The 62,403-nt window shown below is 25.4% G+C and overlaps 5 protein-coding genes across 6 annotated transcripts; 3 read left to right on the forward strand and 2 right to left on the reverse strand.

The window, feature by feature from the left end:
• Window positions 1-539: 539 nt before the first annotated feature.
• On the reverse strand, window positions 540-3,258 carry LOC113551824 (proton-associated sugar transporter A-like). Its single transcript, XM_026954339.1, is given in 11 exon segments — window positions 540-1,011; window positions 1,077-1,251; window positions 1,326-1,372; window positions 1,374-1,457; window positions 1,554-1,715; window positions 1,828-1,938; window positions 2,001-2,155; window positions 2,215-2,316; window positions 2,377-2,553; window positions 2,625-2,887; window positions 3,044-3,258. Coding segments are annotated over 11 exon segments (1,719 nt in total). The 3' UTR covers window positions 540-783.
• A 6,136-nt stretch (window positions 3,259-9,394) lies between these two features.
• Window positions 9,395-17,107, forward strand: LOC113552754 (synaptic vesicle glycoprotein 2B-like). Of its 2 annotated transcripts, XM_026955660.1 has the most exons (13): window positions 9,395-9,767; window positions 9,879-9,947; window positions 11,651-11,716; window positions 13,782-13,943; window positions 14,000-14,162; window positions 14,469-14,587; window positions 14,800-15,035; window positions 15,130-15,278; window positions 15,384-15,649; window positions 15,746-15,905; window positions 15,960-16,087; window positions 16,936-16,995; window positions 17,073-17,105. In XM_026955660.1, exons 1-12 carry the CDS (start codon window positions 9,647-9,649, stop codon window positions 16,989-16,991), a joined length of 1,695 nt encoding a protein of 564 aa, XP_026811461.1. In that variant the 5' UTR covers window positions 9,395-9,646; the 3' UTR covers window positions 16,992-16,995; window positions 17,073-17,105. The 2 variants fall into 2 exon arrangements, with proteins under 2 accessions (XP_026811461.1, XP_026811460.1); XM_026955659.1 differs by having other exon boundaries at window positions 9,396-9,767; window positions 16,936-17,107.
• A 2,710-nt stretch (window positions 17,108-19,817) lies between these two features.
• LOC113553483 (synaptic vesicle glycoprotein 2B-like) lies at window positions 19,818-27,807 on the forward strand. Its single transcript, XM_026956839.1, has 11 exons — window positions 19,818-19,934; window positions 20,026-20,091; window positions 21,957-22,118; window positions 22,181-22,343; window positions 22,979-23,097; window positions 24,492-24,727; window positions 24,825-24,973; window positions 25,070-25,335; window positions 26,147-26,306; window positions 26,367-26,494; window positions 27,612-27,807. Exons 1-11 carry the CDS (start codon window positions 19,913-19,915, stop codon window positions 27,665-27,667), a joined length of 1,527 nt encoding a protein of 508 aa, XP_026812640.1. The 5' UTR covers window positions 19,818-19,912; the 3' UTR covers window positions 27,668-27,807.
• Window positions 27,808-29,989: 2,182 nt separating this feature from the next.
• Window positions 29,990-39,490, forward strand: LOC113551921. The gene is made up of 8 exons (XM_026954498.1): window positions 29,990-30,545; window positions 35,127-35,835; window positions 36,326-36,698; window positions 37,343-37,444; window positions 38,064-38,201; window positions 38,427-38,510; window positions 38,568-38,724; window positions 38,832-39,490. Exons 2-8 carry the CDS (start codon window positions 35,218-35,220, stop codon window positions 38,959-38,961), a joined length of 1,602 nt encoding a protein of 533 aa, XP_026810299.1. The 5' UTR covers window positions 29,990-30,545; window positions 35,127-35,217; the 3' UTR covers window positions 38,962-39,490.
• A 17,266-nt stretch (window positions 39,491-56,756) lies between these two features.
• Window positions 56,757-61,250, reverse strand: LOC113554463. The gene is given in 7 exon segments (XM_026958337.1): window positions 56,757-56,998; window positions 57,078-57,264; window positions 57,641-57,827; window positions 57,991-58,123; window positions 60,975-61,057; window positions 61,129-61,214; window positions 61,217-61,250. Coding segments are annotated over 7 exon segments (864 nt in total). The 3' UTR covers window positions 56,757-56,844.
• Between the last annotated feature and the right edge of the window lie 1,153 nt (window positions 61,251-62,403).

Below are 62,403 nucleotides of genomic sequence, written 5' to 3' on the forward strand. Positions count from 1 at the left end.
ACACTATTAGGTATTTATTTAAATATTATACAACATACTCATGATAAAAAAATCCAAAGATTAAAATTAATATGGTCAATACAAATATTTATGTATACAAATTGCAATTAATATGTACTTATTGCTTTTTTTCTAAAAAAGAATTCCTCGTATTTTAATTAAATAAAAAAATGTTTTAATTATAAACTAAGTTAAGTAAATGTTTGAAATGTAGTTATATTTTAAAAATGTTAAGTAAATAGTTCTTATCTCGATTATTGTGTAAAATAATAAATACCTCATTCAAGATATTAGTAAAAATCGATCTTTAATTAATTAATTTTAATAATGAAGATTTAAAATATTATAAAATATTAGAGAAGTTATGACAACAATCTTTTTAATTGAGTATTAAACTTATTCAATAAAATTAACATCGAATGTAATTTATCATAATTTTTAAGTTAATATTTTAAAATACAGTAGCTAGATTATATGTATTTTACGAGTTATAAGTACATTTAGGGAAATTAATTTTTTAAGTATAATTTATAAACAAAAATATAATATGTGATATATAATAATATATTATTTATGGATTTTTAATATTACATTGAAGTAATTATGTATCACTTTAAATGTATGTGTGGTATATAAAATGAATAAAAATGATTATTTTGTTGATAGTATTAGGTAGGTATATAGTTACATTTAAATGAAGTAAAATACGTGATGAGTGAGAAAAATATTGGTTTTAAATTGAATATGTTAACGTATTTTTATGGGATTTTGATGTTCTCGTTTTTATAGATCTAAATACACGATTTGCGTAGCGACTATCGAAGCACAGAATGCTAAAAACGACGCAGTGTAAACGACAGCCGAAGTCGTCCCGGATATACTGACAATTGTTCCCATACACATGGACAAAATGAACTGAGCCACGAATACCATGGAACTGACCACAGCTACATCTGTACCCAAACCTCTGATTTGATCATCTGATTCTTGACCACTGACAATTTCAGCAAACTTGAAATAAAAATTAAATTTGTATCAAAAATCTCAGTTTAGAATGCAAGATAATCAAATACTACCGTGTTGGTTGAGTGATAATGAGCGATTAGCAAATACGGCATTGTGAACATTGTAGAGTACATTACACCGGCCGCCCAGGAGAAAAATATCACGCTGAACTTGTGTCGTGTGATAGCCATTAAAAACATGCCAGTAGAATAAAACAGCAGACCTCCCACATACACTCGTTTGGCCCTGTCCAATAAACATTTCTGTCAAAACAATATAAACTCGTAGTAGGTACCATGTATAGTTGTTTTAGTGTTTACCCTAATCGTTTTATGAGCTTTTCAATTACGCTCGAATAACAAGCACACTGACAACGAGTACATCGCCATACCGATCGATCCAAATCGCACACCTTGTTCGTAGAGTATTTTCTTTTCGGTTCCTATTAAAGCCTAAACATAATTTTTAGTCATATTTTTTACTGTTAGGTAATGTGTTATTAGTAAATCAGAGTGGTTTGTACATTTTTTTTTTTATTATAAACCTACTGTTGGATCTCCTCCAAATACAGCTTCACCCACATAATCTGTGAAGTATAACGAATAGCAAACGTGGGCCATCCAACAGAACAAATTTGTCAGACATAATAACTTAATGGATTTTGGCATAACGACTATGGTCTTCAAGTAGTGGGCAAACGTCGCATGTTCCTGTAAAAGATATCATAAGGAAAAAAATAATTAGATTATCTTAATAGGTAATTCATAAAATAAAGGCTTGTGGTTAGTAACAACAATAACTAATAACTTCTAGTAAGCTTACGGGTATAAGACGTGGTTCGTTATTCTCGATTTCAATTTCATCAACAGTATCTTTTAAAGTGCCATATGACTTTGGTGCGTATTCAGTGAGCTTATTTTCTACATCAAAATCCTATAAAATGTTCATTATGATATAATTTAGTTTTATTTTCTAGAAATATTTATTTTGCTAACTTCGTCAGCCCCAGTAATCAATATTCTTGTTTGATTTGATTGTAATATTTTTAGTGGCATCTCTTTAAAACTGCTTACAGTGTAAGTGACGCAACCAATAAACAGAAAAGTGACTAATGTGAACACTGCTCTTACGTGGCCTCCCATCAATTCTCCTAAATATGTATGAAGTTTTTCAAGAACTAAATTTTTAAGTAATAAAATATTTTTTTACCGAATTTTAATGAGTCCCAATCAATTCCACCTAAAAGATAACCGATACATCCTCCTAGACCGGCCATTATCGTGAACGTGCTTAGACCTTTAGCATGATCCTCTGTGTGTATTTTATAATGTTTAAGTCATATTTGTAAAATCTATTTTTATACAATATTACCTGGTACACAAATGTCTAAAAGATAAGCCCTCGCCGGGCTTTGACAAGCGTCCGCATCGAAATCTAACAGTACTGTACCTAGTACCGTAAAAAATATTGCCCAAAAATTGTTTCCTGCTGTTAAATCGCCTTCTACCCAATGCCCCAATAATTTACCATTTGGTACCAATATTAAACCTATAAAAAATAAAAAAAGATATTCATTCAAAGATTAGGATATGAGATATAATTTGTTTTTTGTAGCTTACCTAAAAATACTCCACAAGCTAGCATTATGAGAAATGGTCTGCGTCGACCCAACGGAAGTGTGCATCTATCACTTAAAGATCCTAATATGGGAGTAACGAAAAATCCAATGCAAGGAGATACAGCCCATACAAGACTCATATGTTGATGGTCAACTCCAATGTTTAATAGCGTAGGAGATACAAATGCTGTTTCTGCTGCATACGAAAATTCAATTCCCATCACGGCAGCGGATATGCGTACTAGTTCACTTCTAGTCTTTTTTCTATAATACGCAGTTAAAATTATTATAAAAAAAAAGTTATTGTTATTAATTATTATAAATTAAAAATAGGTATCAAATTATTCGATTTTTATCTCCAAATTAAAATAATCAATAGTTACTTATTTTATGAATATTAATGAATATTATTAGATTTACCTAAATATATGAGAATACTGTTCCATATCAATTTCGGATGGACTTTCGTCTTCTTTTTGGTTTTCTGGACGTTCAGCTAGACCAAATGACTGTAAGAGCTCCAAAAGATTTCGAGGACGTTTTTCCTTCCATTCTTCCCATTTATCCTTTAAAGAGTCTCTCCAGGTATGTAAAATGCCAATCGGACCTTGGTATTCGTGAAGTTTTTCCACCATGATGAATCACCGTTAGAATTTTTAATTTTAATGGAATACCTTTAAATGAAAATTGAAAAAAAACGATCGTCAGTTATTTTTCATCAATCACAATGGCCAGACCTAGAATCACAAACATAGATCTATTCAATATTTTCTTAAATATATACGTTAATAAAATAATTATTTATCAATATGGGTAAGGAATACAGGTATAGTATATAATATATAAATATATTATGATATTAATTTGTGATATCTCTATATATTTATACAAAAATGATTTTTCTTCAATAATAGAAAATTATTATTCATAATAGTATATAATATTATTACTTATTTAGTAATCGATGTTTGTGTTTTAGTCCTTATAGTTGTCTTAATTAATCAAGATAAATATCTACAGGATTTTGCTTTGAATTTTGGAAAATTTCAAGGAATATTGAACTCTAAATGTACTGTTATGTCAGTTAAGGAAGGTGATATTGTTAATTTGTCTTCCGCGATTACTGCATTGATTTAACATGTTAATATCATACGTACATACTACATACAATTTTCGTGTTAATTTAGACTTAATATTCTATTAAAATGTTAATGTTGTAAGTGCTTAAAGTTAAGTACCTTTATTTATAATATTATTTTAGTTATTTACTATTGAAAAATATTGTTCATTTAAGTTATAATTACATTGCAATAGAAAAAAACATAAACATAAATAAATATCAATGAACAGTGTTTATAGAATACAGTATTGCGGCTAAAATTAAAAATAATAACTTTTCACGATTACAATAATTAATGATGAAAAAGAACTTGCTGATCGTATACTAATTAGGTACCTAATGGCTATTGTATGGGATTCATAAAATTAATATTTTATTTATTAAATAATATATTAATTTTCAATTTTAAAATAATAAATACTGATATACTTACTTGCGAGTTATAAATATTTAAAACTTTGCGGCATAAGTTAAAGTCATATAAAATATTTGTAGTAGGTAATTAGTAAATAAATAACTGTGTAATATTATTGTCTTATCAGATATTGCATAGTAAGTGATTACGAAAACATGCGTTAGTTATAATTTATAATTAAATAGTTGATTTAATGATGTAGAATAATATTATTAGTAAAATGTATAATTTTGTTTGTACCTAATACATTTATTTTACGTATTACCTATATAATATATCTTATAATTATTGTTAGTGTTTATTCTGTTAAAGTTCATTTGTAGGCTGTAGTAGTTGATAATTTAACATTTATAGTAACATCATATTTTATCAATATAATATCTTGGCAATTAGATTTGAGTTAATGAAGACAAAATATTGATCAATATAGTCATAAACCGAACAAATAGATCGAATTCAATAGGAAATTATGAGTAGTATTTAAGAAATAGTGAATTATTATATTGATACTTATTACCTATACCTATACCTATTCAGTAAGTAAAAAGTCATTAAATTATGTTTTCCTTTTATCGTCATATTTTAAAATAATTAGTTGAAATACTAAAAGTGTGAAGGAATGTTGCGGTTATACCCTAAAATTCACATAGACATACAATAACAAATTAAAATAATATATACGAGTACACAATGTATTATATTTTAATAAATTAAAAAATAATTCTAACATTACTAGGAGGCACTCATGACAAACTTTACAATATACAAATTACACTTTTAAAAAAATAAATTATATTTATAACTATATATAAATAATTTACTATAATAAAATGCATACCTTATTTTCAATTAATGAATCTATGATTTGTTTGAAAAAATAATTTATTCATATTACTTGTGTTCAAATTCTGACGGGAGGAAAAAAAGGCGAATGCGCTTTGTTCAACGCGGACGAATAGACTAAAAGCGTTCGCGTGATAATCTAAACAAGACACCCTCGATGAAGTTGTATTTTTTCTCCGCTAAGCCGCGGAGACTATATTAAAATAAACAATAATTGTTAAATTGTTTTTGAACTTTCCAATGGAATTTTATAAATTTACGTATTATAAAAGTAGTATTTAGTATTCATGATTTAAGTTGAAAGTGTTAAAATGATTCACAAATCAATGCATAAAGCTGATATTTACAAAGAAATTACTCAAAATTTGTTTGCATGTTAAATTTTAATTAGTTAATTATAATTTATAAGTTACACCTACTGTAGTATTAGATATTGTATCTATATAAAAAACTGAGTTTTAAATTTTAAAATCTTTATGGTTTTTAAAAATTATTTTTCAATTGATTTTTATACAACATTGACTATCCCATAGATATATAAAACGCGAAAATAAATTGTTCTGGTGCTATCGAAGCAATTATGTTTATTGCACAGAATTTGCAGTACTTACGCGAGCTTCGGATATTAAATCTAACGTAATTGTGATTACCTTGAGTGCGACAACCACCTGGGTACTTTTCAATTTTTCACGTTTTTCTTTTTAAGTATTATACAAATCACGTGAAAAAAGTAATGAAATAATATAGCACTTTATTATTCAAAATGTATTATCCTAGTTTACTTCTTATATTTTTTTTTTTTTTTTGATAAGTTGTATATATAGGTAACGATTAAGAGAGTATCGTACGACTTCATAACAGCTGAAGAAACCCTATAACTCGGTCAAATGTAACTCTTTTGAAATTGATTTTCACTTTAATATTAGTATCTCTTTCGAAGTCAGTATCAAATTTGTTTTTGGGTTTTGCTAACCACATAACAAAAATTGTATTTAACAATTAAATACTAATGATGTATATTTAAAAAATAATAATTGTCACTGTTGTTAATGATTTTTTTTCTATTTGAACTTCTATTAGGTTTTTATAACTGAAATAATAATCGGTAATAAACTATTAACCAACTAATTTTTGATATTTATATAAAATCGTTAATAAGATACGACACGAAAGAAAGAATGGTGTAAAACGATTTAAATAATTTAAATTGAAAATTTTATTTGAATTGGAAACCCACCTAGTTACGCCTGTGCACACATATATTAATAGGTATGCCATTACTCTACTAGGATTTAGCGTTTGAACTATTTGAACTTTTTATAAGGGTGATATAAGATGTACGAGTATAAGAGTGACAATATTCTTGATTGAACAATTCACTATAATAGCAGTGTAGAAATAATAGTCAATTAAATATGTTACGGACTACATTCCCTTATTTTTATTGCAAGTATTTGTATAGTAATTTCAATTAAACACGCATTTAATTTAAAAAACTCTAATTCATCAGAAAAACAACAAATAAATGTTTTTTCTTCCTCCACACTTTTTTCATTGTGTGTCCCGGTGAATCAAGTACCAAATTTATAATATTATAATCCAATAGAGTAATAATGTTTTAAAATGATATTTTGGGGACAAAAGCTCTACATAGATATATACACATATTGCATATGTACAACATAAAATAGATTGTATTATTATTATTACTATTCAATGCTGCATCGTAGAACAACTGCCATCTAATTAAATTGTCTAAAATTAATACATTTATAAACGTATTATATGTTTTAGAAAAAAAAAGAATATTGGATTTTTGTGCTGTCAAAAAGACAACGTTGTGTATTTGTAGAAATAATAAAAATGTAAATAGATTATAAAGACGTCGTACCGCCGTAGGACGTAAAACACAACCGATTGTTTTTGTTATTATATACTGAAACGTCTTATTCCTATACATATAGCAGTATACATGTAATTGGATTTTATCGTCTTCTCTGTATTCTATTCGGACAGTAAATAAAAGCTTTCTATTGGAAGAAAACGTTTAACCTTCCCGATTGTTATTCTTTTTGATAATCTTATGTTTTTATTCCCATTATAATCATATTGATGATATTCTCCTAATCACCAGAGGATTTGTCGTGCTAGTAATAAGTATGATACGATTTCAGTGACAGTACTTATGTAGGTCTGTTTTTTGTTTAAAGATTCAATATATAAACATATTTTTTAATGATGTTGTATTGCAGTATTCTGCTCGCTTTTTAAGAGGTAAAAGTCAAAATTAGTTATAGTAATAATAAATACTACCATAAAAATGAACTTACTCGTGTACTGTACATCTACATACAAGGTATTCTGATAGCCGGTATAGGAAATCTGTATAATAATTATATATATTGTAACTTATAAGAATATGAAACGGGAATAGTTCAAAATAATGACAATAATGTATGTTATAAAATTAAATTTAACTGCATACTTTCGTACTTTATAGTTTATAACATTATTATACTTTAAACATGATTATATATTTATATTTATTCGATAAGATAAAGTAATATTTTTTTAAAGTATAAAAATGAATAATATGTTACTTAAATTCTGGGATAGTGAGATACTTGGGCCACTGGTCATTGCTAGGTTATTTGTTTAACATTATTATAACCAATTTTAGTCAATACAACTTATATATAACACAGACGAGTTATTGAAATATATTTCATATTATCACAATTTTTCCACTCTTTAGTTATCTTTCTATACATTTGATGTTCGTGATTCTTACGACATTTTTTTTTATATAAGGTTGAAATAAAAGCCTAATATTTATAAATATATATTTATTTAAGATGGGGTTCGACATTACTATAACCAATAATCATGTTAATTTTAACGTTATACATTTATATGCTCCTTAAAAAAAAGAAAGTAAAAACTCTTTAAAATAGTAAACATTTTATTTTATCTTATTTTTTTTTTTTTTATTATAGACCGCACATACTCGTATTTCAATTATTCAATTTAAGGCATGAATATAATATTAAAATTATGACAAGTTATTATGTACTATCAAAAATTATTTCTCGAACGAGTTTTTTTGCACTGGTTGACTAATAACATTTGATATACATGTTCGAACAGTATGTTCGAAAAGTTTCACATCACTCTTAGTATCTCCATAGAAAATCAATTTATTTAAATGCTGTTTTTTACAGTAATAAGTATAGAAATTCCGATTGAATGGCATAAGATTAAATTTTGTTTATGCAACTAGGTTTTTTAAATTTTAAAGATTTTGATTTTTAAACAGTTGAAAAAAAATAATAAAAATGAATAAAAGTCGATCAAGTTTAGAGCCAATTATGTTTTTGAATTTCTAAGAATAATAGTTATATTACCCAGCAAAACACGAATCGCATAATTTATTTAATCTCGATTGGAACAATAATTTTTTCTATGGCAATCTATAAATATCTATTTATTAGTGAATATTATAATAATATTGAAACAAATTAAGATTAAAAAATTTCAATTTTTAATAACCGGTATTTTGTACGTAAATTCATAATAATTAAAATAATAAAAAGATTAATCATTTTACATTTAAATAAATTCTTGATTTAAATAGAAATAACAATAACTGTGTCTTATCGTTTACTGACCAGCGAAACTTGTTACCTATTTTCAAGTATTTTATCTATCACAAAATGAACTAAAAATTATGAAATGGGATTAAAAATTAAATTAGTTATGTATAAATATTGTAAGGCTGAAATAGATATTTTATTATTGAAATGCGAAACAATTAATTTTTTTCGAATTATTATGAATTGACATACAAAATACCGGTTATTAAAAATTGAAATTTTTTGATCTTAACTGAAACTTTTACTAATAAATAGATACTTACAAATTGTCATAGAAAAAATCATTGTTCTAATCGAGATTGAATAAATTATGCGATTCGTGTTTTGCTGGGTAATATAACTATTATTCTTAGAAATTCAAAAGCATAATTGGCTCTAACTTGGTCGAATTTTATTTAATTTTATTATTTTTGATAATTTTTAATTTTAAAAAAAAAATCGAATCTGTTGTAAAAAAAACACATTGATTTTCCACGGACATACTGAAGGTGATATATGACTTTTAGGGCATACTGTACATTATAATAGTTTTTAATTGTAATAATTAGATAATCAGCTATAGTAATAAATCATGAATAACATTAGCACATATAATTGAATCACAACTATGATTATTAGGTTAGGTATATATATATATATATATACTACATTGATGTGGCAATGAAAAATATTCAGAGTTTAATAACGATTTATTTGGATATACTTGTAATATAAGTAGTACAGGATTCAACAAGCAGACAGCATTCATCGAACAATTTTCGAACGGTTGTTGCCACACCTTTTACCATCGGATTACAATTACCACCACAACATCGTATTGAGCATACGTTCGACCAATTTTAACGCGTTAACATATGATAGTTTTGTGTTGTTGCGTTACAAGAGTTTATAATTAATTAATAATACTATTTATCTGAGATTTATGAAATTTGCCGATAGTAAATTGAATTAGTATAATATCGAATTAAAATGGCAATCGTTTTATTGGATACATGAACATTGAATTAATAATTTTGGTTAGAAACGTTGGCTGCAGGGTTGTTATTTTGTGTGTACTTTTAATTATGCCTGCAAAGTGCGTGTTGAACATGATGGAAATGAATAATTCAAAAGGTAAATTTTATTTTAGTTAAATAGTTGTATAGTGATTAGTGAATTATTTCAATTTTTAAAACAATAAAATTATGTATAAAAATAATTTATTTTTATTTTTATATTTTATAGAAGATGTGCATTCTAGGTGTCTTATAAGTACTCAACCGGAACATTCGGATAAAGATATCAAAAACTTTGGTAAGCTTAAACTTTAAATCTGAAAATCTTAAATTATAATTATTAATTAAACATTTACTATTATTAATTATGTGAAAAATGAATATTTTTAGAATTTTTAAATTTTTTAAATTTACTAGAAACTTTAGCTAGTAGACACTTTTTATTCGTCAAATTCAAAATAACATTGGTAGAAAGTTTAAAAGTGACTATATGCCTATATTATTCGATATATATTGTACATTTTTTTCATCGATATTTATTAAATATAATATACTCGATCCTTCTATACCCACAAAAACTACACAATTTTTTTGTGAAAAATCAGTTTTGCTGTAACTAAAATTTATATAAAAATATCAATTTTTTTTTTTATATTAAAATCGTTAAAATTTAACTTTATATTGTTGTAAGTATAGTATTAAAAATGATATTAAAAAAAAAATATTACACATTTATAGTTGACGTATACGCAATGAATGTTGTACGTTCTACCTACACTATGGTGTACCTATTATTAATACATTTTTATTATTATATAAAAAATATTTCATATGCTATAGAATTATAATCGTATAATGTGTAAATGCTCATAAATATAAGCACATAAAAAGAATATTAAGATGTTTTTTAACTCTAATAAAGAAAACAATTATTGATATCGATAATCAAAGAATATATATATGTGTAATAATCGAAGTAATTAACTAGTAATTAATTATTAAGTAATTAGAGATACTAAAATTAACTCACGATAAATTGTAAATGAAACATTCAAAACATATTTGTATACTGTATACACTATACATCAATAATATTTTATTATGTCTTTATGTTTTATTAAAAATGTTGATATTTTTTTTTATTTTACTAATAAGTAAAATGTTGTACGAGTTAGTAAAATAATTCAATTAACAATATACTTTAAACTGCAAAAAATTAATTAAGATTAAAGAGTAAAGACTAATTAACATGTATATTATATTCAAAATAACATTATATGTGGATATTTATTATTAATAAAAAAAAATATATAGTAACTATCAGTTAAAATATATTGTATTTAATCAATATTTTACGTATATATACATTTTTCCTTGTTAGGTGATTTATCTAAGTTGTTTGATACAATGGTATGAATTATATCATATAGATATTATATGATTTTACTTTCTTTTCTTATTGCGAGTGTTATTGAATTATGTATTTTTTAATAAGGACTTCGGTGGTTTACTTGGTTCGCCACTTGGTTTATAGTTTCTTGCCAAATTATAGGTGCGTGAAGTTAGTGGAAAAAACATTCAACATTATGCAATTTTAGATTCTAATTTTGTTTTTTGAATGTTTATGTTTATGAACATATTTTATAAGTATAGTATTTTAATTCCTTTGTTTTATACTCTCAAATAAAAAATAAATACCGTGATATTGTTATTTACTTATCTATGTATGTGATCACATATTCAGTGTATGTACCTATATAAATGTTTTGTTTTTTGTGCTTATGCCAATAAATATACACAATATTGTTTATATGTATGCAGTTTTTTTAGGAACTTAATTTAAATGACAAATATAAACAACACACGTTATAGAGAAACTAGCTTTAGATCGAGAATGATAATATTAAAAAATATATAATATTAATATAATTACCCACTTTTGTACTAAAAATTTATATACTAGTATAATGTACCTACTCAAAAACAGTATTTTTGTTTTAGAAATTGCAAATTCTAAATGTTTGATAACGAAATCCATAAATTTGGATCAAGCTATCGAAATTGTTGGTAAGTTAATTTGTATTAAATTTAAATATCAGACAAATATCTATATATATTATACACATGTATGGCTACGTACTTTTTAGTTTTTTGAATAATCAAATTGTTTATTATACACTATATTGTGTATTATTATTTATTAGTTTAATAATTATGACGATTTTTACTATGGTCAAATTTTATTAAAGCGTACAGTGGCGAATAAGCGAATTTTTTTTTTTTGAAAAATATTTTTAGGTGCCCTGAAGTTTTAGACTTTCCCGATTTCACAGTGGGTTTAGTCGCCACTGTACGTATGATAATTTTATCATAAAGTTTAAATTATATTTAGCTGCATCGTAGCAAATGTCATTCAAATTTAAATATACATTAATAAATAATAATAATGTATTTATGTATATACAAAACCTTATTTAAAGAAACATATAAGGGTACTTTTTTCTTCATTTTAAAATACATATATGTTTCACAATTATTATAATGATGGTATTTTTGTAAGATAATATGACGTACAATATCAAAATAAAATAAAAAAAAAAGTATAATTTATAAGGTTGTTTTAATAATGAACCCAACTATAGAGCGCATTGTGGTGTTGGTGGTTACTTCTTTAAGTGTAATAAATGATGTATGATGTATTTATAGCAAAGACATCACTAGAGCGCGCCCTAAATTATGAATATCATCTATTGTCTATTTGGCTTTCTTTCTTCTAGCTGTGTACATTATAGTATTATAAACTATATTCGTAATAATAATTAATAAGTAATAAACTGTACATAATAAACATCCATATGAAATTGCGACAGTAGCTATCATAATAGCTGTCATTACGGCAGCAGTATATCTTTAACCTATAATTATATTAGTAATCACGATTTACGATTTAAACTATCGCAGTATTATAGTGTCATTGTCATCGTATGGTCCCGGCTTTAGAGTATAGTTGTATTGTATTGTATTGTATACAATTTTTATATTGCCACTGACTAAGTATAATAATTAATATAATATATGAAATACGTACCATAATAAAATAAATAGCTCTGGCACGAAACTAGGATTTTTTTAAAGCCAAATATTTTTAGTTTTAACTGTCAAAAACAAAACAATAAATGTCGCTTGGTTGGGACGATACTTATTGACAACGATAATAATAGGTATTATTTACTAAATTCTAGAATTTCCTAGACGGTGCATAAACACGATTATAGTTACTGATTAATTCTGTAGGTATGTAGTATATGGTTTTAGATAATAATCATTAATCTTATCTGTCCACGGGTCACAAGTTCATCGATAACATTTCTATTAGCATCTGTTAATTACACATTTTCTAAAAACCTGTAGCATTTTTTAGCATTTAATATATTTTTGGATTTTATATTTATATTGCCGAGAGGGTGCTTTAATATTCAAACACCCCTTACAGTTCTACGCACTACGATCCTGAACTACGTACGTTATTTTATGAATATGAACAACAATATTATGTTTTTAAGCTTTTTCTAAAAAACAATAATTCATACATTTTTTTTAAAAATAAAAAGGCTATGGGGATCAGACTTCTTACGTCACTCTAGTAATATTTGAAGTAATTTAAGTTACATTGAAATCATTGAATCATACTTTTTGAATCCAATTGGACTCTCTCTCGGGCTGGAATGGATTATATTTTGAATTGAATTTGTATGATTAATGATTACCTATGATAAAATATAGGTTAATTTAAGTTTAATGGAGAAAATTTTAATGTAAAAGTAAAAAACCAGTTGATAATATATTTTTTAAATTAAATTGTATTATTATTTTCAGATTATAAAAATATGTATGCACAGAATACAAGTACACTGTATATATTTAGATAATAAATTAATAAATTATCATTTTAATTTTAATTTATATATTTTAATAATAAAATAATATTATTTCGATTTAATTTGGAAAATTTTCAGAGTTAAAACCACCAGGTAAAAAAAAAATGTTAATATTTGTAATATCGTGTGGTAGCTTAAAATTATATTTTTAACATTTAAAATAAGAAATGATAATATTATGTTTCTATTCACAGGATTTGGGAATTTTCATTACTACATATTATTCATTTGCGGATCGCTATTTGCAGCAGTTTCCATTAGCGTGACGTCAGTGTCTTTCATTATACCGTCAGCACAATGTGATTTTCAAATGACTTCTGTCCACAAAGGCATTCTTAATGGAGCTTCAATGATAGGTACGAATTTTGCTCCTTATATTTATGTTGTTTTTTCAATAGTTGATTTATTTTAGGAATGTTCTTTGGCTGTTTTATAACGGGTTACATGGCGGATTCCAAAGGCAGAAAGTATACACTGATCGTCTGCATGATGATTGATGGTATATTCAACATCATATCTAGTGTATCTCAGATATATCCAATATTAATATTCTGCAAGTTAATGAGTGGATTTGGGTAAGCAAATATTATCAATATAATTATTTAACCAGTTCATGTACTTATTATGTGCTATTGAGTTTTTAATATATTCACATTTTATGTCGTAAAAATAATTAGAAAAGTATTCTTAGAAGATTTGTTGTTTATGGTCTTATTGATTACAAACTCTATTATATTTATCCCATTGATTTAAATCAGTTAATCTTAGTGGAATATTCTTTACGGATTACGTGTATAGGTACACTTATCAAAGTACATACGCAATATAAAAAATGAGTTAAAGAGTATATAAATAATAATATAATGTTAAACCATTTTTAGGGTGTCTGGTGTTACTGTATTCTATTCATATCTTGGAGAGTTCGTGAGCACCAAAAATCGTGAAAAATTTCTTTGTTGGATGGAACTGTTTTGGACATTTGGTGTAATTTTACTTCCATGTGAGCACTATAATAGTCATTATTTATTATAGCTAGGTATCTAATACGTCATGTTATTTATAATTTATTTATCTTTGTGCACATTTCAGCATATTTTTTAAGTTAATAGTAAAGTTGATACAATGTGATAAAGAATCAAATAAATATTTAAATAAACGATACATTTAGTAAAAATACCTATATTCAATTAATAACATTTTAGTATTTTTCAGGTATAGCATGGTTAGTTATACCACAAACATTTAGAATCGAATACGGTTTCTTTTTGTTCAGGTCATGGAATTTATTTGTGATTATTTGTGCGCTTCCGAGCATAATATTTTCATGTTTGTTGGCTAAATTGCCAGAAAGCCCAAAATTCTTACTTGCCAAAGGTAAACACGATGAGACCATCGATTGCTTGAAATTCGTTTATAGATGGAATAATAAGACTAATGATAATTTTCCGGCGAGTTTAAGTATTAATTATTAGTCAATGGTGCTCTGCACGACCACGGCAACGAATATTTATAACACTTACTTTTTGTATTTGTATTTTTTAGGTAACTTCATTAACGTTACCAGATTATATTTATGAACAGAGTAATAGCTTCTTTAATGGACTCTATAATAGTATTTTGGAGCTGTTTACTTCTAAATTCAAAGTTGTGGCTATCATGACATGTGTGATACAATTTTGTTGTACTGCCAGGTAATATAATAATTCAAGTGAATATAAGAAAAATATCTAAACCAATATAATATAATACAGTATTTTTTACATTAATTAAGTGATTTTATATTTTTGTACTTGTAGTTTTTACATGATGGTTTTGTGGTTCCCGGAGTTGATGAATAGATTTCGATGGTATGAAACATTATATTCAGGTCCTAAAAACATGACAAATATGTGTGAAATTGTGTCTTTGTTTAAAATTGAACCCGAAGAGATTGATCTTAAATGCAATGATGAAATAAATCAATCTGTATATGAGAACATTCTCATCATCGGTATTGCATGTATACCTACAAGTATAATCGTGCCACTATTAGTCAACAAATTTGGAATTAAATTGTTCTTAGGTTTGAAAACATTTTTTTTTTATCAAGTGTTATAAAAGTCGATTTATATATTTTTATTTTATTTGTTTTAAATTAATTTATTATGTCTCTATGTAGTGTTAAGTTTTTTCGGATCGGGTCTTTCCTCCGCTTGTTTGTATTTCATTACGTCTTCATTTGAGAATATAGTGTTATCTTCCGTATTTGAAGCTCTTTCCAGCTTGGGTATTGGCCTAGTATTTTGCATAAGTGTTGAGCTGTTTCCTACAGAGTATAGGTAAATTTATAAAGTTAGAATTATTCAAAATTTGTATTTTTTTGTTATTTTTAGGGGTGTTGCCGTATCTATAGGTTCCATGTTTGGCAAAGTAGGTGCAGTTATTGGCAATATTATAGTTGGTGTTTTTATTGATGCACATTGTATGGTTCCTATTTTAGTATCGTGCTCTTTTTTGATCAGTAAGTAAACCTAATGAAAAAATTACTACTCATTATTTTATAGTAGGTATCGATTATGCCACATCATCGAATACTTTGTAGTAAATGTGTTAAATTTGAATTCAATGATGGAATATTATTAATATTATTATAAACGAAAAACAATTTTGAGTTAGCCTATATTTTTAAGGATGTTTTATTATTTTTATATTTATATTGTTATTAGTAATTTATATTTCTGTTGGCATAATACATAGATGGATCTATAAAATATGCTTATGGTTTATATTCAAGAGAATTGGAAGCTGTGATTTTCTGTCTTTGTCTAACACACGTGGAATATATATAATAGGAATTTTTATATATTTTTATTCCTATGTACCGATTGATTTAGTGAAGTGTCGAAGCGATAAAAATTCTAAAAATAGATTTCAATTTATCGCCAAGTTTACTTGAGATCGACTTTCTCAGATTTTTGATTTTAACTTCTTCAAAAATTGAAATATTACTCTTTTTAATTTACTTCTATTAAAATCAATTAAATCAATTTTGATAAAACACGTCCAAATTCCTATATTTCACATATGTTGGACAAAGACAAAATATATCGCTTCTAATCCCTTTAATTTAATATACATGATATATTAATATATTATAATTATTATTAGCTGTAGAAGTGATACTTAGAATGCAAATATTATTAAATATGAAATTCCTGATTATATATTTAATATCTATGTATTTTAAATGCCAAATGTTATTTGTTAATAGTTAATGCTTTTAAGTATAATTATAATATTAAAGTTTTTTTATTTTTAATAATTAGTTCAATCATTTCAATCACTTGTAAATATAAATGTTTTTTTTAGTTGCAGGATTATTAGTATTAACATTGCCAAGAACTGGAAGGACTGCCATACAATGAAAATGTAATATTAGACTAGAAAACTTTGAATTTGTATTATTAAAAAAAAATATCATATCTTCTTTTTTTATTATTCTTTAGATGAGAATTTTACACAAATGTATTAATGCTGAGTATTTATTTTTTATACATACATTATTGTCTGTACAAAATTGAATATCTTTATAATGTATTATGTAAGTAAATAAATATTAAATAAAATTGTTAAACAGATATTTATAAAAAAAAGGTAGGAAAGTGTGTTAAATTTGAATGAAATGATATATCATTGAATAATGTAAATATACGAAAAACGATTCTGAGCGGAGACGATTTGGCAGTCTATTATATTACTATAAGTAAATTTCATGATATGTTTTTGATGTAAGCATGTAGCTATTATATACAGTTGTTTTACTTTTAGTATTACTGTAGATCAATGACATTTTTCCAGAAACATAATGGTATTTATTTATTATAAAATATATGTTTATACTATATTATATTAACTTAACTAACTCAAAATTTGATATAATATTTCTGTATTAATACCATAAAACAGTAAAAATAGGTTCATAGTTTCATTAGATAATATCTTAAATAAATCAAAAATGTCACCGTCGATTGTACAATTTATAATAATATAATACTTTTAAAAGTTTAAGTTCCAACGAACAATGTTTTTAAATTATAAAAAAATAATGAATATCATTATTATCTATAAAATTAATTGTTTTTGTAATTTATATATTTATTAGATTTTACGATCTCAGTATAAAATACTTACGTGTAAGATGAACCTTGTATTAATTATTCAAAACTTTAATGTAAAAAGTTAACATAAAGTTTCATATGAATTTTTACTACAAAATTGTTTGCAATTTTTGTGATTTTAACAAATTTTGCCAAAATTCTAACTTAAAATATATATTAAAAAATGTGTTCCAATGTACCTATTTTTAATATTTTTTTACAGATATAAGAACATTAAGAACAATTTATACTAAATATTGAAGAATTTTGACCCAGTGTATAATCTTTTATTAAAATTTATAGAAAAGTTTTAAAATATTTTATGCCTATATATAGCTCAAAAATTGTTTTTTCAAAAATATTTTTTAAAAATGTTATTACCGTGGTGAAAATGATAGTATAAACTTTTTGGTTGGTGATGATTTCAAGTATCTTCTATTGTATTTTATTGAGTTACATAAAATCACCAAAATTGATTTTGTTTAAAAATTTTTGTTTTTCCATAATTTTTTTTTTTGTTTTTCTTGATTATAAAAAAAAGTATTAAGATTAAATTTGCTACCGGAAACTATTTCTGAAACCTCAAAATCAAAGTATTTTAACTGTCTCAAAAGAAAATGACAGACAGAAAAAAAACACTTTATTATAAAATAAATATATTCATAGCTCCGCTCAAAATCTAAAATGCATAGCTAGTATCCATGATTTATTTATACGTACTATGTCAAAGTATTTTCTAAAAATCTACTCAAAATCATTTATTGTAATATGTTGTGAATGTTTGTTGATTAATTTTTATTTTTTGTTGTTAATACATATGAATTATATTTTATACGTATGGTATATATTTAATATATTGTAAAAGGTAGTAAAAATAGTATAATATACAGTATATACCAGACATATAAATTATGTGACATAATATATGGAAGTAGGTGTTTTAGGTGTCGGATCACTCACTCAGTCCCTTTGATCGTGCGTGTATTTAGTATTATATAACATTGTATACTATTAATATTAAGTGTTATTATGGGGTATAAATTGTATATTTAGTAAAATATTGATAATCATAACACATAGCATAATACTAATTATAATGTAAGTACATTACTATTTTCATATTGTTTCGATATTTAATATTGAAAATTTTAATCGTGAATTGTAATAACTATTAAAAGTAATAAGTACAATAACGATATAAATAATTGGCTATGATATTGATATACATATACTTTTTAAGATAATAACTTAGGAGTTAATTTAGATAGAGTAGTTAGTGAATATATAGACGTGTCATTAGGTACTGATTAGTAATTAACAATCAACATATTATATATAAGTACGTATAAAAATTAAAAATGAATTTTTTTCACAACTTATAGGTATTAGTGAAAATATTAATATATTATCCTTAATCTTTATTTGAGCAGAAAAAAACTCACATGACATATCTAACACTATTCATACTCAAATAGGTATATAGTAGTTAAACGCCTAATTTGAAATGATAAATACAAATGATATTATACAACAACTAAAATTTGGGCGTGAGAACAAGTACAAGTGGTAGTCGTGTGTTATTTAAAAACACTTCTTAAACGGTAATAAATGGAAAGATTTATATAATTATAAATATTAACATGACAAACAAAATGAGACAGTAGACTTCAAATGTAATACTAAATTAATACTGTTGTCTCATTTGGATACCTATATAGTGTTAATAATAAAATTAATATATAACTGTAATAACATGCTGTTTCGTGTTCAGATAAACACGTGGAATAATTAAAATATTTTGAACCGGTTACAATCACACCTTGATTGTCACCGTACCTACAAAATCTCTCTTATAGTCCTATACATTGCAATATTGAAAATATTTTTATATAACAAACTCCCGTGACCAATTTAAACGCATCAACACTTTGCAATCGAGAATTATGACAATTGATTGTTATTAATACTAATGATTGTGTTAATACTATACACTGATGGATGTTGGCCGACAATATCAGAACAGTATAATGGTAATTAATTAGTTACGATCGTTTTATTGGATGTCTGAAATTATTCGGACATTCATAGAAATAACTTCAACTACAAACACTGCTGTTGATGCTGCCACCACCTAACCATAAGGTGGTGTTTTTATTTTTGATTACTATTGTCAGCTATTCGGTTTGAAAATGGATAAAAATAAATCAAAGGGTAATTACGACGTGAACAATAACTGTAGAAAAATTCAATTTTAGTGTAGAAATAATTTAAAAGAAATATGGAAATAATTTATGTATTTTAGATGCCGAGGATTCTGCTTTTCTTGTAACTCAACCTGTAAACTTAGATGATGCAATCGAAATGGTCGGTAAGTGAATTAAAATTAGTATATTATTTACTTTTTAAGTTATTCAAATAATTGGTTTTAGTTAATACGTTTATACATACAAGTACCCTAATAGTAGTTTAGTAGCTGAGTACAATTTTATATTTCTTGAAATCTTGAGAAAATTGCTAAGTTTAAAGTTAAATACATACATGTTATTAAAAATGTATTGTTATTGAAATAAATAAATAAATATTTGTTATTTTAACAAAAAATTATAATCCAACATAAATTTGTTTTTGGATATTTAATTTAGAATTATTCAATTCATTGGTAGAATGAAATATTATAGAATATAATAATTATTGATGAAATTAAAAAAAAATAAATAGAATTATATACTTCTTAAACATTTATATTACCCATGTTGAATATATTATCAATCGAACAATAATGATTCTGGGTGGAAACCTCATGAATTGAAAACAGAAGTCCGTCAGATTATATTTTTATATTTAAGGATATTTTACCAGGCACAGGAGAAGGGGTTTATAGAGAATATAAAATAATCAATATTACATGTATTTTATTTCTTGTACATGAAATTCATTTCAATAAATAAAAAATAGACAAAAATTAATTATAAAAGTTAGTTTAGGTATTATTTTATGTAGAACTTAGTTCATTTTAAAGTGTTCTTTACCAATTATGGTATTTGAAAATCTAACGCACCATCTAAACAATGCACCCTTTAATTTTTTTGAATAAGCCAAGAATAACGGTTTAACCAATCAATTTTAATTTGTATTTACTGTTGTTGTTCAATTGGAAATTGGTAATTTTTAGATGGTGTTTAAGGTTATTTTAAAAATCGTATTTTTTCCGCCACTAAAAAATTGATAAAAATTATCCAATATCTTTATATTATTTTCATAATATAATTCATTGGTATGATTCGTCTCAACTCTCAAGTTGTGTTTGCGGACTTACGGAGAATTTAGTACATCATTATCAGTTGTAACATCATAAGTATTGCCTGACTCATTTCATTTTCCGCATTATTTTTAATTTTTTTCACATCAAAACTAATTAATGATGATTGACCTCTACTTCTTTTCATTTTTAAATTGACTTTTTAAACGAATAATTCAATTTTAGAACCTTACTATTAAATCACAAGTCATAACGCACGAGAATAGTTATTTAATAAACATACCGCACCATTGATATCGACACAGACTAAACAAATGTTTCTGACTTTCCTTTATAACCTAACCTAACCTTATAGCAGGTGGTTAGGTAATAGGACAGTTTATTATCATTATTACCTAATACCTAGTAGGCAAGGGCGTAACCAGGGGGTTTCAGGGTTAAACCCCTCCGAAATTTTTTCTTGAAATAGGATTGAATAGGTTTAAATGCCTATTATATTTAAAACTTGTATAATATAATATATTTATACTCAACCCCCCACCCAATTTTTTTCTGGTTACGGTATTGCTAGTAGGTAGGTAAAATCACCTAAAGTCGTAATTTGTTGTAATCACATCAATGTCTTATCGACGACAATAATCTAGATAAACTGTCACTTGTCACCGACCCGTTGTTGTAGTTATCGATAATTGATATAAAAAAATTACATAACTATTAATTTTCGAAAGGAGAATTAAAACATTGAAAACGTTTGAATGAAAATTTCAAATTTTCTTTTTTGTAAGTACGTCTTCACTCAGAATCGTTATTCGTATACTTACTTACATTGATATATCATTAAATTCAATTTTAACACACGCATAGTAGTGTTCCGATCGACACTAAATATACAGCAGAGCGGACAGCGGTATCCATTTGTCTGTCTTTTTTTTTAAATAAATAAACTAATAAAATTGATACATTTTAAAAATCAGGTTTTGGAAATTTTCATTACTACATATTATTTATTTGTGGATCATTATTCGCGGCAGTCGCTTTTAGCGTGACGTCAGTGTCTTTTGTTGTACCGTCAGCTCAATGTGATTTTCATATGACTTCTTTCAACAAAGGATTCTTAAATGGAGCTTCGATGATTGGTATGTATATTTTATCGCTGAGGTGAAAATTATTTATACTATATATATTTGGTTTATTTCAGGAATGTTTACAGGATCTTTTATTTGGGGTTATGTAGCTGATTCCAAAGGTAGAAGATATGCCTTGATATTGAGTATGATGATGGATGGTGTTTTCAGTATCATATCTAGTGTATCTCAAATCTATCCAGTGTTAATATTTTGCAGGCTGATGAGTGGATTTGGGTAAATCAATCAATCAAATATAAATATTATGTTTTGTGATTGCTGCTGGCGTACGTACGGGTGTTGCAGATAGTGAATAATAAGTATAATGTTACACTAGGACCTTTATTCTTAGACCACGAATGCCTATTATTAATATTAAGTAAATTTTTATTTCTTAAGATTTAATTTTGGCTATTTACTGTTGTGTCTAGGTTAGTTTGTATAGCTTATATAAAGGAATCTATTGGCTTCATAATTGTTATAATTTTTTTTAATTGGTTCCTGTGGGGCTGTGAAAACTTTTTCGAGTACCCGATATAAAATATCTTAAAAGCTTCATTACGGAGATTTTACCTTGATGTGTTTATTATATGCTATTTTTTGTAACTAATAATATATTAGTACAGTTTTAGAGTTTAATTGAGATATTGAGCAAGGAATAATTACAAAACTTTGAGAAATATTAAAGAAATTTACAGAAAAGTTTGTTAGGAGAATATTTGATTTTTGTAACAAACCACGCATATACTGCAGTTATAATGATAACCTTAATTTATTGTTGATATATTTAATATATTTTTTTATGAATCATGTTCGATTGATGTAAAACGTCTTTATATATTCTAAAAATTATATTTTTTGTTCGTATGCAGAGTGTCTGGTGCTACAGTTCTATATTCTTACTTAGGAGAATTTATTAACATCAAATACCGTGAAAAATTTCTATGCTGGATGGAAATGTTCTGGACGAGTGGTGTAATATTACTTCCATGTGAGCATTATAATATTTGAATAATAATAACTAACACTAAAGGTTCCGGAGTTGATGCCAGACAGGGTGTCTGTATTGATATTTATTGATAATAATATCATATTTTAATATATTATACCAGGGGTGGCCAAACAGTCGATCGTGTTAGAATTTATTTTTAGGCTATGCACACGAAAATTAATCATGGTGGTTAGGTTTTTTGTGGAAGTCGATCCTCAAAGGTGAAGTATATTTTTAGTAGATCGCGGGCAAAAAAGTTTGGCCACTTTTGTATTATACACTATATAATAGTTAAGCAATAATGTGTTAGTCGAACGTTTAATTAACGTTTGTTAAATGTTTGTTAGCTATAAGCGCTGCTTAATAGTATTTTCATGTTAGTAAAAAATAATAAAAGAGTGTGGGTAGTTTATGAATTTGATTATTATCATAATAATTATACATTCAAGAATTTGAATTGATTTATTTTGGTGCTATAAAACGTTAATATTTAATTAAATTGGTATATTAGACCCGTACTTACCTATTAAAACACTATAAATTTTCTTATGACATATATTGCAGTAATAGGATATTTTACACAATAAAATAAAACATTAATAAAGACAATATTAATTGTAAAGTAATATTATATTGTTGAAATATATCATTAATATATTTTAATAACTTATTACTTAAAAATTATAATAGTAAACCAAATTATTCATACTCAATGTTAACATAATTGCATAAAAAAAAAACATAGGTAAAAACTATTCTTAGAATTTACTTATTACTTTCGTTAAAAGCTAGAGCATATGATATTTTATACATGTATGTTTTAAATGAATTTTATTTTTTGGTATATAATGTATTGCTGTTAAATTAAGTCAACAACATTGTCAATAATTTTACTGTCGTATACGTTCGGAATTGGGAATATTATGAAATGATAATATAGGAAATACATTTTTCATATAATTTTTATTTATTAAACTTGTTACAATGCCGTGTTGAACTTGGAAGATTAAAATTTATAATCGTGCTGATACTATACAGTTATTATATAACACTACATTGATACAATTGTCCAATGTAAAAATACAATACTAATTAATGTGCACCCAATGATATGAATATTATTAGCTCCTATTTAATTGAATGGTTGATTAAATAAATAAAAATAATTACATTTTTTATATTAGTTTTCTATTTTAATATTCGATGCGTTATTCTTATTAATATTTATTAAGTAGGTAACTGAAAACTTTTTTATTTTATAGATAATAATAGACTTAAATTCATTTATATATATATATTTGAACGTTTATAACTTTAGGTAAATATAATAAAATATGTAGCATTTATTTTAACAATTGATTAACTTAATAAAAAATAACACTAGTATTTTTTAGGTGTGGCGTGGTTAATTATACCACAGACATTCAGAATTGAATATGGATTCTTTTTATTCAGATCATGGAATTTGTTTGTGATTATATGTTCTTTTCCGAGCATAATATTGGCATGCTTATTGGTAAGATTGCCGGAAAGTCCAAAGTTTTTACTTGCAAAGGGTAAACATGACGAGACAATCGATTGCTTGAAATTTGTTTATAAATGGAATAATAAGACTAATGATAATTTTCCGGCAAGTTTAAATCTTATTTAATAATTAATAATCCTCTATAGGATTATTATCAATAAATATTTATTGCATTTCCTTTTTTTTTATTTGAACGTTTTAGGTGACTACATTGATATTACCTGATTGTATTAATGAACAGAGTAATAGTTTCTTTAATGGGCTCTACGAGAGTACTGTTGGGCTGTTCACGTCTAAATTTAAATTTATAGCTATAATTACATGCATTATACAATATGGCGCCACTACCAGGTAACACATCCTATTCGTTAAGTGAATGTCAATAATTTCCTTTACTAAAGTTAAACACTTAATCAATTAGTAATACATTCATTTGTTTTTTTGCAGTTATTACATGTTGATGCTTTGGTTTCCTGAGCTGATGAATAGGATTCGATGGTATGAAACGTTGTATTCAGGACCGAAAAACATGACGAATATGTGTGAAATTGTATCCATGTTCAAGACCGAACCTGAAAATATAGATCATAAGTGCAATGATGATATAGATCAATCAGTCTATATCAATATAGTCATTATTGGAATCGCGTGCATACCAACAAGTCTTATTGTGCCACTATTCGTTAACAAATTAGGACTCAGATTTTTTTTAGGTACATATATTTTATTTTTGAATTAATCATTGGCTCAATACATCTTATTAAAAACGTTTTCATATAATATTAATACTTACATAATTTGCATATAACTAATAATGTCTGATATCTTTTTAATTAAAAATGTATAATACGTTATGAGTTAATAGTTTTATAACTGACTACCCGCCAGTGATGTATTTAGAATTTGTCTAAGGGAGGAGTTATGACTAAAATTGTTGATACAAAACGTCTTAAGATTTTATTAACTACTGATTAAGTGATGAATGGAAAAAATACAACTATAGGTAACTTTATAAAAATAACTTAAAAATATGGGTGGAGGGGGATGTATCTCCCTATCACCCCCCTAAATACAACACTGACCTATGTAAATATAACCTACTTTTTAACTCTTGAATTGTATAATATTATTAACATAAATTTAAGAAAGTAAATATTGCTTATTATTTAAGTATATGATTTATTGAGCTACATACGTATTATTTTTACTTTTTGGATGAACAATGAACATATTATATCGTTTAGTTGTTGTTAAGTTAAGTATACACGTGATAACATCATAAAAACAGTACAGACTAATTTGTTTAGTTAAATACCATATGATAACCATGTTAATTAATTTAAGCGTATTACATATTACATTAAATAAGATTTATAATATTACCTAGGTATTCAATATTTATAAATTTGATCGTATAAACATAACAGTTAAAATGTTTAAATTATAATTTAACTAATAGAGGTTAAATGTTGTCGTTTACTTTAACAGAGTTAAATAGTTAACTTGTATTTATGTGTTATCTAGTGGTAAGCTTTTTAGGATCCGGTCTATCCGCTGCTTTGTTATACTTCATTACATCTTCACTTGAGAATCTCGTGTTATCTTCAGTGTTTGAAGCTCTTTCCAGCGTGGGTATTAGTCTTATGTATTGTATTGCTGTCGAGTTGTTTCCTACAGAATACAGGTAAAATTTGTAGTTAGATTGAAATAATTATTATTAGGTAAATTCATATTTTGTTTTTAGGAGCATGGCTGTATCTATAGGTTCTACGTTTGGAAAAGTAGGTGCACTTATGGGTAATATCGTAGTTGGAGTATTTATTGATGAGCTTTGTGCAATTCCAATATTGGTATCGTGTTCATTTTTGATAAGTAAGTATACTTAATTAGTATTTTTGAATGTATGATGATGTGTAAAATGTGTAGGTAATATATTTAAATTGTATAATAAATAAAACATATGCAGTAGTTACCTATACTGTTATAAGTTATAAACTTATAACTAGTCCACTATTTATATTATAATTTTAAATTCGTTAAATTTTTATAGATTTACATTAAATGTAGATACATTTAAAAATATTAAATACAAAATTATTTTAAAATAGATAATAAACTAAAATAAAAACAAAAAATACGTTTAAGAATATTTCGAAAAATTATCAATAACTAATTTAAATTATTAAACTATAGGTTTAAAAGTAAAAAAAAATATTTGTTATTGATATGAATGTTAGAAGATAGCTCCAACTCAGAACTATTAAATAATATATTTGAAAAAAAGAGTTGGGTGTTTAAGGATTATTTTAAACAATAAAAATAACATATTATACTAGGAGATAAATGTAAAGTTAAAGATAGCATATTCGTTAGATGCTATTTTAAATTAAGAGGGGTCCTCTTCAAATAAATATTACAATAAAACGTGATCAAAAGATTTAAAAGAAAAATTATCAGAATTACAATACTACATAGACCGATATTTAGTAGTGAAATACAAAAATGGCAACCAAGATCAAATGCACAACTAGAAGAGCTGTATAAAAATAGGGTCAATACCTTTTGATAGTTGTATAGCTTATTAGAGAAATGAGAATGCAATGAGAAAAGCTATATATAGGCTAGATGAAATTATACCCAAATAATTATAACAAATATTATTATGTAATATGTATAGAAAATAGAGAAAAATAGTGAAGAAGATAAATAAACGATATAGGTATCAAAATCAAACCTGCTTAAGGTGATAACTCATGAAAATGTAACAAATTGGTATTGTGCTTAGTTCCCTAGTATAAATAATAAATAGCTTTTAGGGGTAAAGAAACTTGACGGATTATTAAAAAAAAAAAAAAAATTAAGAAATTCATCTCTTGTCTTATGAAGTTTTGAGTATTAGCCATTAGAATAATGTAACGCATCTGAATATTCTTAATGGATATTAAATTATTAATAAGATTATTATTAATTCATTATATTAACTATTTAGTTTCAGGATTACTAGTGTTAACATTACCAAAAACTGCAAGAATCGATATAAAATAAAATATTAATATTTTATGTGATTTATTTTAATTTGTATCATTAGAAAATAGTATATTCTCGTTTTATGATTTTGTAAGAAAACAAATTTGTTTAAGAACTAATGTTTTGTAGATGTAGAGTGGTTGTTGTATTACTACATTTTATGTATTATTATTTATTTTATATCATTGTTTTCTGTAGATTTATATAATTGTTTTACTTAAATTTGTATTAAAACTCGAGATTTGAAATGACAATAAATATAACAAGCATTTTTTTTTAAGTAAACCGGTTCTGTAATATAAAATCATAATTTACAGTAGCACTAAGTAAAATGTAAAACCTAGTATAAGTATTAAATAATATATATATTTTATTTCATAATGTGTATTGGTTACTTTCGGATATTTTCATTTTATTAATTAAAATTACATTTTTTAACTTAAATATTAAATTTGTTATCAATTAAATACAATTTTTCCTTCTAAGGCTGAATTTAAATCATGATTAATTAGATCATTAAAGGCTAATCTAAAAACTATTTTATGCTATTATCTTTTTATTATTATTATTATTATTATTTAATATAATTTTGATACTGTTAAGTTAATCGATTTGTTCAATTGCTATAAAAATATGTTCGACTAATTATTAAGTTATAACCAGACACTGAAACATATATGACTATATTATGCGATCTATATAAATGAAGTATATACCTTACTCGAATATTATTTTAAATGTACATTTTGTGTCTTATCATAAATTCATAAAGAACAGGACTTTGATTTTTAGTCAAACGTATTAGTCTAGATGAAATCTGCAACATCGTTTCGAACCAAGTGGTCAAGTTAAAAATAATAAATTACAATATTGTACACTATAAACTGAGTAATTCTTTTTTAAAGGTGGTATGATTATAGATCACAGGAGTAACGGAGTACCAATTAAAGTTTTACTCGTACTTGTTCAACAGTTGCATTTATTGTTATATGATGGTGAAATATTTTATGGTTTGTATATTATAAGGTAGATTATTGCATTTATTAATTGATTAAAAATCATTCAACTTCTAATGCTTATAAAAAATAAAAATAAATTGCGTTACCTACATATTGTGTAAAAAAAATAATAATTTTAATAATACCTACTTATTAATGAACTGTTTAAAGCTTTCACGGTTATTATTTTTTGGATTATAACAAAAATACATATGTTTGACGAAGGTGCGTAAAATTACATGTAAATATCCATTTTTGTCATCATTTGTAATTCAGACAATTGAAGAATGAATATTTATAGTGCTCTTAAAGGCGGTGTCAGATAAAAAAAAAACTACACATCGTCGTTAAATTATTGCAATATTAATCAGAATAGTTATTATAATAACTATATCGATTACTAGATTATGCTATGCTTTACTGTGAATGAGTAGTCATAAACTCTTAAAAAGCTTGGAATTATCTTTTGAATTTTGTTTGGTACTTTGGACTCTAAATTTAATACCTCTAGTATAATACACTGTGTAGCATATTATCAAATTAATTTTAATTAAACATTATCTACTAGTGTGATTTCGTGTGAACGTGTTTCAAAAGGAACAATTTACTTTTCTCAGTACCTATATATGCATTGTTGTTTATTCGCTCAATGATGAAAGAGAATAAATAACCGTAATTAATACCTACCTACCTATAAGTTATGTAACGAACGTAAATATAAAGAAACAAAAACGGAAGAGACACTGGCTCAAGTTTGCTGGCTGGTAACTGTGACGGGTTTGTCTTGAAAATTAGTAATAATAGTACTATAATATATAGTATAATGAGTATAAGACATAACCGTATCACCTGTTGTACCGGTGTTGGCTGAGACGTTTGCAGTGTCTGCGTATAGTCATACAGCATACAGTCATACAGGTTTATCGCTGAAATCAAGCTCCGATTAACATCACATCATACGCGCGTGCACGCGTGAGTTCTAAAAGACCTGAAAAAAAGCACAGATAGTGCGTCGGGAGCGAGTGAGTGCGCGCGCGAGATAGAGAGACGGCGAGTGTGGCGTAGTACTGTAATGATGTTATTATCTGTTGATTTATAAGAATAAGAGAGCTAAACGCAGCAGATCTATATAGGACGTAAGTATAACGTTTCGCTGCAGCCATCATCCCCACCCTTCGACGGCGAGCGTGGTCCTTTTCTTATACATATGCGCGCGCGTGTATATATATATATATATGTTATACACGTCACAAAATAAAAGGATATTAATATTTATCATTGCGGAATCATTGGCGGAATCGTACACTAAACAGGACGTTATTTCAACTGTGAGACGATCGTCACAATACATATTACAACTACTATCAAGTATTTACTGTGGACATCACAGTATATTATGAATATACGCACGCGTGCACGCAGTGGGTAGAGTATTAGGTGTACCGGTTTATCTGTTCATTAGGTTTCAATCTTTTCTCTCTTTTTTTTTTTTCTTTTTGCGTATATTCGGGATGCGCCAAGTCCGCGGGAATTCTCAGCCGTACACGACGACGCATAGAAAATAATAATAATAACAAAGTCGAACACGCGTCGTGTTAAAACAATCGGCCTTTCGTTACAATCACGGATTGGTGTTATCGACCGATCGTCATCGTTTTTACAGTGAATTACGATGAACGAATATTCTTTAGTGTATTTTTTTATAATTTAATATCATTATATGCACCTACCGTTGATGATATGGTTGTAATAAACAACTTTTATACGTATATATTATTATTATAATTTAATATTAACTATAACAAATCGAAGCAAACCGATCGTTAATAATATAATTGTTGTTTCGTGCGTATTCGCATTCAGCCGCTGAGGGATGTAATAGCGTAAATGGACAAGAGGTAAGCAACAAGTACACGTACATAAATCATATATTTTAAATGCCACGGGTTTTATATAAAAAGTATTAATTTTTTTTTATCATATTTATTGAAAACGTTTCCATTACTGGCAGCGTTCAACTACATATATTATTATTTTTTATTGTAGTACATTTTTATCAAAATATAGGAACAGTCTTATACACATATTATATCATGGGAAAGCACGGACAGTGTCCAACATTGAATGATCCGCAGAAATAATCAAAAAGTACATGGCTTATTGTAGCAGTATAGTGTCTACATAGAAATATTCATAAAATATATAATATTAAATCATTAAATACTTTAATTTATATTTATATCTCTACGATAGACAATAAATTCGTGTTTCTCTCTCACAATATTAAAAATGGTTTTACATAAAAAATATCTATATAATTTTGCAGAATAATGAAAAATGTAGGGATCAAGTTCTTCGCTCTAGTTCAAAATCTAATATTTACAATCTACGTGTAACATATTTTATTTTTATTTATTCTTCAAGAAGATAATGGGCCCCACTGAACATGTTTGTGTGGGGGCTCATGAGTTCACAATTCGAAATATAAATTCGTTAATTACTTAATACAAAATTAAAAGATTAAAATTTGCAATAAACGTTTCTCACATAATTAAAATATCAATATAAATAATTACATATTTTTCTTTATTAATATAATATAGTATTGTGTAAAAAATCGTCTAGTTAAATAATACAATATTTATAATACTAAATGTATTAATAATATTACTAAAATAATTTAACTGATATAAGTAAATAATACAATAATCTAAATAATCCTATACATTTGTTATGAGTGTCTATATTTTATTTTTGTATATAGTTGCCAAACTGTTATTTATTTAAGATTCTTAAAATAATTGCTATATTTAATTTTTTACGGTAATATATTGTAAATCTTGGACCATATACTTCACGTATATTCTTTTACAAAAGAATACACGGGTGCTCCACAATATATTATTATCGTCATATAATAAAACTTAAGTTTTGATCAATATAAACTATACATTTTAATACAAATTGTATTTAAAATTTTTGCACCGTATCTTTGTTCATAATAAATATAAAATATGAACAATCATTTGTTTATTGAAATTAATTTTGGGAATTTATATTTTAACCCATGATTAGGTTAATGTGTAAACCCATCTACCTAAGAAGCTTATCTAATAATGTACGCCTTTGCTCCGTCGAGTTTAAAACTATACTAATTAATATTTATAATGAATGCTATGTACACAATTAATTTAAAAATATTAACATGTTTGTAACTTGTAAGCTATAAGCTTAAATTATATTTGTACTGTAAATAATAAATTATTTTAACCTTGTACATTTTTAGTATATGATTTAAACTTAGGAATTAAACTTATTTTTATTATAAAGACCTTATTCAATTTAGAGTTCGTTTAAGTACCTACATAAGGATCAACGAGAGTGCCTTTTAAACGTTATTAAGTAGCATATTATAATATATTTAGTATAGTTTTTCAAATTGTTAGTATTATATTTGACGAATTACCATTATTTTATTTACGTTAGTAATAAACGAAATATTTTTATAATATATTTTTCTTAAATTTGATCACGATATATTGATGATAAAATTGTTTATTTTAAATGGTCAAATATTTTTTTTAAATTTTTCTATATTTTCTTTATAATTATATTATATTGTCAGTGTATTAATCTGTTTAAATTCTAAATAGACAGGAATATTTTGGTTTTACAACAAATTATAAAAAGGTGGGGGACTTGCTTACCGCTCTTCTATACAAAGTAGGTATTGACTGGGTCACTGTAATGGATGTGTTAAATTTGAATTCAATGATACATAATTTTATACAAAAACGATTCTATGCGAAGACGGTCTATCAGTCTATACTCTATATTATTATGTTTACCATTTCATATTGTCATTTGATATTGCTGTTAAAGCAATTTATTTTATCATTAGTAATAGATTGAATTAATGTTTGCTAAAAATGTTACATTTATGCCATAGTGTGTATATAATAAAATACATACAGTTATAAGCCATCATGAATTTGAATTAAGATAAAATAATAAATATCCTTCATGGTTTAACTTATTTAAAATAAGTAATTTCGACGAAATTTAAACTTAAAATGCTTATAAAAAGAAATTGTGCATATTTATTTCAAATATTTTTATAAATCTAAATAAACAACATATGTGGAATCTTGTATTTATTATATTTTTAAACTTTTATAAATTAATAGAAATGACACTCACAAAAAAAAATTGAAAATTGAAAATTCTCATAAATAAATTAATAACAGTCAAAATATTTTGAAAATGTTTTTATGTGTAAAACATAATAATAAAAAAAATTGGCAAATTTAAATGAAACAGCTTCTGTAAAGTACGAGTATAAACTAAATTCAATTTATTATCAGAAACCATATTTAAAATATAATAATCTAAATAATTTTTCAACTAGTTATTGTGTACAGGTACATACATAAAAATAAACTCGGAGAACTGAAATGATTACTGGTTTTATATTTCTACAGATATCTTTATTTGATTTTTATTGAGTGGATTTGTTTTAAGGCACGGTGGTTATGTGTAAAATGTTATAAGAAACATATTGATATATTGGAAAGGAACACAGTTATCATTCGAAGAGTAATGGATGTAAAACTGGGATTTTTCGAATGGTTGATGCTTTGTATTGATAGATACTCACCATATTTGTTAAACATGTATAACATGTCTTCTAAAATTCGTTTAGTCGTTTAGGATAACATAAATAGCATTTTGTGCAAGAATATTTAAGATGTTTTTATAATATGCTATAGTAAAGTAGTTTTAACATAAAATACCTTTGCATAAGACGTTAATTATATTATTGTAATCTAAGGTAATGCGCACTAGATAATATTGAAATAGTGTTATTGTTTAGGTAATAGGAAAACTGAATGTAAACATCTATACATGACAAGATTGTGATTTTAGTTATTAATGTTTATACTTAATCTATAATCTATACGGTATACATAAAAAAGAAAAAAGTATCTTAAATTGGGGGTACCATTATTATATATTTAAGTAATAACAAATTAAAGGCAAATATAACAATGGACAATTTAAGTTTTAAGTGTATTTTAACATAAAAAAAGTATTGGGTGATTAAATGCAGTGATTAATTTTTTTTTTCTAAAGAATATTACAATAAAATAAAAAAAATGAAAAAATGTCTTGTTCTCGTTCTTATAATAAAAATATCAAACGTAACGTGTTTTCTTAGCTTAAAGATTTTTAGAGATAGCTATAATTGTTTATTGGTTTGAAATTATAGTGGTGTATGTTATTATTAATTTTGGTTTTATATGTATTTACAGGTATTACAAAAAATTAAATCAAAATTAAAAAGTGTAATTTGAATATGACATCTTAATAAATTATAAAATAAGATAAGATAAAATAAAATTGCGTTCTGATTACAATAGTTTTTTGAATAAAATTATTTATTATTGCATTAAAATTTAAAATACTAAGCGCATTGTGACGCACCCAATTTATATAACACTATATTTTAAATCCGTTAAATGCAATTATTTTACGGTAGGTATGTAAAAATAAAATGAAAAAAGGAGAGGGAGAGAGGAGAGAGAGATAAGCCAAGTTCAATGAGTGAATTTTGAATTGTATAACTATAAAAAAAATGCAAAAATTATTTTGATAGTAAATAGGTTCAAATACGTCATAATAATATCAGTATTCCAAATTTAAATTTTTAATATTGGCTTTCAATAACACAATACGAAAATGTATCTAAAATACATTTTTTTTGTTTTTTTTTTTTTAAAAATCTCAACTAAATAATCAAAGTCAGTATAAATTTACAGTTTTGAAGAAGTATTAATTTGTAATTAAAGTATATTAAATATTATCCAAACAAACAAAAAAATCTCGCAGAAATATATACAAATATATTTTGAATATTCAAATTTCAAAATTAACTAGATAGAATAATTATTAAAAGGATGTGTTCCTTTTATATGTTGTGGCGCAACATAGCAAATTTAATATCCGTAGAAGTATAGAACCAAAACTGTGGCCTCTATAGGTTGTTAAAATTGATTAACCTCATATAAAATGTAGATGTGAGTATTATATGTGGTTTCTATTCCTTAATTTTTACTAATATTTTGAACCAAAGTGCCAGGCTATAGACATTTTAAATAAGTTAATCAAATTCCATTTATAAGTTAAAATAGCAAAATTTTATTAAAATAAATGTACTTATGTATTAAGTTTATTGATGATTTAATATCTTTTTATATTGTATGTTATTTAATGTATACAGTTTTGGTTAACAAACGTTACATTTACAGTATACTTATGATGGATAAATTGAACAGTTATATACCTAGTTAAGAATATCATTTTTTGTCTAATCTTAAATCATACGTTGTATTGTAGTTATTATTTATGCGTTAAATATAAATGTGATACATTTAAAATTAATGGCTTTGACATTTATATCTCATTTGATATGATTTTAGAAAGTATCGGACGTTTTCAAGTTGATGTTGTTGTCGGTCGTTTTCAACTGACTCTTAAAGTGATCAACTAATCAACGACAACAATAATAACATGATCGACAACGTCGACTTGAAAACCATGACCCACGAAGAAACTACCGAGGCAAAGGGCGAGCAATCGTCACCACCGGACGAAAATCACGAAGCATGGCAAACCATGAGCATCGTGTCGAAATTTAAGTTCATTTTTGACCACTGTACAATCGAGCCCATGTTCGGATGTTATATCATGACCAGCGTTCTGACGGGGCTGTGCACGCAGAATTTAAACCTGCAGAAGGCGTGCCGAGTGAATCTAAAATTGGAAAACAGCACATGTTCGGCGCTGGATAATCGGAACTCAGACGATTACGCTAAAGAGGAAGTCATGGTCCAGGAGCTGGTGACCGACATGATCATATGGAAAACTGTCGTACAGAGTAGTATACCGATGGTGTTGATAATATTCATCGGATCGTGGAGCGATCGGAACCACAAGCGCAAACCGTGCATGTTGATACCCATCGTGGGCGAGTTACTAACAAGTGTAGGGCTACTTGTCTGTACTTATTATTTTTACGAACTTCCCGTGGAAGTAGTCGGATTGGTGGAGTGTCTACCTCCAGCCATGACCGGTGGGTGGATGACAATGGTCATGGCCATATTCAGCTATATAGGCGATGTATCTTCGGTAAGTTTGAAAATCAAAAATAAACATTGTCCAGTGGCTTAGTCATGGGGAGGGGGCAGTCCCTCCCCTCCAATGGACGTATAAACTTAATATAAAAATTAACTGTTATTGTTAATTGTTGAATATATATTTTTTTAGTATTTTGGGTTTGGCCCTCCCCCATTTTAAAACCCTGGCTACGCCACTGACATTGAATATAGTGAATATACGTTAATAGCTATTGTCAACTTTCTAACTGAACTGGGTAATTCAGTGTATAGTGTATACTTTTTTTTTAAAATGTTATCGTTAAAACATCTGTGAAGTAGTAAAATATTTTAATTTCGAGTTTTGTAAAAAAATGTTTTCCTATAGGGTAAAAATCTTAACATATCAAGCAGTCGTAAGCATGAAACAAATTCATAATCCCATGTACATAATCAAAATAAATACATTTTTGATTTATCAAGTTAAAGATTTTTTCCAATTGTATATATTTGTTGACTTTCAGGTAAAATACCGTACACTAAGAATTGGAATAGCGAATGTTTTCTACTCCGTAGCCGTTCCCATCGGTACCGCGTTGTCCGGTGTATTGTTTCGAGGACTCGGGTTTTACGGCGTATACATCATAGCTATAGTGATGTACGCATTTACGATTACATACGGTGTGCTATTTATCAAAGAAACAAAACCAGAGACAAGTTTCGAAAGCAAAGAACCACCAAAGTCTACATCCTGTTTTTATTTTATCGAGGATTTTTTTAGTCTAAGCAACATCAAGGAAGCTATTCAAGTGACATTCAAAGAAGGACAGCACAACAGAAAGTTAAGAATTATTTCTTTATTAGTTGTCGTTATCGTCGTAATGGGTCCTCTATATGGTTCGTAAATTAAAATATAAATATATATATATATGATATTATAATATATTTCAATAAATATTTTGAAATAATATTTGATAATTATATTATTATTTTTAATTTTAATCTAATGTTTAATATAATATATACGTTAGAAATTAGAATACAATGGCATTTTATAATACCAACTATATACAATAATAGTAATTCCTCATTACTATTCGTTTAGATTGTTTTCAACGTCCGTTAAACACATTTTTTTGCATATTATATTATTTTAATAATTAACAATGAATTTATTGTTGAAAAAATCCTACCACTAGGTGTCGTTCTAGTGTTTATATTGTATTTTAGTAGTACCGTATGAATCTACACCTATAGGCTACAACCCAATTATTTATCATACATTTGATTGTTTTTGAATTGTGTTAGGTGTGTTATAAAAAATAAGAACATGTCTGATTAATTGTTTACCGTATAAATAACTTCATACTACGAAATCTCACTTAACTATTTCAAAATTTGTTATTGTAGGTATCATTATGCCATTGTATATTAATGATTGTCGAAATATTATATATGTTCTTACTTTATAATCAAACTATTGAAACTCTACATTATACAACTGTGAAATATTGTGATTTAATTCAATTTTTAAATTTTAGGGGAAATGTCAATGATGTATATGTTTACACGTTTAAAATTCAATTGGAACGAAATCGACTTCAGTTTGTTTTCTACATACGCTATGATTACCAATCTTATAGGTTTGTAGTGCTGTAAAAATACTATTTTTGCAATGTGTTAAAGTATTTAACCATGTATAATTTGAAAATACTATTTCTTTTTATCAAATACTAAGTTGTATTAATAATTAGGTATGATATAGTCTCTGATACGGATTTTTTTTAATACTATTACCAAGTTTACTTGTTTATGTAATTCAAAGTTTTGTGTGAAGGTTTTAAGTGTCTTAGTAACCAAGTTTAAATTCAGAATAGAAGCTAGTAAAAATTTTTAAATTATTATCAAAGTGATCACATTTTATTGATTAATAGTAATTTAAGATATTATAAATTATGTATACATCGTACAGATTTTAGTTACATTTTAAAATGTAGTTATAAGTAAAAAAAAAGTAGGTATTAAGAAAAAAGTATCTAGTAAATATTGTAAAAAAATATTTAAAATGTACTGAAATACTTAAAAGATACATAGATAGTATTTAAAATGTGAATTTAGTATTTGAAAAAGTATTTAAATACCAATACTCAAATACTTTACATCGTTGCAGGTTTATCAGAATTTACTAACCGATTGATTTTGTGGTTACTAATTAATACTGTATAATTTTAGCTATTTTTTTTTTTTTTTTGAATGATTTAGGTACGATGTTTTCAGTCGGTGTATTCAGTCATAAGTTGGGAATCGATGATGCCTTAATTGGAGTAATGTCATGTATGAGCAAAATATTAGCAGGATTCGTCTATGCGTTTGCTCCTACTGCTTTAATATTTTACTTAGGTGAGTTATACATCGATTTCTAAATTAACTTATTTTTATAAAATCGTAGAATAATTACTACGAAAAAAATACAAAACTAAGGAGATAATAAAATTTAAAAAATGCATTATACTCGTAGTTTAATAATATTTAATATAGGTTTTTCTTTTATTGATGATAAAATTTAAATATTTTTAAGTCACAGAATATACACGTGGTAATGCATAACGCTATATATGTTTACAGCTCCACTTGTGGAAATTATAAATGGTACATCATTTATTGCTATGAGATCAATTATTTCCAAACTCGTACCGTCAGATGAATTAGGTATATATTAGTAATAAATACAAAATGATCGTATTAATCACGTTGAAAATATTTTAGGCAAGGTAAATTCAATTTTTGGAGTTTGTGAAGCCATAGTACCATTGATTTATGGACCAATGTATAGCTTTGTGTATAAAAATACATTAAAGACATTTCCTGGAGCGTTTTTTTTACTTGGAGGCTTATTAACGGCTCCGGCAGCGATTATATTTCTGTAAGTATTTGATTTTGATAAATTTCGATTATAGGTACGCATGATAACTTAAATACCTATTCGTAATAAAAATGTATCAATTCACATGTTATATTCAATTTTAATAGATGGATGTACAATGAACATATAAAAGAACGGAGAGTAAAAGAGTCAACGGCGGTCAGCAGCGGAGTAGATAATTCCGAAGAAATACATAAAGAGAATAGTTTAGACATCAGGTTATCCTCACAAAATTAGATTGAATAGATAGCCTCATTAAGCACACAAATACAGCCTCTTAGAAATTCAGGGCTATTTTGAAGTTGCATTGGACAATAAAGTATTTTAAATCACACACGAATTGAGTGATGCAAATAAGTGAAATGGTCAATAACATTCACCGATGAGGTGGTTTTATTTTTTTTATATATTCCTATATATGTATACATTTTCTTTAAGACATTAATATTTGTATCATTTTTTATATAATTTTAGGCGCTTGTGAAAACTAATTACTAAAAAATGTACATAAAAAAAATAACAATATGATACATTCGCATATATATATATATATATATAATTACAAATATTCTAAGTCAATTATTTAAATAATTAATGATAATGAAAAACTTAAACATAAAGAGTGATCAAAAACTTACATAAATGAAAAACCATATATTTCATGTAATATAATATAACAAAAGTCTAAATGACCAGAATTACCAACAAGAATAGATTGATTAAAAAAAAAAGTAAAATTGTTGTTGCCATTTGTTGAATATCTTATTCAATTGTTAAACAATTAGTTTTACTCATTGAATTATTATTATTATTATAACTATAGACAGTATAATATTATATATTTATTTATTTATTTATTGACATTCGCAAGGTTAAAAGTACATTACTACAGTCTACGTTGAATATGCACATTATGCATACCTATACAGATAAAACCTATCTACAATCAATAGATGCTAATTATTTAAGTTATAGTGTCTTACATTGGAATCTTAAAAGTTTAATATTCATAAGACAACTGGAAAATCACACTATTATTATTTATATGACTTTTGTAATTTTGAATATTGCTTACAGCTTATCTTCAATTTAAACAACTTTGAATGTAAGTTTAATGAAAAATTATAGATAATTAAGTATTTTTAAACTGTTAAGTATTAACACCTTATAGTCCAAATTAACCATAGGAAAATACAAATAGTTATTTTATGGGAGTCCTGTATATTACATATACATACAATATATTATGTTCCTTGTACATATATACTATATAAGTATTAAATATGTTTTATTTTTATTTTAATATTTGAATACATTTGATTAATTGTTGACAATGATTATTGAAATTATAATATCATTTTTAAGAATCAAAAATCAGTACGAGTAGGTATCATATAATTAAAAATAACTTCATAGTTCGTAGTCGCTATTCCTATTACAGAATTAGTAATATTATTTACAAGTAATAGTCTCAACCGATTTTATCTAAGTTTGTTTTCAAAATAATATAATTTTTATAGTTTTGCATTGTAGTTTATATATTTTGGAAATTATAATATGATAATAGATTTTTACTCGCAAATTAAAAAAAAAATCGCACATTATTTGTTTTTTTATTAGGTACATATTTTATGTAATAACACCAAATAAAATACATCCCTCCTCACCGATTCTGGGACTTAAATTTTAGGGCTTAAATTACAAAATTTAAGAAATCTCAGACACTTTCCATATGCATGACGATGCTTAATCGGGTATGGTAAATAAGTCAAGTATCCAACTCTGGTATAACGGACTGTGGAGTTTGAAATATTGTAAAGGTAATGACTTTATACAATGTTTTTAAGGTTTCTTTGAACTCCCATGCAAAAATCGGATCAAGTGAAAATACTATTTAGGTAGGTATCATTAATAATACGAATAATAAATTAAAATTAAAATGTTTTTTCGATATCTATAGTAACCTAGTTATAAAATCATTTAGAATGACATTTAAGATATGTTTATGTTTAAAAATATTTTATAAAAATGGATTTATGTATAGCAGTACCGATGATTCCATTTGTATATTTGTATTGCTTTATTCATATCATAGTTTATATTTGCAATAAATAGTACATTATACTCTAACTGTATAGTATTAACTAAATTACAATAAAACTTAAATTTATTATTTAGTTTTCACTAGGTCAACGCCAATAATAAAACGGTTTAGATAAGTGATAACCATATAAATGGTTGTCGTAACTATTTTTTTTTATGTGCACAATATTTCGTATTAATTATTTTTATCCAAATAAAAACATGTCAAATTTTAAATAGATATTTAATCCATCGTTACTGGCTGTCTAATATTTTCATTGCTCTAGATCAGGGGTCGGCAACCCGACGCCGGCGAAGCAATTTTTTATAGCCCGCAAAAAGGTGGATAATTTTTGTATTTTATTTTTGTTCAATAATATCTAGAGTCTAGATGTATAATCAGACGAATAGGTTTCAATATGATCGGAAAATATAAACATGAGTTGTTATATAATTAGGTAATTATTTATAGAAGATTTCTATTGTGTTATTAGCGCATGCGCATGTGCATTGTGTCTGTTATAAATATTTGATATTTAATTTAACGTTTTATCTGACTTTGAAAACTTATGTACAATTATTTAAAATATTTCTGTATTAATACAGCAATCTTAAAACAATATTGTATTATTGTTATAGATATATTGTAGTAATATATACGTTATAATACATAATTACATAATATGAAACTTATAAATACATATTTTATTGTACATTATATAAAATATACAGTAATTTTTCTGACCAAGGAACAAAAAAATGTCACTATTACCATACATTGAAAATAGACTAAAAACACTGAATCATATTCAGAGGAACAGGAACTATTTTTACATGATCGGAGCTGGATCAAACATATTGACGGAGTAACTATGGATCTCTTACTGAAATCTATTATCCACGAGAAACATATAAGGTAACCCAGGGAAGGGTTTAATCTTTTTACTATAAAGCCAGTGTTTGAAATGAAAAAATAATACTAAACCAGGTAACAGCTGATGTGTACCATTATCGATTAATTAAATTGTAAGTGGTCACAATGCGATCCGTTATGTATAGTTATAAATTAGAGTTAATAGTAGTGAATATATTACAATATGTTACATATGTGTGGTAGTGGGATGCAAAGTGTTCAATATAGCTTAAAGTAAAGAACGGAACATTTTCTAAGTTTGTACATTTGTTTTTTTACGAAATCAAATATATCAAAGCGATAAATGAGATATTTTGAATTATAATATTTTATATATTTATAAGTTGGATAATAATTTAAACATCGTAAAAAAAAATCAACGTACCTACTAACACAAATAATGTTGTCAATTTTAAGTTTGGTCATGGTCAGTTAAATATAATCCTATACCTAAAAACTAAAGTTCGTTTTTCTAAACGCGCATATTGTATTGTGCGTGGGAAGGAGATAGAAAACAACAGCGCGGCGCTAACATCCTTATTTATTTCTCATCTTTAACGTTGATTTTTAAAATAACTTATCCAAATACTACTGTTTCTACTTTGGGTTAATAACGCATGCTTAGCACGTAAGTAGTTATAAAGATTTATTTATTTTTGCGTTTTAGGTTTGTTGCACAACATGAAATTCGTTTTTCAGAAACGATTCGTTTTATTTTTTTATTGATTGAACAACTTCCATCTCTTCTGCTTTTTTCTAAAACATAATTTAATAGGATTTGTATAAATTATAATTTATAGCAAATGTGTTACTCTATTATATTAAACACATTATAATGTAAATACAGTGTTTCATACATTTTTATCTTAGGCAATAAAATAAAAAAAAATTCTCAAGTGTAAGCTTAATAAAGGTTCAACGTTATGACAAAATAAATAAATAATTCATGTTTGTATAATACATTTGTTACATAGTTAAGTAAAATAAATTCTTACAAAAATAAATAAAATATAATCAAATGTATTATTCAGTTTTGTTAGATAAAAACTACAAATTTTTTCGTTTTATTCCAGACATATTAATGACATCCGAATAAAAATATTTTTGTTGAAGTGAACTTCAAGGGTGATTATGACAATTTATCTTATACTATCAATAGGTTATTAGGTAATACTATGGTATTATTTATTAAATTTCAGTTTATATTATTTTCCAGGAGATGTAAGTGAATTTTGTATTCAGCCCAATTACATAAATATGTAACCAAAATTTCTTCAATATCATTAAGATATAATTTAATAATATTCTATTCATTTTTATTTCAACTCAAAATATCTAACTTTATTCCTTGTGAACTTTTAATGAACATTATAAGTATTTTGGGTTAATAAAAACCTTCCGAAATTCTATTAGAATTTTCTTCTGAAAAATAAATACCTACGTAAAATAAAATATTTTGTACTGATTTATATTCAATTATTGAAATAATTAAATTATAATAATAATTTCTTAGTACATTTTTAGAAACAAAAACGATGGACGTTTCAGTGATATTATATGGTAATAGAGGTTCAGAAAAAATAAAACAAGTAAATAAGATTGTTGATAAATTTTCCAGAATGAAATGTTAAAGATTTACTCTAATTTATATTTGACTTACTTTATTGCTTTAATTTTTTCTACAACTTATATCTTTATGAAATTATATTAAATGTCAACTTGGAATGGTTTTGTGAAAACAATTAACTGTTTTGTTTGGCTGCCTAGTCTGTCTTAAATTTTTGCACCCTTAATAACAATTTGAAATAATTTTCTATTTATATTGTATGTTGGAAGGTCGATAAAATATATTTAATTTAATTTAAGCAGATTTCTAAATAATTATCTGTAAAGTTATATGGTATAGAAATTAGTGTATTTACAATTTTCTTTTAACTGATGTTGACAAGAAGACTTGATTTGATTTATATCTACTAAAATTAACTTTACTGTTACTGTTATCTATTAAATAAATATAGAAGTAATTTTTTTTAATAAAACTCTTGTTACTAAAATGACTTAAAATTATTTGTTTGTTTTTTTTTTTAAATTTTTATTATAAAATAATCTGTAAATTACAAAATGTACCACATTTTTATTTTTTATTAAATAAATTATTAAAATATAAAAAGTACTACAGAGGTGTATCACTTATAATATACATCACCTTGGTCAACTTTTTCATCATTTATCGTTACTAATACGATAATTTTTTTAAATATAATAATTAGTCAGTCTAAATCTATTTATATTCAACTAGATATTTAGTTATTCTTATAATTAATTTATTATTGTAAATTAATTATTTACCTTTTTTACAGGTACCTATATGTAAATTAATAACCAAAAATTATTATAAATCTTTCTAGGAGAACGATTACTTCAGAACTCTTAAGTGAGAAATTATGAAATTATTATTGAATATTACGGAATTATTTTGAGATATGATTTATAATTATTCTTTAACCAATTCATATACGGAATTGTTTTTATGGAATGGGTATGCGTGATTTTTGTTTAAAATTAGCAAAATGCATAAATAATAAATTTATAAATATGTAAAGGTATTATTAAATGAATCAATAAAACCTAGCTGTTTACAAAAAAAAAAAAACCTTGAAAGTGAATCTATAAGCGTATAATTAAATTAAACTTCATAGTTTTTATTTTTATTCCGACAATATAATTTATACAGGTAACATACGCGTTCATCATTAATTATATATAATATTTAATTTTAGAGATGAATTTAATGATCAAAACAAATTATTTAACAATATCGCATAAAAAACAAAATATTAAATTTAGTTAATAGCATAAAATTAAAATACGATGATAATTTCGTATATTTTTTAGTAAAAAAAAAATGACGTCCGATAATATATTTATAATATATGGTGAGTTTTTAAGTATCAGAAAATAGTAAAAATTTAGTTTTTTTGCAATTTATTTTTACTTTTAAAATAAATGATGTCTTGCAACAGTTGTGTGTAAGAATGTTAATTATTTATTTTAAAAATTAAGTATCGTGATTGGCGTGATAATTATTTTCCTAATTTATCCAATTGAATTTTAAGAATTTGAGCAAAAAAAAATCATCGGCCGCAAAGGAGGATATAATTTGCCTGCTCTACGAGTCTCCGACGCATTTACACACGATACATCTATTAGTTCTGGCATACTAGGTAGTTGTTTAGTGACCATTATACAATGCATATTTTAATATTATACACAGTGTGTTTATTCCAACTTAGCCTTCGGTTCATGGAAGTTACAAAACTGTGTAAGTAATCCAACATAATTTCCTGATTTCTGTTCAGGTCACGTCGTATCCCCAAACACTACTTCACTTCCCCAATACCTGTGCATGTATAATACATATCCGTCACATCGCGTCGTACGCGCGCGCGTGATACCTATATAATATAAAATATAATACATAATATACGTTCGGTGTATTTATTATTATTATTTTTTTTTTCCCGTTTCACTTTCCCACTGCTATACTGTCTTCTTCTGCTCCTCCGTCAACGGAACGCCGGTACCGTCCCTATCTTCCGCACAGCAGTAGTGGAGGTTTGGTTTGCACAAAACCCACTACGGCTATGTGTGCAGACAATGGTTTTATTTTTTACAAGTGTAAATTATAATAGAATACATTTGGTGGGGTCGACGTGTGCAATGCATCGTCTATATTAATGTTTGTCGTCGTCGGTGAAATTAATGATCACCCGGCCTATTGTCGAGTCAGGTGTCTGTGTGCGGTCGTTTGTGTGTATATAATATGTATAAGTAGTATATTATTATATACATGTGTGCGTATATGCATAGTTCGCCGATGTAACGCATTGAATTCGGTGAAAATTTACATTCGCAGCGGCCCTTTTCTCCTCGTCTTCCACTGTCTGCTTTTTTTCCCATACTATCGATTTAGCCTTTCCTAGGAAACCCCACAAATACAACGGTTATATTTTTAATACATTTGGGCGAACGCGCGCGCGTCTGCTTGTATCGTCCGTGTGCGTGTGTGTGCTGTTAATGCTAAAAGCGATTCTCGTTCATTCATGCAAAAACGTTTAACCGTGACGGACATCACCGCGGAATGGCGTAGCTATACTTGTAGGGGAACATGAGTGACCCCGGGGGATAAACGTGATGACGCCGCCGGGTACGCCACCCAAAACGAAAAGTACAGGTAATATATTTTTTAATCTCTATTTTTTTTTCATATGCATATGCTAAATCACCTGCAGTATCTGATAGGATCAGTATATTTTTTTGTTATACTGAAGTATCATTTCTGATCAACCGTGTGCTGTGAAGTATACCTGCGAATAATATTTGATAACGTATCAGTAAAAATTATATTTTACACATGTATACTGCCAACAAAATTATCAAAATACCGTTAGATCAGAGAATTTTAAAATCTTGAGGCTATTTCTATGGTAAACTGGTAAAGGTCGTAGTTATTAAAACAAACATATAATTGTACAGATTTTAAAATGTTAATGACTGTACTTTTATTTTTTTTTGTTAGGGGGGGGGGGTGAGGACAGTTATACAATTTTTGTGGAATGTGCTTCATTTAGGTGAATTTATTTTAGCTTGGTGTGATTAAAATTATCTAAATATTTATGTATAACTAAGTTTTTTTCCGTACAGGAGAGAAACCACCCACTTATGACATTCATTGGGCGTGATTATACGGTTAACTTAGAAGGGGAGTAGGTCACCAAACCATTTATTTATAAGACTTTTAAAAAATTTTTGGGTATTGATTTGGTTAAATATTTCGCTAGAATATTTGGATGATCGAATAGTGGGTTGTAATAACTTACGTGTATTATAGAATTTAATAGCAGATTTTAATAATGTATTTATTGCTGATTTAGTGTAGTAGTTTGATTTGAACAGGATAAGAAAGTCTTAGTTATTATACAGATAGTTTTTTAGTTATATTTTATATTTTATATGAATAAGAATAAATATTATAACGTATATATCTATAATATAAAATATTATCATAAATGCATATCAGATAAGGGGACCAACTTTAGAATCTCTAATATTAAAGTTAGCTGTATCGCTGGCAATATTTTTTAATTTTTATGTAGATATTTTATGTAATATTGTGTTTTTCGATTGTTCAAATTCATTATTTTATCATTTAAGTTTTGAAATATTTTATTGTGGAGGAGTATATGGGTTGATATTACTATTTTTTAAATATATAGGGAGATATTACAAAAAACTTAAAAACGGTCAATTTTTTATATATACAGAACAATAATAACAAAAATAATAAATTGGTGCATAATATGAAGTATTTGTTTTTACTTTTTGTTATCACTTAATATACCTAATATTGTAATATTGCATTAGTGTTAATATATGTATGAATTTGTTATATAGGAAAAATAAACCAAATAAGAAAATACCTATATAAATTGAATATAAAAATATTATTAAATATCCTATTAATTTTTTTAAAGTGTTTTGGAGTGTTTGGCTGTGAGGGGAAGATCCCTGAGACGATCAGCCATTAAACATTTTAACAGCCCTTTAACTTTAGGCTTAGTTGTGTCAATGGATATCTACGACATACATTTTGTTTCAAAAACATGATAATATTATATTGTTTATTACTGTAGATAATATTATTATAATAGTTATTTTTATTTTATATTTTTTACCCATTATTCCCTTTTTTATCTGTGACATAATATTTGTAACAAAAGATAAGAAAACGTGTTATAAACCCCTTTATGAAATTATAAGTCTTACTTTTTTTAAACTTTATTATTGTCTTTTGATATTTACCTAAATAAAAATATTTTTTTTGAACAGGATTGTTAAAATAATTTTTGTGCCTGTGATGACAACTATATATCACTATATTATATTATTTTTCAAAAATTAAATCAATTAATTTAAAAACCATATATGTATATGTATTCTATATGTCCACAGTCACGCAATAAGGTACATCGATACCTAGTCGATATTCGATTGATGCACATAATAAATGGTAAAATATTTTATTCCTATTTAAATAGGCTAAAAGTTTTTTTTTGTAATTTCATCAGCGAATCTGATAATTATTACGATTACATTGATTGATTTACAGTTTAAAACGGAATTTTATTATAATATTATTTACCCTAGTGTCAATGTTGTATTTATAGAGTTTAGATGATTTAATTAAAAAAAAATACCAATGGCAAACGCCTAAAACAGAGTTTAAAACTTTAAGAGCAATTAAAATTCATTTTTAAATTAAAATGTGCAATGTCATATGAAAAAACCAAGCTCGTGATCCAGCAGGTTACGAATACTAATATTCTATTTATGTAATTATATATTTTGTACACCACACACGTATATTGGAGAGCGTATTTGAGCCTTATTATAGAAAATAAATGACTACGTATATGAATATGTCGCGTGTCGAATCGTTTTGAATATACTAGCCAGTTTTCATGGTCAAAAGAGTATCCTTATCGCAAATTCACAGATATTATGTCGCACAACATATATAGAAACAATAATAATGGTGCTAGGTTTAATTATCGGAATCATTTCCATGTTCACTAAAAATGATTATATGGCATCGTTGTTTTTATATATCTTTGGTCACGCGTTAACTTCCACGAAAAAATATAGCTATGAATCTTGAACTTCTCCATTCGGTGGTATAGACTAGTGGTGACGAACCTTTTTTTATCGAGGGTTAGAAACAAAAAAAAATTTTTCGACAAGCCAAGAATTTAAAATTTTTCTTTAAATGGAATATTATATTATATTAATTTTTACAAATGTTACATTTTTAATAAATTTTGATTATTTTGGCGGGCTGTACTTGGTCACTACTGGTTTAGATTATGACTACATATAAATTTGTTATGAATACATATTTTTACAAGTATATTAGATTAGCTAAGATGTAAAATAATATGATATATTAAATTCAATATATTTAACTTATAATAATACATATTATTATTATTACACAACCAATATACATTATGTAAAAATATAATTATTGATATGAAATCATTAGTTAAATTTATTATGTTTTTTTTTTTTTATATCTGTATAAAATACTTTAAAATGTGCTGTATTGAATACATATTTAAATCGCATTATTCTGTACACAATATTTGACAATTTTAATTTACTTAATATACCTACCATTGTATTTTTATATATTAATAAATAATAATGGTTTATTTTTAAATAAAACATGTAGTTTAATTCAGAGATATTTGGTGGTTTTTGTGTTTAAAAATATAAAAATATTTATAATACAAAAATATATTATCTGGATTGTGATAGGTAATAAAAATTACATAAATATAACATTTTAGTTAAAAAAAATGAAACAGGCTCTTAATTTTTATTATAAAATTGTATTTTAACAGAACTATACAATATATATATATATATATATATCATTGGTAATTTTGACAAAACAAAATTTTTTTTGATTAGTTCTTCAAGTTATTTGTGGGGAACAATAATACCGAATAATATTTTGAAAAAAAAAACTGTTGCGAAATTTATAATTAAATGGCATTGTTAGTGCATAAATATTATGAGCATGTATATTTGTATATATACTATTAGAATAAATTAAAGACGATATTTATGAAACATAGACTATTTTAAACATATAAATATTTAGTATTTTAATGATTCTATTCAACATAATCCTACTTTTAAAATAGTACGTTACATTTGTTTAAATTACATAATAACAAATCATAACTTACAAGTAAAATTGTGTCTTGAACAATTGTATGTTAAAAATCATTATTTTCATATATTTTCAACATATTCGAATATACATATTTTGTTTTGATTTTATTAAATGAATAATAATCGAGTAAATGAATAGTATTTGCCATATTTTACTAATAAAATATTATACCATAAACTTTTGTTTACAAGAGATACATGTTATATATATTTTTTTAATTTGATAGCAATATCGTTTGTATATCAATTTCATACTATACGCTAACAACGCATTAAATAAGCTCTTATTATATTTGTTTGAACTATTATATATAGTATATAGATATGTAGGATTTGCGAAGACCGTTGTATTCAATATTGTAAATTTGTAAACCTGTTGCACGTATGGTTCGTATTTAAATATCATTTATATTTTATAGTGCTTCTTTATCTTGTTAGTTATCTGGTTGATGGTTGACCCAGTCCAAGGTACTCACGAGTATAACGAATAATTAAATTAAAAAAATCTTAGTAAGTGCAACACAACTTGTATGTAATAAAACGCTTAATTCCGTGACGACCGAGTTATCTACAGCACACTATTAATTTTTTTCGTTTCGGTTTTTGTAATTTTTCAAATTAAATATTTACTAAATTTTAATGGATATAAAACTACTCTTGCAAGCATCAACGCGAAATTTAGAAATTATTTATCACGTCCCACATTAAATACATGTATCATAAGACATAGACTTAAAGATATAATTAAATATTATTTTAATGTTATTGTTCGAACGTTAAATTGTGCGTACCTATATTAAATTTAAACATTACGCTTATTATAATAGGCAATTTGAAAAATTATTGATCATAGTCTACAAGGAGGGCTTTTACTACAGAAACATAGAAATTTCATTTAATAATTCAGGGGAGAAAGCGATTTATCGATTATTTAAAGAAAAAAATTTGTTTGTCATACTTTCCTTGATTTCCAAAGCTACAAATGTCATTTTCCGCTTACTCTCTTAATCTAAAAAAATAGGTAGTATAGAATTATGCATTATTGCATTTAATAGCACTTAACCATTCGTGACATATACATGTTTTTTTTTTCAAGAAATATACGATTTGCACTTAAGGGCACAATAAGACCTATACGCGGAATACACAAATAAATTATAATAATCCACATTTTAACTTGAGTGTACTCGAAATTGTGTTTTAGTTAACCCTGAATTAAATATAATATTTAAAACTCATTATTTGACTTGTAAAACCTAATATATACTACATATATCTATAAAATATATGTAATTCAGTAAGTATGTTGCTGAAGACATATAATATTAACTAGGATTTAAGCGTTATGTTAATATGTATAATGGTTTTCTTTATATTATATACATGTACTGGATTATAAAAACCTCTATTTGACATTGAACTCGATTCTTGACATTTTCTTAACTTAGTAGGTAGCTAGGACTTTTTAAAATGTTTAATAAGTATTTAAACATTTTTTTTTAAACTTTGGTTTTTATGATAGTATTTATATGGAAGTGTGGTTTTAAAATAATCATATTATCATTATTATTATTTTTTTAATAATAATTAATTATGTTATAATTATTACAGACAGTGCTGAAAACGAAGACGTAAAAGTGGTAGACATCGAAGATGACTCAGTGTTTGCCATTCGAAAGAATGATGGTAAAAAACATGTACATTTTTCGGAAGAGACCATCACAGTGATGATACCCAATCCACCCAAAGGGTTTTGTGACTCGGTTAAAAAACTGTTAGACTTTGTTTGCTGTTGTGGATGTTGTTTTCCAAACTACTTATAATAATAAGCTTTGTGATAATTAATAATATATTTTTTTGAATATTAGATATTATATAATATTATATACTTTATTATACTGTTAACCAGTGCTATCGTGTGTTCTTATATTAAATTTGTAAATAAAATAATTAGAAAATATTTTACGAAATTTGTCTAATTTTTTGAATAAATATAAAAATATGCGTATAATGTATATTGTTTTAAATGTATTTAGCTATAAAACTATTTAAATAATTAGCTTTATTTTAGTAGATTTCCAATTCAAATTATGAATAGAGTAGATATAATGGTACACTGAAAAGCGAATTGAGCAGAGTTTTTAATCGGTTTCAAAACATATTTTATTTTTTAATTTGATCGTAAATTAAAACTTTTTGAAGGTGGAAAAATGATCTGAAATATTGCTTATTACTATAGTGGATTGACAAATTGATATCGATGTAGATGCTATTTCAGAGATGTTATTTTTTGCAGTAATCGTAAATTTTAATTAAACATAATTTACTAGGGAATTTACTAGATTAATAGTATTTAAAATGTTTGCTATTTATTTAAAGTACCTAAAATATGCCCGCCGCTTGTAAATAATTATTACTTATCTTTTTTAATTAATAAACATTTTAAACATTTATGTTACATAAATAAAGTTATGTGCCAGTGAAACGAAGGTTTCTGCCAAAACAATGCAAACACAAAGAAGAAAACGTTTTTTGTTTATTAATTTTGTTGTACACGACAAACAACTTTACAATGCTCATAAAAATAACAAGAGTGTATATATCTTATACAAATAATAAAAAATAACTTTAAAATATGTTAAACATTGAAACAAAATATAAGTTTGTTTAATGTATTGAATTTAGCTAATTCCAATGGTGAGGTTATATTGAATGAGTGTTCAGAAATGTCAATTGAAAGTTTAAATTAATTTTATTACATTTACGTTCAACATTTAAAAAATGAAAATATTCAAGTTGTTTTTATTTTTCATGAAAAACAATTTTTAACCGTAGGAGGTTCCCTAACCTTAGGTTCACGTATTTAAAATAACACATATAATTAGAAAAGTATAATGAATTACAAGTATAAATTATTAATAATTAATAGGTATTTAATTATAATTTGTGAGTACATGTTTGAATTAATTGAATATGTACATATCATTTAATAAGTAGTAATTATTAAATGCAAAAAAATAGCTATAGTTACCAGAAAATTAAAATGCATTTTGATGAATATATTACTGTTTACTAATTTGTAACTAGTAAGTATCCTTGTTATTATATTCATTAATCTGTCGCTCATATTAGACTGCAAAATTTTATAAATATTTCAAAAAAGTCTTGAATATTGCATGGTTATATGAAATTATTTATACCACTGTGAACATAAAATGTTCATAAAATAACGTGGTAGCAGTATTAAAAAGAAAATTCCTTTGAATGACCTAAAAAATCGATCAATACTTCCTATATAATTTTGTTCACGTTTAAGTTTTGCTTATAGTTATGTTATTGTCGTCGGAATAAAATATTCTCATATTAAATTCGTTTATCAACTCGAAAATGTAACTTGATATGGCGCGAAATACCATTTAAAAGTTACCTATATTGTGCTGATGCACTAAAATTGCCTACACAATACGCCAAATATCGGTTCTAATTTGTAAATAATATATAATTATAATATTATTATACACACTAACACTGCAAAAACACGCAATTTAAAATTAATCAACTCTCAAATAAACTATAATTCATAATTTTAAACATTTTTTTTTTCAATTAAAAATTGAATAATTATTGAAAAGTAGTATAACTATAAGTGTTATAACAAAAAATAGTACCTAACATAATCAAACATGAAAATAAATTATTGAACAGACTTCCAATATATATATAGATATATGTATTCACCAGTAATTTTTGTCTTATAATAATTGGAGCAAAATGTTTTAGATAATTGTCATTATAGACTATAGTGTAATGACGTGCGCCTAAGCTATCATATCCTTTTTAAATTTAAAATGTGTAATAAAATAAATATAATAATTGTTAGCCATTCGGTAACTCACTCTGCTATATAGTATAAGGTTTCAAATGTACTTCGTCACTTTATTAGCTGTGTTTTATTTAACATCGATGATAAATTGTTGTAAACGAAAAACTATTCTGTGTAAAAATAGCGTGTCAGTATCTATTTCTAAGGGTATTTTATTATATATTTAAGTTTATATTAGTGTTCATTGCTTAATTTTCTAATAGTAACTACCTGATATATAGTAGAATAATTAATATTTTTAAAACTTAGCTGGTAGGTATACCTGAGTATAAAACTATTATTATAAGTCAATATTGGCGTACCGCAAAATGATACAATTAAGACATAGTGACAAAAAGGTTTAAAATTAGTCCATATATTTTTCTGCTCCATAAAAATATACGTAATGGTGAATGAAAAAATTTAATTTTATCAAAATTTTAACTTTGAGAGCATACAAAAAAATTCTCCCTTTGTATTTTTGAAATTATTAAATATCTAAGAGTAACTTATGAGGAATCGTGTATTCCACTATCAAACTTTTTGACTAAAACTATGACATAATTAATGACATTATTCATCAACAAATATTTAAAACATTTTAAAATGTTGAAAAATTAAATTTTTATAAATATCTAGCTGAAATATTTTTAAAATAAAATCATGTCTAGAAAATACAAATTTAATTATTTTGTAAATATTCCAAGTCCTTATTATTCTTATTCTTTTCAAAATAACAAAAGAAGAATAAAAATTTTTTCCGATAACTAGTATTGTATAATAATTTTTATTCTCCGTGTTTTTTGTTAGATTTTTTAATTATTATGAGAAGTAGGTATGATTTGAATTTCTTATTTTGATACACCGAAGTTATACTGTATCAAATTTGCTATCAGAGACCACCTTTAATATAGAAGATTGAGCAATATTTCTGTTCCAAAAAGTGTTGTCAGGCTAAAAATTATCAACACATCCACTAAAATAAAGTATACAATTTTCAATCTACATAATTTTTGAGTTTGGTGATTTTACAACGACGGTCTAATGCATAGAGCGCAGCACTTAATTTAATTTTACTGTCTTACTGCAACGTCGCAGTAGGTACCAATAATAATGATCACTAATACTTATTTTTATAATACTTCTTATACAAGTTTCTATTTTCTATAACATGCGTTGAGTGAGATGGTGTCTCACTCTCGAAAAAAAAACAAAACGGTTATTAAGTCGGTTTACAATATCATGCAATATATTGTATAATGTAGGTATATACATTACTTATTCATTTGATTGAATATATATATGAATAAAAGTATGATTGACAGACATATCTATCAATTATTGTCTATAATATGAATATAGAAACGAATTTATCAAGCTTTAGAATTTGTACAGTAACTCCATAAGCATCGATTTGAACGTAATAGTGAAATAAAAACAAAATAGTTAATAGTTACCTACTTAAAACTAATGAAATATGTTCCTAGAATTAATATTAAATATAAATATATGATGTTATATTTGTTTTATTGTTATTTTACTTATCTAATTTATCTTTATATATCTCTAGGTCAAATAAAAGTGAATGCGTTTGTTAAGAATTGATCTAAATGTTGTAATAATGGTGTCGTAAACTTGTAATTTAGAGGTCACCGAACCCGTATGTGTTGTCTCCAGGGCCGGATTAGTCTGGCAAGCTACTGAGTAAAACTGGATGGGCAGCTCAAAATATAGGCCGGTTTTGAGTATTTGGTCGTATTTTTTTTTTTTTTTTGTGATAAATTAGTATAAAAATTGGTAGAAAATATAATTGATTTGAATTATTTAAACCGTACAGTAGCTGAGCTGTAATCAAACGTTAGAAATTCTAAAACTAAGTAGGCCGATATTTTGTCAATCTGGCGCTGGTTGTCTCCGTCATACAATCGTATAAATTTCAAATCTAACAGATAAACAGGGCTTGCAGAAGTAATTTAGTGTTGTTAGTTTTAAGATTAGGGTAAATTTACATGTTATCAATGTCAAAGGTAATAATATTATAATGCATTCCATCGACGTTTATTGATATTGAAATAATTGATGAGCATTTCAAAGTTTTAATATTCTAAATATTAATGAAAATATAAATTTTAGTCTTCTAGATACTAATAATATATTCTTACATTTGAGTTTGAAAAAAGGTCAATTCATTCTAATATTAAAGTTAACACAATTGGTTTTGCTAAACGCAAATTTGCTATGTTGTACACTTGTATGTTTGCAAGTACAGAGATAACACATGTGGGTTCAGCTATCTCTTAAAAAAAAATGAAGGTCAAATCAATAGGAATTATTATAAAATATTATAAAATGTTTAAAATAACCGCATTTCAAGTCAAAATTTAAAGATATAATGGTGGTCGCATAAAATTAGTTTAGAAATTTATTACTTCAGTAGTATAAACGAATATAACGTAATTATAATGCGTATATAATTTTAGACAATAGTATACAAAAAAAGATATTAGTTAACATTTTCTGGATTACTTAGGTCCACCTTAATTTAATGCAATGCCTATAAACATTAAAAAAAAATGTTTTTTATAATGTAAGCTTAAAAATAAGGATTTATAGATTAAGAATATTTTTCTAAAATATTTACTATATAAATTAAAAAATAAAAAGGAGATAAGAACTAGTGAGAAACTTTACCGTTGATAATATGTTAAATTATGTTTATTATGAAAAAATCTTAAGTAAATAATATTGAAATGTAATTAAATTTATTTTGTTTTTTATTTCCATTTAAAAAAAATATATTGCAAGTAATTAGAACTTTTTTATTTGTAACTGTAAAAAAAAACATTTAAATTTTTTTTATTTTTCTCGGAGATACGGGAGATTTGGACTAATGTAACACAAGTACATACTTACCTATGTGTATACTACATATATTTTAATTTATTCAAAAAATCTTAATTATTTTCCACTAAAGATTCATTATAATATAACATTATATTAATTTAATCTGTAGTCATTAGTGTCAATAAATTATTATTAATTATTATTTACCGTCTTTGTTAAAAATAAACTAATTATATTCGTCAAATACGTATGCAATTTTAAGAATAATAATTAATAACAATATACATATTATATATATATGTATATATTTATTTAATATTATTTTTATTTTTTGTAACTATTTGTATATAATATAATATAGTTTATAGAATGATAAGTGATTACATATTTCTATATTTACCATAAAATGTTTATGTACAATAGTTTGTGTGATTAATTTGTTATAGTCTATAATTTATAGGTATTAGGTATGTAAATATAATAAATAAAGTGAAATATTAATAATGCTTCGTAATAAACTATTTTCAAGTATACTTTAAAAACATGGATTTAATTTAAATTATATAGTTACAATTATTATATGCAAAATAATAATAAAAAAAAATATAGCAATAATAGTTTATTTCTTAGTTGAAATTTGCCTTAAGAACATATAAATGCTGTTTTGGTCGAATGGACATTGTCTGTAGACGGTGTTACATTCTCCATTCTTTCCTGCTTCAAGTGCTGCTTTGAATCTCGAACCATCAATCATAAAATTCATTACAGAATTTCTAAGACAGATTTTACAATAAATTATTGAAAAAATTTGTTTATAAATGTGATTTTTAAAATAAAACAAAAAATACATACTTTGTTAAAGTATTTATTGAATTGTCTACAAAATTGTTGATTCCTGATTTTTCTTTTACTTGTTCAGTGGATTGTATATAAGTGCATAGTGCTTTTTGCATACATTCTGTTGTATTTATATTATATTTGGACATGGATTCTTCAAATTTTGTGACTATATCATTTAAACCAGACATTATATCCTCACCTAAGTAATACAGAATTATTGTTCACCTTCCATACCATATTTATATAACAACAAAATGTAAACATAAAGTACAACGCATTAAATTATATTATTCTTATTTTGTGGCTTAATCGTTATAGAATAATAACAGTAATTAAGGAAAACAATTAAAAATGTATATAAAAATATAAAAAAAATAAGCAAATTTAAATAAATCAAAAGGAGACGGAGGAAAAGTTAATCATAAATAAAATATTACGTGTATGTAAAATAAACTGAAAAAGTAGCATACTGCGTTCTTCAAAAATAGAGATGACACGAAAGAAAAATATAAAAACTTTAGATAGGTACCTATTTAATATTGTAATTACAAACGAATGTGATCGTTTTTACTCACTCCTTCCATATCCCGAATAACCGTTTCCGACTGGTTGAGCGCTAAAAATATTGGTTGTTGCGAATAGTAAGTAAAGAATTTTTGGGATGAAAATTAGAATACCAAGCCCGACAACAGCACCGACAACGAGACCTCCTATATCAATTTTCTGGGATCCATAGCTACTGACTGAATTACCTTGATATCCCTTAAACAAATAGTCTTATTTTAATATAATTTATCTGTATAGCATGTGTGCAGTATATTCTTTCATCTTTGTTCTCATCGTTTAACCAGAACATTTTTGTCATCTACTACGGTTAATTAATAAACAATTTATGGATTGTATTTAATGTATTTTTTGTACTTACACCCATTCCACTTGATGCTCCACCAAAAGATGACGGAATGTATCCAAATCTAGCCTCGTGAGAACGTCCAGCATTTGTTTTGTTTTCGTTTTGTATGCCTTCAAAATATGTTACAGGACTCGGAAGTACTCCACTTTATAGTTAGAACACAAATCGTACAATATTATACAATTGAAGGAATTAAATTTAACTACGGATATTATCAAGGTAATAAGTACGTATAATAAAATGGTAAATTAAAACTTTTTACTTGAGTGCAATAATTATTAAGTGTGTACGATTAGTTGAGGTATAAATCAGAGTTAGGTACATTATATGCGTAAGAAAAATATAATTTTAATAAAATGTATACATTTCTTTTATTTACATAGGTACTCACGTATAAAATATTGAGCTTTCGGCTATCATTTTAAATATAAATTATAATAATATATTTTAATATTTCATCATATTGTAATAAAAGTGTAAGAACCTTTTTTTAATACTATAATGATGTTGTAGAATTTTTTATAAACGCACAAAGCTACGGTTGCTAGTGATTTTTATATTGTAGTTTATATTGTACCTACACTCGTTGAAATATTTTTAAATTTCCATTTACAACTATGGAATCCGATAAATCCAATGTTTTAAGTACATTTCAATGGTGATATTAGCCATTAATAGGGAGTTTCTGAATTACTCCCAACTCAATTTTCAAAAACTATTTAATTATTGATACAAATAGTTAATAAGCAAATACCTATGCGTATAGAAAAAAAAATAATTATAGTTTATGAGTTATACTTATTTAAAGTTTTATAAGCGGAGTAGTGGACAAACATTTTGCGGGGTAATCCCGTACCACTCCACTTCGCGCAACTAAACTTTAAATACGTATAACTCATAAACCACTCGCCCTAAATTCGATTTTTATGCATCAAAATACTCAGAAAATTATTCTGCTTTGGAATATGAAATTAAAAATCTATGTGTCATTCAAAAAAGCAAAAAAATTAAAAAATTATAAGGATAAAAAATATTTAAAAATATAGTTTTTTAATAAAAACGTTGTTTTTTTTAACAATTTGAAACTATGTAAAAAAATATTTTCAAAAACATTAATACTTTTTAAAATAATGAGTGTTGTTTGATAAAAGAATCATGCCTGTATATGATATAGTATCCTGAATCCTGATCAATGATCATCGAATTTTTATCTATTATTATCTATTATTTATCTATCTTATATGTAATTCACAGATAACATCTTAGAGTTGTATTTCTAAGTACTTGTATTTACTTTGGCAGTTATTGCAACTCGTAAAAGTTGTTTTTCCGTAATGACAAGTGGTAAACCATGAATATTGATTTTGTTAATGTCCTTATTATCACAAAAAGATCTTATAATTTTGGCAATAATTTATATTGAAAGATATTTGTTGAATTGTATTAGTAACTAATAATGATGTTTTGAATTTGTTTACAAATGCAGGGCGATAGGAAAATGTTATTATTTTTATTTATTATTTTATAAAATTGTATTGTTTAGCCCTTTGCTAACCAATGGGACTTTTAAATCTGCCGTTATATTACACGTATTTAATAATGAAGAAAATAAAATATGTTCTATATGACTAATGGGACGTATAAGTCACGATGTTCTCTTTCGATTTTATAGGAAGTGAATTTATGTCACACCAATAGATAACGCTGTATACATAATTTTATAAGAGTAAACATTATTTCGGTTCAAATAATATTTATAATTTTTCTAAGAATAACTACTGCATGAAAAACCACTAATTATCACTATAAGTCGATATTGTTGTTATCGTAAACATCTAATGAACCAATTCGTATTATTGAAACATGATAAAGTGTACCTTTACTATTTAATTTCAATATATTATTTCAACGGACTTACAGTCCCATTGGTCTGTTGTGACTTAAAATTAGTTATTCTTTGGATATTGAAATTGATAGTGATGATGAATATATCATTGATGTAATATTTATATAGCGAATATTTCATATTGTACGATAAATGTACAATTTACAAGGACATAAAAAAAATCTACCATTTAAATTTTAGATTTGAAATTTTTAAATTAAAATAAAATATGATAACAATTCATTAAAACATTTATAGTTTAATTTGTTATGGTCGTTCATTTTAAATAAATTTAGAAAGTAAAAAAATTACAATTTCTTTACAATCTCCATTAAAAATAAACAAATTAATTTATTGTAAAAGACCAATGGGACTTATTTGTCACGGTCTTTAAAAATATAGAAAAAAACCTCCAATTTAAAATTTCATAATTTTAAAATTCATCAAAAAAATAATAAATTGAAATGGTGCAACAAAAAAAACAAACCTTTTATGGTTGGTCTACAAAGGGTTAGAAATAATATATTTTTATTTTAACACTTTTGTTGAACGGTCATTTGCTATGAATACTGTTAAATTATTTAAATTTTTAAGGGACTTCAGGATTTTATCTTTAGTTATGCCTAATTGGTCAATGCATATAAATATTTTCAAAAATTTTAATATAGATTTATAATTATATTTATTTGTTTTTTAAATTAATAACGTTGATGGATAATTTAAAATTTAGTGTGTATTTGGTCCTAATAAATTCAAGAAGTATAAATAATATTTTACTTACGAGTTGATGATCAAATAGAGACTAGTATATACCAATAAAAATAAATACAAAAACTTACGTGCGGTGTGCCTATATCTTAACACTATTATATTGTATATGAAAAAAAATTAATACTAATATATAACCCTAAAAATAAGATATTTTTGTTATTATTTTTTAATGAAGCCCCCTTATACCTATATATTTCAATTATTGTTCGTTAAAATTAAAATTAAAAGTATAATTATTTAATAATAAATATGTATAATTTAGGTACTTAAGTTATACAACATTAAAACAAATAAATTCAACATTCTTAAAAACATTTTGAAATATATTTGAATTACTTACTTTGATGGCATTTCAAACGTATTAGGCAACACGCAAACGACTAATTGAATAGACGCCAAAACATAAACAAGCGATTTGAACACCTGGAAAAACAATGTTCAGATAAACGTGCGCAAATTTTAAAAATCGAAAACACGTGTTTATTTTTGTTTACCATTGCAAAGCAGTGAATGATAAATAATACAGCAGCGTGTGTGTTGAAAACTGTAATGTCTTTAAAATTAGTAAACACAGTAGTATATATGGCACATGAAACAATATGCGGATGTCATACATAGGAAGGAAAATAAAAGTGAAAATGTTTAATAATCTGTCGTAGGAACAGTTTTTCCAGAACCATTGTTGGAGGCTGTTGATGAGCAACCATTTGTGACTCAGCACTGGAAAGATTTTTTTTTTAAAGAATAGTAGTTATTACTTCACGAAGTACAATAAGTTATGTTATCGTTATGTGTGTTTTGTTTGTTATGCATTCACGTAATAATTTACCTATATTTTTGGATACGTAATTCGTGGTTTGTATTGTATTTAATGCAATTAAAATGTTATTTTCAAAAATGTAGGACATATTTAATGCCGACCGTTTTTCTGGTGGTTAAGTTTTACTCTCATTTATATTTTGCTTACCACATACAATATAATATGTTAATATTTTGTGAAAATAATGCATACACATTAGATACAGTGTTTCCCGTATTAGGTGCTTCGTATTTATATAAATTCTAAAAAATCATTATATTTGGATAGTAAACAATAATTTTAGTAAAAGTTGTTTAGTGACTCTAAATAATTGGTTATCTATGATGAAGATTTAATAGTTTGAATATTTGATCGCTTATTTACTAAAAATAAAATTTAATCTATATCTTTTATCTTGGGTTAAAACTTACTGTAATTATGTGTATAAGAGTGATTTATACCAAAGTTTAATATTGATTCATATAGATAGGTATTATACTATTATTAAATGTTTGACTTTTGATTTTCAACGTTTTTAATTATTTGTAACACTAGTTTCAGATAAGCAGGTTTTGATCCAATTTTTGTCTACATTATTCGCATGTACAATATAATTTAAGTCCACTATAATAACACTTCCAAAATACTTATTTTTTACTCAAGGGTGCCGACTCTTCTTACAACATTATATTGAACCTTGAAAAAAATGGTACTTACTCAACAAGTTTGTATAATATATGCTTGCATATGGTTCAACAAATGGGCGTATTTTCAATTAGGTACCTATTAATAAAATTAATAACTTATCTTATAGATTTATCTTACTAAATATTCATATATTGTAGAATATATATATATACGTCTTGATTCGATTGCAAATAAATTGTACTTTGTTTGTAGATTTAGTATACACTTTGTACTTATTACTTTTAAAACTTGTTTATTTATTTTTTTTTTTATTTATATTTTT

The sequence above is a fragment of the Rhopalosiphum maidis genome, chromosome 2 (assembly GCF_003676215.2).
Source record: "Rhopalosiphum maidis isolate BTI-1 chromosome 2, ASM367621v3, whole genome shotgun sequence".
Lineage (NCBI taxonomy): Eukaryota > Metazoa > Arthropoda > Insecta > Hemiptera > Aphididae > Rhopalosiphum > Rhopalosiphum maidis.

Excerpts from the sequence above, each read along its gene's own strand:
- LOC113553483 (XM_026956839.1), top strand. The coding sequence starts at position 19,913 with ATGGATAAAAATAAATCAAAGG. Across the intron at positions 20,092-21,956 it reads TGATGCAATCGAAATGGTCG|GTTTTGGAAATTTTCATTAC; the intron begins GTAAGTGAATTA and ends TTTAAAAATCAG. Across the intron at positions 24,974-25,069 it reads CAATATGGCGCCACTACCAG|TTATTACATGTTGATGCTTT; the intron begins GTAACACATCCT and ends GTTTTTTTGCAG.
- LOC113551921 (XM_026954498.1), top strand. The coding sequence starts at position 35,218 with ATGATCGACAACGTCGACTTGAAAACCATGACCCACGAAGAAACTACC. Across the intron at positions 36,699-37,342 it reads CGTAATGGGTCCTCTATATG|GGGAAATGTCAATGATGTAT; the intron begins GTTCGTAAATTA and ends TTTAAATTTTAG. Across the intron at positions 38,202-38,426 it reads TGCTTTAATATTTTACTTAG|CTCCACTTGTGGAAATTATA; the intron begins GTGAGTTATACA and ends ATATGTTTACAG.
- LOC113552754 (XM_026955660.1), top strand. The coding sequence starts at position 9,647 with ATGAACATTGAATTAATAATTTTGGTTAGAAACGTTGGCTGCAGGGTT. Across the intron at positions 9,768-9,878 it reads GGAAATGAATAATTCAAAAG|AAGATGTGCATTCTAGGTGT; the intron begins GTAAATTTTATT and ends TATATTTTATAG. Across the intron at positions 16,088-16,935 it reads ATCGTGCTCTTTTTTGATCA|TTGCAGGATTATTAGTATTA; the intron begins GTAAGTAAACCT and ends TGTTTTTTTTAG.